The sequence below is a fragment of the Berghia stephanieae genome, chromosome 3 (assembly GCF_034508935.2).
Source record: "Berghia stephanieae isolate SIO BIC M18660-M18661 chromosome 3, UCSD_Bste_1.3, whole genome shotgun sequence".
Lineage (NCBI taxonomy): Eukaryota > Metazoa > Mollusca > Gastropoda > Nudibranchia > Aeolidiidae > Berghia > Berghia stephanieae.
In genome coordinates this window covers 24,894,556-24,955,746 of record NC_088362.1, presented here as the reverse complement: position 1 = coordinate 24,955,746, position 61,191 = coordinate 24,894,556, and the positions used below count along the sequence as shown (strand labels likewise).

The following is a 61,191-nucleotide window of genomic DNA, read 5'->3' as shown; positions in this document are numbered from 1 at the left end:
GACTTTTAGTGATTTCAAACTAAGTACTTTGATAGTGTGCTCTTGGAATCTAAACCTGTTTCTTATTTGAACCAATTCCCCTTTGTCTTACCTTTTGTTGGGTGCTTTAATTGTAATTCTAAAACTTTTTACTATCCCATTTTCTTCCTTTTTACTGGCGCTGATGTTGAAAGTGCCGTAAAACCCTTAAAAACAAAAACAATGACCTCCCATAGTGGGCAGGGTGGCACTTACTATATCTTCTATCCCCTTATATCTGTTTTCCAATTCGCTTCTGTCTTTGTCTTGGAATGAGATTACTTGGTTTTGCCCTGGCCTTGGCCGTAGTGCTTGGCTGGGAGGGAAACAGTCAAATGCATAGTTATTGTTTTAGATGATATTTTTTTCCTTGTAAATCTGTTATGTATTGTTATATTTGTTATTTTGAATGTATAATGTAAGCATTTGGGTGTATTCCTATTAGTCGGATCTTGTGCTGGTGTCTGGGTGAGACATTTAGGTAATCTCAAACTAAGTACATTGATGGTGTGCTCTTGGAATCTACTATTTTCACTATCCATTTTTCTTCCTTTTTACTGGCGCTGATATGACCTAATGTGTTGCAATCGCCGTAAAACCCTTCAAAACAAAAACAAACATACATCTGACCGTCCCCCTTCCATTGGACAAAGGATACTTAGTACGTTTTCATTTAACCCTTATAAAGAGCACCGCGGGCTTAGAAAATTCAGTTTAATAATTTAAAGGATGTGCATTGTTTAAGAAAATATGAATGAACTTAAACAAACCCATGACCTTGACCCTCGATGTAAATTGAACAGGGTAGTTCACAACACGGTCAGACGACTGCCCGTCTCCTTTAACTTAAATCCGTCGCGCAGTAAATTTATACAAGAAGATGGACCAAATGGGCGGGGACTTCTGACGTTATAGATAGTATGCGCTTGGCTGAGAAGCTCATAACATTGCCATCCGGAAGTATAATGGACCAACACACAAACTGTGTAACCATGAACGTTTATAGTCAGTTTAATACAGTTTAGTGAGAACTACTCATAAACGCGGATGGCAAAAAACAATAACAAAGACCTGAGCGACGTCATCTTCGAACTATATATAGATAGTATGCAGATGACGTCACTCAGGCCTTTGTTATTGTTTTTGCCATCCGCGTTTGTGAGTTATTCTCACTAAACTGTATTAACCGGACTATAAAAGTTCATGGTTACACAGAGTTTGTGTGTTGGTCCGTTATACTTCCGGATGGCAATGTTGTGAACTCCTTGGCCAAGCGCATTCTATCTATAGATAGAATGCGCTTGGTGTAGATAGAATGCGCTTGGTCAAGGAGTTCACAACATTGCCATCCGGAAGTATAACGGACCAACACACAAACTCTGTGTAACCATGAACTTTTATAGTCCGGTTAATACAGTTTAGTGAGAATAACTCACAAACGCGGATGGCAAAAACAATAACAAAGGCCTGAGTGACCTCATCTGCATACTATCTATAGCCTGACACTGACCAAAAAATGACGTCAAAATGCCAGTCTTTGGCCACAAAAGAAAACAAATCGTGAATTGTATTCAATTAATAGTTCAACCAATGGGACCACTTGTTTCCATGAGCACTACTAACGACAACTCACTAGGCGGTGCAAAAAACACATGATGACGTCAAAATGTCAGTCTTTTTGGGTTTCAGTGTCAGGCCGTAGCCATCGTTACGTTATAGCCTGACACTGAAACCCAAAAAGACTGGCATTTTGGCGTCATTATTTGGTCTTTCTGCAGAATTTTGTAATCGTTTTCTGTGCGTATAGGCATCTACACAGCGACTAGACATCTGCGAATAATCTTAGCTTTGTACCTTGGGTCAAATGTTTATCAATGTCGTTAATGAAAAGAAGAAATGGTCCTAAATCTTTCCCCTTAGGTACCCCTGATCTTCCTGTTATTTCATACGACTCTGTTCCATATTGTTATTGAAAGAAAGAATGTATTTTATTGATTGTATATTTTTGTCTTTGTGATTAGAGAAATCGTTTGTCAGTCCCCGAGCAGTCGAGTAGAAAGCATCAGTTATACAAGTTGTATAGACCAGATACAAGCTAAAGCGAAAATCTTCTATTCTGATCAAAGCTTTTCCACAAGCTTTTATAATATTATATTATGTATACTTCGTGGAGAGTTTGGAAAAGGGGGGTGGGGTGGGTGACCATAATATTGGGGTGGGGTTTTCTATTCTTAGAAACGCTATTCGTCATTATTTTAAAAATGAAATGCATTCATCGAATTGTAAAATATACACGAATCAAACAACCGTTAAATACCTTTGATAGTTTGGAGGGAAATTGACACACCAGGTCGTATGCTCAACTATTGTAGTCTAAATAATATGTATAAATAGACTGGTGAAAGAGTTTCCAGGAAAACTGCGAAAACATTTTTTCACCAAGACGGATCAGATGTTGACCTAATTTTATATGCGAGACGACCTTGCCTGAATCAAACTGAAATAATATCATTATTTTGAAGCAAATTTTGTTCTGATAAAATATTTCCCTTTCCTTTTTTCACATTGCTCTGCATAACGTTTGAGAAGTCTTGTGCGCTAGGAATTGACTAAGGTTTTTCATTTCTCGCGAACCTAATAATAGCACATGGTTTGCCCTCAATGTCAGTCGTCGACAAGCTGATATCCGGTTCCTGGCCCTTTGAGTCGAGAGCTTGCCGACTGTGACCTGAGATTGGATTTTGAGGAAGAAAAGGACTCAACAAGATTTGTGTACATATTTTCATTTGATACAGTTGGACGAAGATCAACACATAAATGCCATCAGCGGTATGTTTATAAAGTTGTCCTTTTTCATTCATTTAGATTGATGAGTTGAGAAGCCTACCATCATCACTGTTCCCAGTCACAGTCCCCTTGCTTGGCATTGCCTTTACTTTACTACTGTGTTCTGCCAGAGTGAAGTGATCTAAACTTTTCTACCTTGATACGCTAACAAGATTCTCGTCTGAATTTATCTGGTCAATTAAGTTTATAATTAAAAGTCATCTTCATTTCTAAAACTGAAGTTCCCTACTTGAAAAACAAGTCTCTTCAATTATTATAGAAGACACAAAGTGAAATAATGAGCAGTGACTCAGTGACAGTCAGTCAATCTTGGAATTCTAATTCTTCATTTCAAAGTCAAAGAGACATCTTTTTGCAAGAACCTAACTCTATTTCAATAACTTACATGTTTCAATTTTTTTGCAACTTTTTTACTCTTCAGAAATTTTGTCAACTTAAAAAATGTGAGGGCCTTTTTTAGCTCATTGATTTTGGTTCCATTTCTCAATTTGTTGGATCTCTATACTCTATGAATATGATTATTCCCAGTGTGCTAATAACGAAAATTGGTTATTCCCAGACACCTGTCGGGGAATACGGAAATTTCTTATTCCCGGATACTATTTTTGAAACTCCGCTCTTTTAAACAATTATCCACTTTTCAGAATATGGAATGTTTCGAAATGCACATTCATAATATATAGAAATAAGTAAAGTTAATAAAATATCAATAAAAACATAAAGTTAACCAACAATAAATCAGTCGTTACTATATATACACTCGATATGCATCAACTTTCATGTGGGTGTCATGGCTGAATGGTTAAGTCGTCTGCCTTGGGAGGCTTGTCAGAATCGACGATGTGGGTTTGAATCCTGGTTCCACCACTTTTTAATTTAATTTTTTATTATTTTATTCCATCTTTTTTTTACAGAGCATTGCAAATGATAGATGTCCCATCCACCCCCACCCCCCACCTCTTTTTTCAGAAAATATTTCTCTCTCTCTCTCTTTTTTTTAAGTTCCTTTCTAGCAAATTGTCATATTCGTCCCCACTCCGATCGCAAAAGGTCTAAAAAGAATAAATAATTAAAAACAAACAAACAAATATTCAGAGAGCGACCGAATGGTCAGATAGAGGGGGTAAAAGTAAAAAACAATATATATATTTAAAAAAAATAAAAAGTTTTAAGAAGTTCATGATCAGAAACGGAACAAGGCCAAACAAAAAAGGATAAAAGAATAGACTGCCTCAAAACAAAAAAAAAGGGGAGTAATCGGATTCGAATCTGTGCAGCTAAAAGGAGCAAAATGAAAGGTGGTCTAACCCACTGAGCTGTCTATCCACACCGGTACCGATGTATCTTAAAATTCCTATATATGAGCTAGACATTTTTCCACCTTGTTTTGATAGTTATTTTCATCTCTGATTAGAATATTATGTTATTGGATCTCGTTTTGTGGACGTGTGATAATAAATTGTATTGTCTTGTATGAAGCAGACAGGAAAAAACAGGTGTTGTCGGTTTTGGACTTTGGGGCAAACAACACCTTGGCCTAGGAATTCATCAGCAAAATAAACAAATTCCCGGCCATCATCAATATCCCTAAGATTGTGGTCAGAATGAACAAATTATAGAAACAAAAGATGATCAAAAAAATTAACGGGTAGATAGGTAGTGAAAATTTGCATGGTTGGTGGACTATGAACAGATTTGATTTGATGATTAACAACTGTCTTGCTGGTTGAAAAAAAAAGGCGAATTGCCAGTTTGATGTTAACAGTTCAAAGTGACAAAAGAAATTTCATTGATCCATTTGCTTTAAAAAAAATAAAAGCTGGATTTGACATTTGGTCACTATTTACTTTCATCTTGGGTTAAATATCACTTGATATTAACTGTTTTGGGACACATAACCACTAGCATATTTAAAAAAATATTTGGTATTTTTCACGTCTAGTTTGGCATTTTGCATAAAATCTTTCAGCCAACTTGTTACATGTGTCTGCCAATAACGAAAATTGGTTATTCCCAGACAAGGTCTGCCAATAACGAAAATTGGTTATTCCCAGACACCTGTCTAGGAATAATGACAGCCTTGTTGGATTATTTTGTGTTGACGTCATATTGTTATGAGGTCAGCTCTGAAATGAAACTATTGACTCTCTTAACTGATTTTGATGACGTCACAGGATGAATTTCGATCATTTGACTTCTGGTTAAAAGTTTGAATGTCATCCATCCTCTCAGGAAGAAGAATTTATATAAATTCAGTTGTTCATGCCATTATTATTAGTAGGGAGACAACAAACTTATCATTACAATTACAAACTTTTGTTTTGGTGGAAAAGGTTATTTTTACTTATTTGGACGAGATGAAAGAGTTACAAGTAGAATGAGACATTAACAAGAAGTTGCTGCACTTACCAACTGGCACGGACTGTGACTAAAAAAAAAAAGAGGAATGAGAGATAGAAGAGAATATGACGAGAGAGAGAGAGAGAGAGAGGGTGAAAAGAGAGAATATATTAATATTAATGGCATCACTCAGAAGCTCCTCCACTTCCACTTTTCATGGAATCATTCCGCATACCGGGTCTACATTCTGCAATTCCGCATACAAGGCAAGGTTTCCGAGCTTCAATTGAGGGAAATTTTTAAAAATATATTCTAGTAAATACGGCCGATCGATATATCACGGAATGAGATTATGCCAAATTTACATTGGAAAAAGCCATTATTACTCATGGTAGGCATAATTTTGCCTTGAGAAGCAGTGTGCTCTGTGTTCAATGGCAATGCACCGTAAAGATCTGTCTGGCTACTGAACAGATCCCTTTCACAACTCTTACTCTTCACTCTTGTACACACAATAGCATCAAACCATTCTGTCTCTGCTGAGTCTGGGGCGATGATAGATTGATTAGTAGATAAATGTCTCCCGATGCCCAAGTATTCGTATCCCAAGTTGGTCAGAAAGTCAATAAATGGAATTAATACAATTGAAACCAATATCACACCATTCATTTTTTAATTTTAATTGACAGACTTGCTTTTCAGTTTCATTTAAGGAAAGTGTGAAGTGTTTTATTTACCATGATGTTACTTAGTTCGATGTGTGTTCAAATTGTTTTCCCCAAGCTAAAAACTAAATATGTTATGATCACCAGATAGTTTTTGGTTTCTTTTTCTAGCATAGTTATAAAATCAAAACTCAGATCTTAAGTTAAGAAATGAAAATGAAAAAGAGAGTTAAAAAAATAGAGAATTAATGTCCCAGCACTAAATCAATGGTTGATTGGGTTGTTTTTGAAATACTCAGAATCCTGGTCTAATTATATATAATACATTTAAAGAAATAGAGTCCTATTTATTGGAAATCTTATAAAAGCGATTTGTCAGAATTGTTTGGGGTTTTTCTTTTGTTTTTTTGTTGTTTATTTTTTTTTGGGGGGGGTACTAAGTTTATTGCATCAAAATATGTCTATGATTATGATTTGATAATAATTGTTAGCGTCGTATCAACTATTTAAATTTAAGCTAAGGTTTGAGCTCCGCTTCAGGCACTTTCATTTTTTAAAAAATTTTCCCAAGATTGTTTAACCCCAATTTGCTCTTTTTGGACAAAATGGGGAATTCCAGTTGTTTATTTGTTGAATTATATATATTCCTTTATAGAATGCCTAGGCGACAGCATCTCATGATGCTGCATGGAAGGCCGTAATTAAGAAAGAAAATTTCATGTTCTGTTGTGTGGAATATTTCAACAAACTATCTGAAGCGATTCATAGCAAATAGAATGAATTGTCTTTTACTTTTATCAACTGTAATTGATGGGATCTTGAAGTCTAAATGGAGTACATGAATTGTTTAAAAATGCAAGTATATTTAAACTTTATTGAGCTTTTTTTTTTTTTTTTTTTTTTTTTTGATGGAGGGGGCATATTATAAGTTTTGAAAACATTCATATTAAATTCATCTCTCCCTCAGATGTCTGACTCGACAGCTCCTACAAACCACAGATTGAAATCTTACAAGAACAAGGCTTTAGACTCACAAGAACTTAGACGCAGAAGAGAGGAAGAAGGCATCCAGCTGAGAAAACAGAAAAGAGAAGAACAGGTTTGGTTTTTCTTTGTCAACGTCTACAAACAGTTTTGGAAGAAGACAGAATAATAAGACATTTGTTTTGTTTTGTTTAAAGCTATTAAAGTTAAAATTTAGTCTCAGTTTACTTTGCACATTGCTGCTTTGTAGTATTTTCATTGGATATTTATATCATTTCAGTTATTCAAAAGACGGAATGTTTCAGTATCAGATAAGGATGACACGTCACCAGATCTTCAAGACCCCTCAGTTACATCATCCGTAAGTATAGTTGAAATGTTTGAGTGTATTTTATTTTAACTCACTTGTCTCAGGACTGACTAAGCAAAGTTTGAACACTGGAGGAATAAGTAAAAGGACATCTTATTTTATTTAAAAAAATAGACAAATTGTAATAGGTTATAACATGAAATAAATAAATAAATAATTTTTTTTTTTCTCAGGGTTTAGTTTCCACTTATGGTTTATAAAAAGATGTGAAGTTAATGTGTAAAAGTGAAAGTCATAGCAAAACTTTGGCACCAGCATTGTGTCAAAGAAAGACAATTTACTTACATTGTCCTGGAATAGGGTGTTAATCAAATAAGCAGTCAAGGATATTCCAAGAGTTGTAGTACAAAAAAGGCACCTAACAGACAACTTGTGCTGTCTTTGAAATGGAGCTTTGGGTCAGTATAGATTGTTTGAGGAAAAGATGATAATTCTTTATGTGCACTTAGAATGTTAAAATGGTGGACGTGCTACAAATGCAGTTTGAAAGAATTCGGAATTATTTGCTTGTATGGTTGATTTTTTAAATTGTGTTGTATGGTGATATATTATTTTATTGTCTTCTGCTTCACATTCGCGATTGATATCTCTGACATTTCATTAAACGTATAGTTCATGTCTGGTATTTCCATTCAGGATCAATAAAGTATATCTTATCTTATCATATCCTTAGAGTGGTACTCTTAACATTCAGGCTGACACATTCCACCTTCGGTGAGATGTAGGTGATTCAAATTGTTATTTGAATTTTCCCATTATTTTTGAAGGGTGGAATCAGTCCAGACATGGTGTCGGCTCTTTACAGTGACATTTTGGAAGAGCAGGAAATAGCCACACAGAAATTCCGCAAATTGCTTTCAAGAGGTGAGTGAAACTTGAGATTTTTATAAGCACTTCTAAAAATGAAATAAGATAAATGGTATTGCGTTAAGGCCTTTGGCTTAATGTCTATAACAACAGTGCTTTCTATAACAATGAGTATTATCACATTGTGGCAAACTTCATATTTGTAGCCAAGTAAAAGATTATGTGTGTGTCAAACAATAAAAAGGTCAGTACAAATTTTAGAGTCTAAAAGAAGCTTTTCCCACTCATTAACAGATCTCTTAGAGTTATCATTATAATAATAATAATAATAATTATAATAATGATGATAATTTTAATAATAATAATGGACTTTTATAGTTATAGAGCGCATAGTATCTTCAACCATGAGGCTCTTGGTGCTTTACATCAACACAAAACAATATCAAAGAAAATACATGGCATCAAAAAAGGAATATTTTCAAAGATTTCTTGAACAAAGACAATGATTTGGACTCCCGGATGTTCTGCGGAATGATATTCCATACAGACGGACCAAAATGAGAAAAGGACTTTGTTCCCGCTTTTGTTCAAATGCGTGGGATAGCCAAACGGGTGGTGTCATTGAAGGATTGCAAAGATCGGGTTGTCAAATATTTCTTTAGGATACACCACTGTACGCTGCACTAAACTAAGCAGGCCATAAGCTTGAGAATGATTTCATGAAATTTCCATCCATTTCTCAGAACCCAACCCACCAATAGATGAGGTGATCCAAACTGGAATCATACCCCGTTTTGTGGAATTTTTACAAAGAGAAAACAGCTGGACTCTACAGGTAATTTGTTTTGAACTAACCAGTTGTCAGACGTGTTGGTGTGTGAATTAGATAATATGCAGGCCTGTAAATTTGCCGGCATTTCCGGCAATTTTGCTCCGTCAGGGGAAAAAAAATAATTCAGTTATCCTCCCATGGCCCTAAGAGGGCCGAGTAAAGCACACCAACATTGCTTCTTCATCTCCACACCTTCCGTTTAGCAACTTTGAAGCCAACTTCATGGTGAGTGCTGTATGTTTAAGGGGTTTAATAATAATGCTTTAACTCACTCAATCCTACAGATTTTTGCTACTTTTTAAAGTTGGAAAAATAATGTATTAAAAATGAGCATGTGCATAGATAGTTTTATTCAACTACCATTAACATGTAAACATTAAGAACATTAGCTTTGATACTACACCTATAATTTGTCTCAGAAATATGTAATAAATTGGAATGGGGTGAAAGTAACCCGTAGTATACTACATATATAGGGTTGAGTGAGTTAAGGCTCTTTTTGTCCTGAGTATACTTTTTCATTTTGTTTCACAGACTAATGAATTGGTTAAATTCTAAGAAAATATTCAGGGAAATGGGGATCTTTGCTCATGTTATATTGAAAAAGCTTTTATTCATGTATTCAGTTGTGTGTTTGATAAATGTTATTGTTATGTTTTATTCATGTATTCTGTTGTGTGTTTGATACATGTTATTGTTATGTTTTATTCGTGTATTCAGTTGTGTGTTTTATACATGTTATTCTTATGTTTTATTTATTGTATTGTCAGTTTTAGGAGTTTCAAAACCAAAAAAAAAAAAATGTTTATTTTCCGTTCAGTCCAGGAGTCATTAAGAATTTTTATAAAAATTGACTGTCGTGGTGATGAATTAAAATCCAGTCAAAGAAATGTTGTCTATCTGTTATTGAGGTTTCCGTTAGAGCTATTTGGCACATGGAGCTTGAGTTTATCCCAGTTCCTATAGCCTGAAACGGACAATGGCAAGTGCTTGCTACTGTTTGGATAGGATGCTAGTTTATCGCAAAGTACTATCTGCCAGATCTAACATCCAACTACCCAATCACTGCTTGGAGGACAGGGTGATCAAAAAAGATACTTTGCAAAAGACAGTTATCTGTCTAAGGAATACAAGCAAGTTGTTATTGCCTGTTTAACGTTATTTCCATTGGGATAAACATTTGCTCCATGGATCTATGGCTGTTTAAGACTACATTTACACAATTTATCTAGAAAAAAAACCCAACCATTCTTTTGTCAATTCCAAACAAATCTAAGCTTTCATGTCGATAATTTTTTCAAAAATAGTTAATCGGGACCTTTTCAAAAATAGAATTTGATTTGTTTTGAAATTGGTAATTTTAAAAGTCAAAATGTTAGAATGAAATATTCCAATTTTTAACCGCAATGATCATCGTTGTTTTCTGTGCTATCATTATCTCATTACCACTGACTTTAAATAATGTCTTATCATTATTATAAACAAACAGGGTTTTTTTATAGTTAGAATTCATTACACAGTTAATCCAAACATAGCAGCTGATTCATTGTGAAAATATTTGAAAATGAGATTGAATGACCATGAAAAACACTGTTTTAATTATTTTTTTCATTAGTTTGAAGCGGCCTGGGCATTGACTAACATTGCATCAGGAACATCGCTGCAGACGAGGATAGTCATCAATGCTGGAGCTGTACCCATTTTCATTCGACTACTCAGTTCAGATATTGAGGATGTGCAGGAGCAAGTAAGTTACCAATATCAAATCAAGAAATTAAGGAGCAGGCACCAGTGTGAGATAAAGAACTGAGTAAATGTGTATGAAAGGTAGCCAGACAAAGCAAGAAAGAAAAATACTTTTCTTTCTTGCTTTGTCTGGCGCCTTTCGGGGTCGACTGATTTTTTGGGATGATTTTTTTCTTGTATTTTTATTTCTTGCTTTGTCTGGCACCTTTCATGCACACTTATTCATCAGTTCTTTAAGTTACCAATGTATTCTCTGAAGAACAAGAAAAGTCTACAAACCGATTGACAAACTTATTCTTGTAGTTAAGAAAACAATTGAGGATGTCCAACAGTTAAATCTATGATTTTGTAATTTATTGATTGAAGCAAAAAATTGTACAGAATGCTGTGAAAGAACAGACTCTGATCAGGTCATTTAAAATTGATTGAGGTGTTGAGAACGTCATTGTTATTTAAAAAAATTCCCCATAAGATTATATTTGAATAGTTACAAAACATGTGTCACAATAATCTTACAAGTTCATTTCTACATTCAATAATGTCTTTCCAGCCAACAACTTTTTAGGATTTTGCTGATTTTTTTTATGGAATTGATTTTTTCTGAAATTTTTGAGTCCTTTTGAAATAAAAATTCACATCTTGAGGTGTTAAATCAGATGATATTATACACGTTTCATATAATAACACATATATTTGTAATTGGTGTGTTAATTTTCGAGGTTATAGTGCGTATATTTTAAAGAAGAATCAGTTTCTTTCCTTAAAGAATTTGTAGAATGTCTATGGGCAATTGATATATTATGTTTCAGTTTCAAAAGTTTATTTGACCTTTCATGGCCAAATAGCCATAACTTTTCTTTGAACAAAATATACCATCATCAACAACAACAACAATAATAATAATATGACATGGTTTTAATTACAACCAGACAAAATGTTGTGACCTCATAAGTCCCATTCGATAAGTTGAAAACATTTTCTCCCTTCCTCTCCTTCCTCTCTAGGCTGTGTGGGCCTTGGGAAATATAGCAGGAGATAGCCCAGAATGTAGAGACTACGTCCTCAATGAAAACATCTTAATACCATTACTCACGTGAGTATTTGATCTAGAGCTAGAGTCGATTGTTACTTCATTTTGTTTCACAGGTTTAAAAGTGTTCCTTTTGAAGGACTTTGTAATTTACACAATAATGTTAGTACGCTTTGAGACCACCCAATCATTTGAACAACAGAGTATATACAAAAAAAAAAAAGCTTTTATATAGTGCAATATCCACTAAACATGTTCAAAGCGCTTTACAAATGGGCCCTAGCCAATAGCAGCACTGAACATATAGGAGGAGACATGATGCCTGTTGGGTGATATTACAAATTTTTTCCAACAGTCAATGCTGTTAACGGCTAGGTACTCATTTTACACCTGAGTACAATGGGAGAATGTGAGAAAAGAACCTTTTCGAAGGACTCAACTATTTATCGCTCATAGTAAGACTCGAACCCAAGACCGTCTGATCCAAAGATTAGTGTCTTACAACAAGACCGCATAGCTGTACTGTACAAATGTAATGTAGCCAATTCAGTGAAGAACAATGAACAAGTTTTTAAAATTTTCATTTCAGTTGAATTCTTCTCTTTGTGCCCATCTCCGTCTCTTAATCACTTAATCAAACATTTATAAGATTGGAAAAAAAGGATGGTCAATTCATAAAACAATTCTAAATCTTTATTTCAATGGAGAGCTGGCAGAGAATGTGGTTGAAGAGTATGCCTAAAATGAATTGGGATGGCAGAGGCATAATATCATTATAGACAAAAAAAAATTTTTCCCCTGGATTACTAAGATTAAAGATATATGATTAATATTCATCAGTTGGCATGATGAACAAAGAGAAGTTAGATTAAGAATGAGTTTTGTTTTTCCAGTAGATTAAGAGTGCGTTTTGTTTTTCCAGTAGATGAAGAATGAGTTTTGTTTTGCCAATAGATTAAGAATGAATTTTATTTTTCCAGTCTCCTTAACAAGTGTGCAAGTCTGTCAATGACCAGAAATACAGTTTGGTGTTTGTCAAACTTGTGTCGTGGAAAAAATCCCCCTCCAGATTTTGCCAAGGTAATTTTTTTGAAAGATATATTCATAGCACTGTAGGAAAGCCAGAACTATATATTATATATATATATATATATTTCAGACCTGCTGACCCTCCTGTTTTTATCAGGAAATTTCTGATATTTTTTCTTATCCCGGATCTTACGTCATCACCAGCTATTTTCCCCAATTAAATTATATATTTTATTATTCCAGACAAAATCATTGCCATTTATCATCATCATCGTCGTCGTCATTACCCCCATCAACATTATCATCACCATCATATTCATTATCACATGTCATATGTTGATTTCAATCCCAGAATTGCCCAAAATTTTCCAAATTTTGTCTCAGAAAACATGGCAGGTCTGTATTGTCACTAAGACAAAATTTTGAAGCAAACCAAGCTTAGCTATTTATGGAAATTATTTATTTGTAACACAAGTTTTATGACTATTATTTGTTAGTTTTATTTTTTTTTTTTTAAATAGGAGAGAGTTAAATCCAAAAATGAATGTACCATCCTTGTATAACACATGTGGCTTTTACAAAGAAAATGATGCCTTAAACAAACATGTTCAGCGTTGGTATACTTATTATTTCCAGGTAAAATAGCCATTAAGCTAGCTATATTTCTGATATTGGTTTCATCGTACTGAAGTTCCCAACTTGCTGTAAATTTGAAAAGTAATTTTGAATCACAAAATGTTTCGAATATGAGATTTAATGGGCAAACTATCTCAATCTAATTTGTGGTAGTTTAAAAAAAAAGAATCACTGTCTTTGAATCCCATTCACAATGACGCACATGCAACACACACACATAAGCAAACTCACATACACACAGACAACTTTGATAATAACAATAGGTCACAATTCCTCCTCTACTTTGGAATTATCATTGCGAGACCTCTTGATTTAATCACCTCATTAAATGACATTGACATGTGAGAGTAAGCATGCTTGAAGATAATGATTGAGTCATAAAATTTTTGAGATTATCGTTTTATCAAAATAATTCTTGATTCATAAACTTGGTACGAAATAAGAATGTGTCTTTATTGTGTCTGTAAGGTGTCACCTGCCCTTCCAGTCCTGGCCCGTCTGCTCTACAGTACAGATAAAGACGTGCTTGCTGATGCATGCTGGGCCCTTTCCTATCTCTCTGACGGACCTAATGAGAAAATTCAATGTGTTATCGACTCAGGTGTCTGCAGGCGCCTTGTGGAATTACTCATGTATGTCACCACATAGTGATGCTCTTTTTAAAATTTTTTTTTTACCTTTTTCAAAAATATACATATGTACAGCAATTAACCAAAGGTAAGGTTGGTTTTGATTTGCTCTCCATGTCAAAAGGTAAACATTAAATCAGGTCAAATTGCACACCATATTATAAGAAATTTAATTCTGCGTACAATGGTACTACGAGTGAAATACGGCGGTTAGAATTCTATGTCAAGATCTTTTAATACTAGACAACATTACCATGTCAAAAGTGAATTGTGAAAAACAGACATTTAAAAGCCAGATTTGATATATAGAACAGGGTAGCCGATGTTTTAACCATAATATCTCGAATGTCTGTCTGTCTCTTACACCACAAGTGATTTTTGAAGGGGTCACTTAAGTTAAAAGATCTTCCAAAGCAAGGACGGCCACATAAATGACACTGATGAAGATATTCTTTCCTCTTGCAGGCCTATTCAAAACGGCCATTGCCCACATACTAGGGCTGTGCAGCAGACATCCGATGCAACATTACTTCCAGAGTCTTCTGCTTGTTGGGTGGGGTTCCCGACCTCCCATAGTGGGCAGTGTGTCTTCTATCCCCTTGTATCTGTTTTACTATTCTTTTCTGTCTTTGTCTCGGAATGAGATTACCTAGTTTTGTCTGGAGTCCTTGGCTGGGAGGGAAACAGTCGAATGTATAGTTATAGTTTTGGGAGATGTTTTTTTCCGTGTAAATCATCTCTGTTATATACTCTTATTTTTTCATCTTTAACATATGATTTGTAAACATTTGAGTGTGTTCCACTTAGTAGGATCTTGTGCTGGTGTCTGGGTGAGACTTTTCGGTGACCTCAAACTAAGTACACTGATAGTGTGTTCTTGGAATCTACATCTGTTCTCTATTTGAACCATTCCCCTTCTATTTCCTCAAGTCCTTTTAATTTTACATCTAGAATGTTTGTACTATCCAATTTACTGGTACTGATATGATCTAAATGTGTTGCACGTGCCGTGTAACCCTTAAAAACAAAAACAAAAAAACCCCCCAAAAAAACAGTTGAGGATAATTTCATTATGGGTAAATAGGAAACATTTGATATACTTGATCATTTTAACTGTATATACAATTCTTGTTTTCGGCTTCACCCCGACATATTTTAGTCTTGAGCTTGTGGATCACATACATTTATTCTAGATTAAATATTTGAAAAGGTTTAATTTTTTTTTAAATTATTATTTTTTACAGGCATAATCACCAAAGTGTGGTGGCTGCGGCTTTGAGGGTTGTGGGCAATATCGTCACTGGGGATGATTGTCAGACACAGGTGAGTGGATTAGTCGGGTCTGGTGTGTATGTGTAATCAAGTTGCTGTGGTGTATAGATGTGACTCTTTGTTGTGTGTGAGTTCTCATGTGCAGTTATTATCAACTTAAGAAAGCAAACAAACTACCAAGCTAACTGAAGCTTTGGACTGTAAAAGTATCTTTTACAATAGATCTAACAACTTCAAAACCACTATTTGCTGAAGAAGCGATTGAGCTCGAAACATTCCTTGTTAGGTGATTTTGTAATTTTATGATGCTGTCATATTCTCTTTTACCCTTGTTCAATCACAAAAAGAGAGAGATGGCCTTTTGATGTATGATTAACGTCCAAGAAATTCTATAGTGAAATGAAAAGATGTTTTGGGTGATCTGATCACTTGATGCTTTAATATGTCTGTGGCATAGAAACTCCTATGTCCCAAAGAAGAGAAAAAATTGATAATTTTTTGCCAAAATATTTAATCATTTGCAGTGCATTGATTTTAATCATACAGTTTTATGATTATGTATGTGATTTACAAAAAACATTTTGTTCTGTTTTTCGTCCAACGCATGATGTTTAACCACTCATTTTTTTATTTTTTTTTTAATGTATTGATATGTATTTAAATAATTCATAGGCTAATTTTTCAACAGGAATGAAGAAAGATAGAAAGAAGAGAACTCAATAGAGGTGAATTTGGAGCACACACTTGAGGATTTGTTCCAAGACTTTGTCATTCAGTCTTTGTTTGTTTCTTGTTGGCAGCACTTATTTACCCAAACTGTTTCAAACACATGCCCTTAATTTTTAAAGGGTTACCATGGTGTTTTGTGCATTGTTTTTCTCCGTTATCCGAGAAAGATGAAGATGTTTATGCTTTTAACATCAATAACTATTTGAGTTTCTTGAATTCTATTTATTTTATGAACTATTGGGTGTTTTGTTCTTTGGTTTATAATGCTTCAGTGTGGACTGAAAAGGAAAACTATTGGTGGGAAGGGTTATGGCTTTTTTTTATTTTTTATCCATTCACTTTTTTATTTGATGTTGGTACATTTTTGAAACGTGTTTATTTTTCAAAGGAAGACTCGTTCTACTAACACGTCGCTGTCAAGCCAGGTTAAGGCTTTCTTTATGTTTATGATTCTAATTGATGTGGCTTTAAAAAAAAGATTCACTATTGTCATTGTAATGTCTGAATTAAAGAGTTCTTCACAGGAAGGAGGGTGAACGAGTGGGGGAGAGGGGGAGAAAGAAAGCAAAGAATTAAAATTTCACTCTTGTTATCATAATTTGTAATGTCTGAATAAACGTGTTCTTCACAAGAAGGAGAGGGAAAGAATGGGGAGGGGGGGGGGGGGGAAAGAAAAAAAAAGCAAAGAAGAACAATTGGCTTATGTTCTCTTCGTTTTTCCAACATCAGTCATTGCAAATGGAAGAAAACATCAAAGGGAGAGGGAGGGAAGCCTGTTTTAGGATTGGTGGGAGAATTTTTTGCTTTGAATTGGTAATATGTTGCATTCATATCTTTTGATTCTGAAAAAAGTCTGTGGACGTTTTTATTTTTTTTATGCCATAACGTTTGGGGATTTTATTGTGCCAAACGTTTGTTTATTATTTTAATTTCATTTCTTTACTTCTGCTTTTTTGTTTGCGCTAATGCATACACTGACTTTTTAAAAATAGATCAACTTTGTTGTATACTTCTGTGCTGTGTTAATGTGGACAAAGACCGTTTTTATGTTTTTGTTGTTTTGTTTTCTTCTATAAACAAGGAATTCTGACAAGACTTGTTTTCTTTGAAACTTCAGTGCCAGACTGAGAATGCCTCTGATTCTGTTTTCAGTGCCAAAGATCTCCTTGGCATTCAAATTTTTTCAAATTGACTGACTTAAAATTGTTGTCAGGTCGATTTACAATTTTAAAATCTTTTTAAGTGTTGTAAGCCAAGTTGGTAGAAAAAGAATGTAGAATATGCTTTGCTTTTTGTTTTTTAAGAAGAGAGATTCAAGTGTTTGTCAATTTATCTATGATCCAAATTTTTTTTTTCCCATTTAAGAACATGTGTGGAATACATCACTGATTATTTTTCCTCCTTTCAATTTCTGTGCACCATTCTCGTCATTTTCAATTTAAAAGAAAATGTTACCATATTTTCGTGTTCATCAGTTGGTAATTTTCCTTTATCTGCAATCTGACCCCCCCTCAATTTCTTCCTTCTCTAAATTTTCCTACAGGTAATCATCAACTGCTCGTCTTTGCCTTGTCTGTTGCATCTTTTGAGCAGCTCCAAGGAGTCAATTCGTAAAGAAGCTTGTTGGACTATATCCAATATCACAGCTGGCAACAGGCCTCAAATACAGGTAACATAGTCATAGCACTTCTAGTCTGATATGTGATGGTCAGGTGTGCGTCTCTTCTGGCAGTTGTCTTATCACTATTAATTTGAAAAGAATTTAACACAATTGGCATAAAAACTAAATCAGCCTGTACCCCAAGGATCTGTTTTACATCACATACTGTACTTTTTGATAGATATATATGTGACATTATATTCCATTTTGCACAATAAAAATTACTTACTGGGTGGGGTCTTTGACCTCCAATGTGGGGCAGGAGGTCACTTCTATATCTGTTTTCTGAGTTGCTTTCTGTCTTTGTTGGGTTTTGTCCTGGTCCTTGGGCGAGAGGGAAACAGTCAAATGCATAGTGTTAGTTTTGGAAGGTGATATTTTCCCCTCTTGTCAATCATCTATTTTTGTTTTAAATATATCTTGCTAACATTTGAGTGTAATCCTCTTCGTGGGATCCTGTGCTGGTGTCTGAATGAGACTAAGGTGATCTCAAACTAAGTACACTGATGGTACACACCTATTCCCTATTTAGACCAATTCCCCTTTGTCTTACTTTTTCTTAGGTGCTAAATTGTAATTCTAGAATTTTATGATTATCCCATCTTCTTCGGTCTTACTGACAATGATATGAATGTGTTTCAAGTGTCGTAAAACTCTTTAAAATGTGGAAACAAAACAAAAATCACCTACATGGTCCTTTTTATAGTTATCCCCGTATACAGCTTGCTTTTCATACACAACTGAGTTGAGTGGAGTGATGTGGGTCAAGTGCTTACCCGTGATTAATCTCAGAATTGGTCATCATTGTCGTCCATCTGATCAATGACCCAGCTTAATGTTTTTTGACTCTATATTCGGATAATAAGATACTGATTACGGCATTATAAAAAGGAAAAATTGATGAGTTCAGCATTTCTATTGTAACAACTTGTAATGTTGTATGAAGCATAACATGGAGAGACAAATGATAGAAAATATGTATTGTTTTGCTAAAGGAAATGTTTGGGTATGAACCACCAAGAAATCTCAGATCAATAAACTTTTTGGCTTGACTGAAACGTGTGCTAATGTTTTATATTTGAAGACCCGACTACTAATAGTACATTAGTCACACTTTCACGATTTTTCAGCTATTCATTGATAAACTTAAAGCATGATCACGTTAGTTCTATGACCAATTATTTTCATGATAGATGTAATCTAAGTACCCTATCTCAAGACTACTACTACTACAATAATAATGATAATGATGATGATGATGATGATGATAATAATAACTACAATAATAATAATGATGATTATGATAACAATAATAAAGCATTTCTTCAGCGCATAAGAATCTTAAAGTGATCATCAATGTCAAATTGTGGTTATTCATACACGATTTCAGAAATTACTAATTTCCTTGTCAAATTACTAAAAAATTGTCATAAAAATGACTAAAACTAACTTCCTGTGGCTTAACTACTCGGTTCTTCAATTTGATTCTCGTTTTAATATATCCAGTAATGTATATATATATATATATTTTCCCCCTCCCTATGCAGGAAGTGATAGACTGCAATATATTTCCTGTTCTTATTGACATCCTTGGCAAGGCAGAGTTCAAAACCAGGAAGGAAGCAGCTTGGGCTATAGCCAATGCCACATCGGGGGGTTCCCCTGAACAGATCAGGTATAAATCAGTTCATATATCATTGAATCTCATGTTACAGGGTTGGGTTTATATATATTTTTTAATAGTACATTTGTAAATTTTATTTTTCCTTTATATATTTATTTAAAAAAAACAACAACAAAACATGAGCTTTTATATAGCGCAATATCCACTAAACATGCTCAAAACGCTTTACAAAGGGTCCCTTGTCAACAGTAACACTTATATAGGACGAGACATGAAGCCTGTTGGGCGATATTACAATTTTCCAAACAGATACATAGTGCTGTTAATGGCCAGGCACTTGTTTTACACCCGAGTACAGTGTGGGAATGTGAGTAAAGAGCCTTTTCCAAGGACTCAACTATGCGCCATTCAGAGCAGGACTCAAACCCAGGACTTTTCAATCCGAAGGTGAATGTCATACCACAAGACCACCTAGTAATCAAAGAGGATGGATATATCTTTATTTACCCACATTGCCTTCTTGACTTTGTTGGGATGGGAGGGGTGGGGGGAAGGAGCAGTTTGATGTTGCAAGCTACAAAATTCCAAAGAAATCAGCCAATCCAAGCCAGTGTCTGGATACATCCATTGTTCCATCCACCATCCCTGATTTTTCAAAAGCCTCTAAATCTGCAAAGACTTTATAGTTTCAGCTACTGGATATTTTTTCTTTTCCGCCTCTTTAATTGCTTGCAATAGTCATCACATCTTCTACATCTGCTTCCACTGTTTCTACATCTGCCTCACAATGACTTCATCAGCTGCGAAACCAAAAAAGTCCTAAATTCTGACATTCGTGACCGACTGTCTCAAAATGGTATTGTGAAGAGGACACCTAAAAGATAATTGAATTATAACATGGTGTAAAATATGACCTTTGAGTTTTTGGAATGCAAGAAATAGTATTTATTCTATATCATAATAAATACAACTTAACCCCCAGTTGCATACAAATGGGAATAAATAACAATGTGAAATTGAATGTAAGCTTCAATTTAACTCACTCAATCCTAAAGACTTTTGATACTTTTCAAAATTGAAAAAAAAAAATTTTTATAAATTAAAAATGAGCATGTACATAGTTTTATTCAACTATCATTAACATGTAAAAACTAAAAACATTAACTTTGATACTACGCCTATAATTTGTCTCAGAAAAAGGTAATATAAAGCATGGGATAAATGTAACCCGGGTAAACTTCGGATATAGTCAATGTTAGGGTTGAAAACAGATAATGTGGACGTTTCAGGTTTCCCCTTTATCAACAAAACAAGATGAAAGACACACTACAGATGAATGAGATAATGTGATGGTGGCATTGTTAACCATTTTTGTTGTTGTGGGGGCTTTATATAACATCTGTGTTGAATTTACAGTTAAAGCAAAGCTATCTGGGATCACAAACTATTCAATATGAGATGTATCAGGAAGATAGTCTAATGTGACATACATTTAATAATTATGATTTGGTCATAGCTCTCCTTGTGCGGCTATGTGGTCTTGTGGTATGACGTTCGCTTTTGGATTGGAAGGTTCTAGGTTTGAGCCTCGCTTGGCACATAATTGAGTCCTTGGAAAAGACTCTTTACTCACATTCTCTCACTGTACTCAGGTGTAAAATGAGTACCTGGTCGTCAACAGCGCCGTCTCTGTCGGAAAAATTGTAATATCGCCTAACAGGCGTCATGTCTCGTTCTACATGTTACGTGTTGCTGTTGTTCAGGGACCCTTTGTAAAGTGCTTTGAGCGCATTTAGTGGATATTGTGCTATATAAATGCTTGTGTTTTTTTTTCTTTCCTTTTTCTTCTGAGTTTATTTCTCACTTCTAGAGAACAATCTGTTGATCTTACTATCGCTGGTCTTTTTCCATGGAAACAAAAGAAAAAAAGATTAAATTTCTCTCTCTATTTTTGTTTGGCCCAGATTCTTGGTAAACCAAAATTGCATCCCACCAATGTGTGACTTGTTGACAGTGATGGACAGTAAAATTGTACAGGTGGCTCTTAATGGGTTGGAGAACATCCTCAGACTTGGAGAGACGGATGCCAAGCAGGGCAATGGAGTCAATCCATATGCAGTCATGATTGAAGAGTGTTACGGTGGGTGCAGGAGGAGGATTTGTAAATTTTCTATATTCCATTTCAATACAGGAATACACAGGACATTCTAGGTGGGGTCTCTTGCCCTCCCATAGTGGACAGGGAGGAGGCACTTACAGTCAAATGTTTATTTATAGTTTTGAGAGATGATATTTTTTTTCCTTGTAAATGATCTCTGTTATGTGCTGTTATATTTTTTAACGCTCATGGTATGCTCTTGGATTTTCATCTTTTCCCTATTTGAACCATTCCTGGTCTTACAGTTTCTTGTGTGCTTTTGATTGAAAATCTAAACTTTTTTACTATCCCATTTTCTTCATTTAACTGGCGCTGAAATGACCTAAATATGTCACAACATAGTAGGCAGAGAGGTACATACTGTGTCTTCTGTTCCTCTATATCTATTTTCCAACTTGCTTTCTATCTTTGTCTAGGAATGAGATTACTTGGTTTTGTCCTGGCTCTGGCTGGGAGAGAAACAGTCAAATGCATTGTTATTGTTTTGGGAGATGAATTTTTTTCTCTATTATATTTGTTATTTTGAAAGTATAATGTAAGCATTTGAGTGTTTTCCTCTTTGTTGGGTCTTGTGCTTGTGTCCAGATGAGACTTATAGGTGATCTCAAACTAAGTACATTGATAGTGTGCTTTTGGATTCTACGTCTGATCCCTTTTTATTCCCAGTTCCCCCCTGTCTTACTTTCTCTTGTGTGCTTTAATTGTAATTCTAGAACTTTTTACTATCCCATTTCTTCATTTATACTGGCGCTGAAATGACCTAAATGTGTTGCAAGCGCCGTAAAACCCTTAAAAACAAAAACAAAACAAAATATGTCACAAGCGCTGTAAACCCCTTAAAAACTAAACAAAATAGGACCTATTGCATTGTTAATGATTTAACTGATCTTGCGAGGATAAGGTTGGGAGGTCATGAAAGGTGGCTTTTATCCTGATCCAGGATACCAATGACTAAGTCCTTCAGAGCCACTGGGCCCATGGAGCCGGATTTTATCCAGGTTTCTATAGTGTGAAATGGACAATAGCGATTGCTTGCTATCCTTAGGATAGGACACAAGTCTTTCGCAAAGATTTTTCCCTGGGTGGGGTTCCTACCTCCCATAGCGGGCATGGAGGTACTTGCTGTGTCTTCTATCCCCTCTTATCTGTTTTCCAATTGCTTTCTGTCTTTGTGTTGGAATGAGATTGCTTGGTTTTGTCCTGACTTTGGTCGGAGTCCTTGGCTGAGAGGGAAACAGTCAAATGTATAGTTAAAGTTTTGGGAGATGATATTTTTTTCCTTGTAAATCATCTCTCTGTTATGTAATGTTATTCTTTTCATTTTTAACATATGATTTGTAAACATTTGAGTGTATTCCTCTTAGTGGGGACCTGTCCTTGTGTCTGGATGAGACTTTTAGGTGATCTCAAACTGAGTACTTTGATAGTGTGCTCTTGGAATCTGCATCTGTTTCCTATTTGAACAAATTCCCCTTTGTCTTACCTTTTCTTGGGTGCTTTTATTGTAATTCTAGAACTTTATACTGTCCCATTTTCTTCCTTTTTACTGGCGCTGATATGACGTAAATGTGTTGCAAGTGCCGTAAAACCTTTAAAAACAAAAAAAAACAAAGATTTTTCCTCCAAATCTAACAAGATTCGGCTACCCATTCACTGCTGGGTGGACAGGGGGGTGAGAAAAAATCTCGACTGCACCGGGGATCGATCTTGGTCCCTTTGCATGTGAAGCGAGTGCTCTACCCATTGAGCTATCGGGACCCCCACCAGTGACTAAGACTGATGATAAATGTTTTAGAAAGAATAAAAAAGCATCATTAAAAAACTTTTTAATATTCATATTCATCAGATTAGAATTGTTTTAAAGTCCTATTTACATCATAATAATTCAATACCCATAACAACTTGCATCCATTTCTTTATCTTTACTTATTGATATCACATTGTTCCAGGTCTGGACAAAATTGAATTCCTTCAAAGTCACGAGAACCAAGAGATTTATCAAAAGGCATTTGACATCATCGAGCGTTACTTCGGCTCAGAGGACGAGGACAAGGCCCTGGCCCCTGAGATGGATCAAGCGGCCCAGCAATACCAGTTTAGCGGTGGGGCTCAGAACAATGTACCCATGGGTGGCTTCCAGTTTTGATACACGTTCAAGACGTTTAGGCCACTTTTCTTTCTGTGTGTAGCTACCCAATTCTCTTTAGATATTCTTGTAATATAAGATGATACTACATTCTAATTTATATTGTTTATCTGTGGTATTCATAATCTAATAAGGAAAACTTTCTTTCCGTGACGACTACCCTGACTCATTTTAAATTTTCAGTGTTGTCTGTCTGTTTTTTTTTTTGGGTTTATTTTAAAATATTCAATTATTACAGACATAAATTGAAATACAAGTTTTATTTATTGAGTATCACAATCTGTAATTATGTAAAATTTGGAAAAGATTCGAGTTAAGCCTTGTGGTTTGTAAGGATTTTTCATACAACCCTCCTGCTTTTAATCGTTGTTAGAAAATTTTTATCATTGATCTTGAGTAATCTTTTTCATGTTGGTATTGGTTTAAGTGAAGGGAAAATTATCACGTATGCAAATATTGAAAACAAAATGCTGGGATGGGTGGCTTACTTAGTGTTAAATGTTATTTCATTTGACAGAAAGGTATTTATTGTCTTTTTTTTTTTTTTTTTTTTCTTTTTTAAAAATCTTTTATCAATGATACCTTGTTTTATTTTTTTCAACAAACTTCAACCAAGCATTTTGCAATGTTGCAATTTTTAAAGCAAAATGTTTAAAGACTGTTTTACACTTAGACAGAATCGAAGGCAAAGCCAATGATATAATAGTCGATCCCTGCACAAATCAAGCTAATCTGACAGACACAACAGTGGATAAAAATCAACATGATTAGAAGACTACCCGTGCCATACAACGATAACATAGCAAGTTGCTTTAAACTGATCTAGGTTCTTCTCTCTGCCAAAATGCCCAGGCACAGATACCATTTCTGTGATTAGTTTGTTCAAATCAGCCGACTTGATTTGATTTTTAATATATCCATGACCTCGGTCACTAAACCGTTCAATTGTGGGAAACCCCCAAGTCTATTTTTTTAAAAAAAATCTGACGATATTATGATTCCAACTCCCAAAGCGGGCATGGAGGTCACTTGCTGTGTCTTCTATCCCCCTATTTTCTGTTTCAACTTGATTTCCTTCCTTGTCTTGGCTTGAGATTACTTAGTTTTGTCCTGGACCTGGCCGGAGTCCTTGGCTGAGTGGGAAGCAGTCAAATTTATAGTTTTGGGAGATGATATTTTTATTTTTTCTTGTAAATCATCTCTATGTTATGTAATATTATATTTTTTGTTTTGTAGACATTTCAGTGTTTCCCTCTTTGTGGAATCCTGTTCTTGTGTCTGAATGAGACTTTTAGGTGATCTCAAGCTAAGTACACTGATAGTGTGCTCTTGGAATCTACATCTTGTCCCTATTAAAACCCTTCCCCTTTGTCTTCCTTTTTCTTGTGTCCTTAGCTATCCCAAATTCTTCCTTTTCACTATCTAGCGCTGAAATGACTTACATGTGTCGCAAGCGCCATAAAACCTTTATAGAAAGAAAGAAAAGAATGATTTCAAGGGACCCGAATGGTTTTATCACAAATCAAAATGTAACCCTTCTGTTGGATCGTTTACTCACTATTTATAGGCATTGATCGGAGCGTGCTCTGGACCTGCGAATTCTTGTGAATTCTTGGAGTTTGAACCGTTTGTGACAGAGACCATCGATATGCGAGTTATTCATGGAGTTCTTATCAGGGTTATAGCACATGTCACAAGTAAATGAGTATGTCACAGGTAGATTGAGTTAAAGCACAAATACTTGTTTACATATGCAACTTGCTATTACAATATCCTGCTGACGCACACAGATATATATATATCTATTACATTACACGTCTAACCAATTTCTTCATTACCGCCATTACCTTTATCACAATAATCGCTTCTATCACTATCATTGTATTCTTATCATCATCACCATCACCATCACCACCATTCATCCTTTATCATCTCTTTCATCTTTATTACATGATCATCATTGTCATTAACTTTTTATCTTGCTCTATTGCTCGAAGATGTAAATTTAACATGTCCACTTGATCTCGATTCAAATATTTCTGATGGGGTTTTATCCAACCCGTAGTAAGTCACAATTAATTCCCACTGTTGATCCAGTCAGGCTTGTGGAAATGGCAATTGAAGAAAAAAGAAAATTGTGATTTTATAATCAAAACATCGTATAATAATGAAAATTGTGTCTTACTTTTTTAGTATGACAAATTCGTCTTGCTATAGTTTTCCTTCTTCCTTATATATTTTTGCTCTTTCCTGTTGTTCCTACTGATAAGGTTACACGAAGAATAGCACGTTTTTCAAAATAGTGCCACCAATTCGTTGATCATCGAATTCTTTTCCATTCATTATCCATCCATCAGACCATCCATCCACCAGACCATCCACATACCCCTGTCATCTCCGTCCCCCCCCCCCCCCCCCCCCCCCCCCCCCCCCTTCCCCTTACCAATTATCTACAACTATTCATGACAACAGTACTTCCATTCCTTGCAGGACCTCCACCTTCACTACACATACCATCTTTACTTCCACTCTCCATTACCAAATCAGCAATGATGATATGCTACATAATATTATAATATACATGTACAAAGCTTTGATAAATACGACTACAGTGTCTTGTTCCTTGAGGAAATTGCTTGGTGATCATTGCAGTGTGAGCGCATGGCTGTTGTGAATATTTTACAAATCTTGTGACTGATTATGTGGGATTTTTGCTCTTATGCAGCATTCTATGTTTTGTTACTCGTCTGGACTTAAGGGTCAAAGGTTTAAATCCTGTAACTGTATACAAACTGGGACATTTTTTTTCCCGACCAAAGAGTGTTAAAGACCCTGTCCATATTACCATGTTCCTAATAGGCTTTAAATTAGAGGTGGCGCCTTTTAAACCTCATAAAATGTGATGAAATGTGTTTATTTGTAAATCTGAACTCTCTTTTTTTTTGTTTTCTGGGACAAAACGTTTTCTAAATAATTTAGATAATTTGTTGTTCAGGCTGATGACAAATTGCATAAATGGGCTTTGTCAATTCAGAGGTATAGGTGTAATTATGATATAACCACTTCAAGTCCTGCACTCTTATTGGCCAGGAGGGACGAGTATGCCAATGTATTGCTCTTTGTTAGAGAGGTATATATGATAAAGGAGAGTAAGGTTTCTTTTTTGTTTTATTTGGTTGGTGTGTGTGTGTGTGTGTTTTAGATTTTCTTTTTAAAAATTCTTTTTCGTTTGAACATGTCTGCAAAATATTTCAAGTTGTAACTTTTGCCATGTAATTACCACATGATTATAAAACAATTCTATGATCCCAATTCTTCCATTCTTTCATCTCGTCTTGATCTGAGTCATCACTCTACCTCTTTTTGTCATTCGTTCATCTTTCAACCACAATCCCTCAAGGAATGAGACATATTCAATAACTGCCAACCTTCATGGTAATCTGTGAATCGGTGTGACATTCTCTAAAACATTTCAATGAAAGCGAGACCTATTGGCCACAAGATGAGGCTGGCCTTGTATTTGTTCTACCACAATTATGCTTAACCATTTAACAAGTGCCTTTAGATTTGTAGGTTGAGAAAGTTAAGATTCACAGCGTGCTTCAACAAAGGATATATCTTCTATATAATTTGTGTGCTGGTGCGGAAAAATCAGTCATCAGGAGGTTGCTTGGTTTTTTTTGGTTTTATTTTTACTTATTGGACATAAATACATTTTATTAATTCATACTTCATGGGTACTTTTGCATGTTAGTCGATGCCATTAGTTGAAGCTTTATGTCAGGCTTTATGGTCTTATGGGGTGACCTGTAGGGCTGTGGTTCGAATCTCACTGTGGATTGTACTAACTTAAATCTTTTGAAAACGCTCTTGATTTGCATTCTCTTGTAAAACAAGTTCCTGCTGGGAGCTCCTGCTGGTAACAGTATTGTCTCCGTCCCCCAAAAAATAATTTTATAATGGCCCCTTTTACATCCTTACAGGCATCGTGTCTCATCCTATACATTTAAGTTTTGCTTTTGACTCGGGACCCCTTGTTAAGTTTTGAGAAAATTTAATGGATATTTTAGTCTTGTAAAAGCTCAGGGTTTATATTCATTCAAAGTCATTCAGATTTGACGTAATAGGAAATATACAAATTGACCAAGTCAGGGTTAACATTTTGAATCAAGAGATTACACAGAAACCTGGTATTTTAATGGAGAAGGAAGGTACTTTTTGATTGTAAATTAATAAACCCTTCAAGTCAAATCTCCCCAAAAATCTGAATGTTTAGAATTTGAGTCGGATGATAAAATAGACGATTTCTGACAATAATCTGTAGCTCCTGATCTCTGACGACTGATTTTACCATGCAACCACACATATACCATAGCATGACAAGGCAATGACCCCACTTAAGTAAAATTGCTGAATTACTGTTCTAATCATATTTGCTCCCATTATTTATCTGATTTTAACTACAAAGCTAATTGTTTTTACCAAGACAGCAGTAACGTGCATTTTTGAAAATATCAACGTGACAAATTAGGGAACAGGCCCTGGTGTAAGATAAAGATGTGAAAACAGTATGTATGAAATAGTGCCAGACAAAGCAAGAAAGAATAATACAAGATAGAAGAATACAAACTGTAAGTCTAAAATGATCGGTGTTAAGCATTTTTTATTTGAAAGCTGATGTTCATTTTTGTTCGGTTCTTTTTGCAAACGTTTTACTGTTGTTTTGGTGAAAGCAGTATGTTGTCCACTCAAGAGTTAAATCGTACCCTGCCTGCAAAGGGTAAATGATTTCCATCAAGAGAGAGAGAGAGAATGTCCTCATGCTGGTTTTAGAGAGTGGTCATGCCGGTGACGGATTGCCCTAGAGGTTGGTACATGGAAACCCAGACACCCAAGCAAGTCTTTCATTCACATCAATCAATAAAATACGTACATACTTCCCACCTTCCAGGGGAATAGAAATATATAGATGCCAATTGCAAGCAGTTATATATAACATTATTATATTTAACTACATTGTTGTTGTTATTACTATTGTTGTTATTATTATTACTATTATTATTATTATTATTATTATTATTATTATTATTATTGTCAATACCAATATATTATTGGTTATTGCTTTTTAAAATTTTATTTTAAAAAATATTGTATCGTGTTTTTAATTTAGTAGTGATAAAGTTGTTGACTCTGTTGGTTACTCCTTTTAAAAAATTTTTTATTTCTATTTTTTTTTTTAATCTTTTTTTTTTCTTTCTTTTATTTCTCTCTTTGTTTTCTTTTTTTTTTTCTTTGACACGGTATTATCCTATAAATAGTTAATTAAATCACTTAACCATATTTTGTATATTGTGAAACTACGAATGTAAACATTTTAATTATTTTGCTTTTGTTATTTGTTGCTGGTTTTCGTTTATTTTATATTGCTTTTGTCATGATCAGCAGCGATGTCAGTTGTTGTTTAAGATTTAAAAAAAAAAATGTTTCTTTTGGTTCAGTCAGACCTTGTTCCTTTCTACTTGACAAGATTATTCTATTCTTTTTCTTTTCAGTCTGGTTGTCTCAATCTGAGTTGTATGAAAATGATCGATTTTGTTGGGGTTTTTTTTTTGTTGATTCAAAACTCTTTAAGTGCTTGTTAAAAGTCGATCTGTTGTGTGTCACGCTGTAAAACAATTTAAGTATGTTTTTGTTTTTTTCAAAGTGTAATTTTTTTCAAGTTTAAGAAGAGTTTTTGAACTACAACTGTTCTCAACAAATTCACAATCAGTATCACATTATGCTGCCTTTTTTATAAATAGAAAGAATACTTTATAAAACCCTTGAAGGAATTAGGTCATACGATTTAGGATAATCAATGTCGAGTGAGTGACGTTAACTGGAAATAGTCACATTATCCACAATAACTCCTTTTTTATTTCTGTGATATTTCATGTCCAATGATTATTACTTGATCATTATCTTTCTTTTTTTTTTTTTTTAATTCTCAATTTGATTATGAATCAATGAATTTTTCTTTCCCCTTTTTTTGTTTCCTTCTTTGTAAATGCTAGGTGTTTAAAAATAATCTTCAGTTACAGCATTAAACAGTTATACGTAGATGAAAAAATCTTGATTAAAATATTTTTTTTTGGGGTCATTCAGTATTTTCCAGGATAAAATCTCGTATGTGATAAGCTGTTCCAGTTTGTAGTTGACCAGTTGTTATGTGTTATATTCTCTTTAACTTCAAATTTAGAAAAAAAGAATTGGTCACAAAATTTGAAATGGGTACATTTCTATAATACGCATTCAAACAAACAAAATAAAAACCACATCTGGCTGTTTGACTTAAATGTCTGCCTTTCCTTTGAAAAGTTGATGAATTCATCTTTTGGTTTGCTTAAATGTTTTACATTCTGAAAGTAACCACTGCTTTGATGTTTTGTTTGTTCCATTTGGCGTTTTTGTTTTTGTTTTGTTTTGTTTCATGATTTAAATAGATTTGTCAATGCCAATTGGTCAGATGTGCCATTGTTCTCATCTGTTTAACTCATTGCTTGGTAGAATGGAATCATCTCCTCTCACATCAGAGGCATCTGAGTGAGATGAAGAAAGCAATTTAAAAACAAAAACAAAAAACCACTCAGTTTTGAATTAAGCTGTTTTGTTGATAATATTTTATGTGCATCGCTTTAAGTTGTTGACTTTGATTAAGGTAAGCTTCTACTTTGGCACTGTGAACAAATGTTGACTTTGATTGAGGTAAGCTTCTACTTTGGCATTGTGAACAAATGTTACTTTGATTGAGGTAAGCTTCTACTTTGGCACTGTGAACAAATGTTGACTTTGATTGAGGTAAGCTTCTACTTTGGCATTGTGAACAAATGTTACTTTGATTGAGGTAAGCTTCTACTTTGGCACTGTGAACAAATGTTGACTTTGATTGAGGTAAGCTTCTACTTTGGCATTGTGAACAAATGTTACTTTGATTGAGGTAAGCTTCTACTTTGGCACTGTGAACAAATGTTGACTTTGATTGAGGTAAGCTTCTACTTTGGCACTGTGAACAAATGGTGTTCACTTACACTACAGACAGAAACCATAACAAATGTGATCCTTAAGTCATGCTTATTAGTATGTATTTCCATATGCTATCACAAGAACTGAGTGCAGGACCCTTGGCTTTTTCTGTGGAGTCAGGAGGTCTTCTGCTTTGTTCTTTATCCTCTTTTGTACTCTTCCGTGTAGCTTTTAGTTTGATCATTTGGCTGAGGTCTTTAGGTGGTCTCAGACTAGACACATTGACATGGTCTTACATCTACTTTTGTTCTCCGAACCAGTCCCCATCCCCTGTTTCTTACTTTTTCTTGAGCTTAAATCTATTAACTTTTCTGTCATCTTTTTTGTTTGTTGTGACACGAAGCTAGCTGTAAAAACTATTAAATCCATTCTCTTTCCATGCATCAAGGATGTGATTTTATCCAACTTCTCATTGATAATGTTTAGTTTATAAACCTGTCGATTTTTATTTGTTTTTTTTTTTCTTTTTTTTTTGTTATACATTCTTTTGTTCAATTACGCTCCCCCCCCCCCTCTTTTTTGAAATTTGCTTTGTTGATAATACATATCTCATCAGTTGGAAATTCAAATTATAAAGAAGAAAAACAAAAATCGAATCTTTTGTTGATTGATTGCTCGATTTTATTTTGTCATGTCGTTATATTTATTTATCAATGAATCAATTGGTTTTTATTAAATACTTTGTTTATTCAAATATTCTTCTCTGTTGCATACACCGGGGCTGAAACAAAGTGTTGTAGTTAGAGATAGCAAAATCAATGCTTCATCAGCACAGTTGAAAGGATTGCTCACATTTCATAAAGAGCACCATTATGACGTTGGTATTTGCCTTAACATTTACAACGGATTTACAACAAGTGGAAATGTTACTAATTTAATCATGTCTACACCATTTGTTTTGTTAAATCTTTTGGGGCCCAAGGTTAACCCATAGTATGACGTTATTCGTCTTTTGCCTTTAGTTTGAGCTCTCATCGAGATTTCAAGTTTTTATTTCTCCTTTCATGAGTTATCTCTGATCCAGTAGGTAGTGTAGGTGCTCCATAAACCGAGAGGCCACCCCGTCCAGTCCAGATAGTTTGTTGAATTCATTTCAAAACAAAAAAAGTTTTCTTTAACTCTCTCGAGTTCATATTCATGGAAAATCGAACATATTTGTTTGATTAATTGAGTCACATTACAATGTGGGCTTCTGAAAAGTGTAATGGCAGATACTATACTTGACAGAGCCTCAATTAATCTTCATAGCTTGTTCATTTCTGACTGTGACTTTAAGCTGCTAGAAGCTTTGGACTGTAAAAAGTAATATAACAAAAATGATTACAGCAACTTAAAAAAAAAAGAACAAAATACCAACATGAACGTTTCAAGCTCAACATCCTTCTTCAGCCAACTACTAAAAAAACAATGAAAACATACATTACTAAATAACCAATCAACGGCAAAACTCCCCACCCCCTTTTAGAAACATTCAGTGTTTGGTATTTTGTTCTCTTTTGAAGCTTTTCTAATCATTTTAGTTACTTTTTTCATTCTGATGGGGTGATTCTATCAATCAGATTGGCTGTGCCAGAGTTGATACTAAATGGAGTTTTATGATTGGCTACTTAGGTGACTCTTATCAGATAGGAAGTGTGTTCGACAACTGCCAGACAGGGCCAGAAACTTATTGGACTGTTGTCAACTTTTGACCAATGTACCAGTAGACTAGACTTTTTAATAATTGTAATGATAATAGTAATAAATGTAAAGTGTCATTTCTAAACCGCCCTGCCTGAAGCCTCTCCATGTTCCTTTGACTTTGACATTCATTTTATTTTAGTATTTTAAAAAATGTTCAATTAACTCTTTATAAGTTTGATTCTGAGTACAGAGCATGAGTTTTTGATTTGAGAAGATCTAATGCTTATTTGTTTGATCTTAGAGACCTTAGACGACGTGACATGTGATGTGAATATTAGTTGTCTCAAATAAGTTACAGCCATATTTCCCCTTGTTTTTGTGTTTTTTAATTCTCAGACTAGCCAGTTTCTATGCTAAGTTTTTCATCACCAAAGACTAAGATAGACGATAAAATATGTACTGATTTAAATGTTGTTTTTTCGTTTTGTGATTTTATTTGTTCTGTTTTTGTTTGTGTTTGTTTTTTCTTTCCCCCAAGCTTCATATCAACAAATAGTATATGATATATAGCATAATTATATTAAACCATAAAGGGAAATAATACATTCGTTCTTTTAATGATACATTTATGTCTTTGGTGTGTAGTCATATTGTCGCTACACACTGCCTTGTGTCTCTCCCACCTCAATCTCCCTGTGTTCAATACAAGTCAACATTTTATGTTTAAAATAATTAATGATTTAGGTTTTTTAAAATCTTTTTTTTTAAAGGTAAATTATCTGATCTGAAAATGAAATGAAAGGTCACTATCGTGAAAAAAAATGTCAAAGTTCTGTTCTGGTTTATTAATACGTAATAAATGTTCAGGAAATATAAATCTTTTGGCTTTGTTTTTCTTTTTGATTGTCTTTCTTTAATTCATTTTTTTTTCATTTGTGGGCAATACTAACAAGCTAAAAGAAGCTCAATACTAACAAGGGAAATAACAGCTGTTCCAAACTTATGTGCCCATATTTGCAGGTCTGACATCTGACCTCCCATTGTGGGCAGGGGGGTACATACTTTGTCTTCTATCCCCTTATAACTGTTTTCTAACATGCTTTCTGTCTTGAATGAGATTACTTGGTTTTGTCCTGGCCGGTGTTCTAGCTCGGAGGGAAACAGTCAAATGCATAGTTATTGTTTTGGGAGATGAAATTCTTTTTCCTTGTAAATCATCTCTCTGTTATGTATTATTATATTTGTTATTTTCAATGTGTAATGTAAGCATTTGAGTGTATTCCTCTTTGTTGGATTTTGTGCTTGTGTCCGAGATTGATAGGTGATCTCAAACTAAGTACATTGGTGGTATGCTCTTGGAATCTATATCTGATCCCTATTTGTTCCTAGTTCCCCTATGTCTTACTTTTTCTTACTCTCAAACCAATGCAAAATATTGCCCTTTACAACAATGCTAATTCGAGCCCATAATTGCATCTGTTTGTTTTTAAGGGTTTTACGGCGCTTGCAACACATTTAGGTTATATCAGCGCCAGTAAAAAGGAAGAAAATGGGATAGTAAAAAGTTCTAGAATTACGATTAAAGCACCCAAGAAAAGGTAAGACAAAGGGGAATTGGTTCAAATAGGAAACATGTAGATTCCAAGAGCACATTATCAAAGTAGTTAGTTTGAGATTCTAAAAGTCTCATACAGACACAAACAAAAGCCCCCACTAAGAGAAATACACTCAAATGTTTTACAAATCATACATAATATAAAGAAAATATAATACAGTGCACAACAGAGATGATTTACAAGGAAAATATATCATCTCCCAAAACTAACTTAACATTTGACTGTTTCCCTCTCAGCCAGGGCATCCAAGGACCAGGACAAAACCAAGTAATCTCATTCCAAGACAAAGACAGAAAGCAAGTTGGAAAACATATAGGGGGATAGAAGACGCAGTAAGTACCTCCCTGCCCACTATGGGAGGTCAGGAACCCCACCCAGATACCACCAATGTACTTTTGAGATCACCTATAAGTCTCATCCGGACACAAGCACAAAATCCAACAAAGAGGAATACACTCTTATGCTTACATTTTACATTCAAAATAACAAGTATAATAATATATAACAAAGAGATGATTTACAAGGAAAATAAATATCATCTCCCAAAACAATAACTATGCATTTGACTGTTTACCTCACATTGGTGATATGCTCTTGGAATCTACATCTGATCCCTATTTGTTCCCAGTTCCCCTATGTCTTACTTTCTCTTGGATGCTTCAATTGTAATTCTAGAACTATTTACTTCCTTTTTACTGGCGCTGATATAACCTAAATGTGTTGCAAGCGCCGTAAAACCCTTAAAAACAAAACAAACCAGCCCTGGGTGGGGTTCCTGGCCTCCCATAGTGGGCAGGGAGGCACTCACTGCGTCTTCTATCCCCTTATATCTGTCTTCCAACTCACTGTCTTTGTCTTGGAATGAGATTACTTGGTTTTGTCCTGGCCCTGGCTGGATACTCTAGCTGAGAGGGAAACAGTCAAATGTATAGTTAGTTTTGGGAGATGATATTTTTTTCCTTGTAAATGATCTCTCTGTTATGCATTGTATTATGTTTTCTTTATGTTATATACGATTTATAAAACATTTGAGTGTATTCCTCGTAGTGGGGACCTATGCTTGTGTCTGGATGAGACTTTTAGTATTCTCAAACTAAGTACTTTGATAGTGTACTCTGGGAATCAACACCTGTTTCTTATTTGAACGAATTCCCCTTTGTCTTACCTTTTCTTGGAATTGTAATTCTAGAACTTTTTACAAACCCATTTTCTTCCTTTTTACTGGTGCTGATATGACCTTAATGTGTTGCAAGTGCCGTAAAACCCTTAAAAACAAAAACAAACAAACCTCCGGCCAGGGTCAGGACAAAACCAAGTAATCTCATTCCAAGACAAAGGCAGAAGGCATGTTGGAAAACACATATAAGGGGATAGAAGACACAGTATGGGAGTGGGAGGTCAGGAACCCCACCCAGGGGGACCACTAATAACGCTATTGCCGTCTAGAATTCTTCAATAACCCCTCCCCCCACCTTATTCTTGAGATAATATATATATATATATATATATATATATATATATATATATATATATATATATATAGTTTTGATGTCATTACGTCATCTCATTGTCGCTCTCCTCTCTCTCTCTCTCTCTCTCTCTCTCTCTCTCTCTCTCTCTCTCTCTCTCTCTCTCTCTCTCCATGGAATGATGAACAACAGCCATCATGGAATGATGAACAACAGCCGTTATGGAATGATGAACAACAGCCATCATTGAATGATGAACAACAGCCATCATGGAATGAAAAACAACAGCCATCATGGAATGATAAACAACAGCCATCATGGAATGATAAACAACAGCCATCATGGAATGATGAACAACAGCCATTATGGAATGATGAACAACAGTCATTATGGAATGATGAACAACAGCCATTATGGAATGATGAACAACAGCCATCATGGAATGATGAACAACAGCCATCATGGAATGATAAACAACAGCCACCATGGAATGATAAACAACAGCCATCATGGAATGATAAACAACAGCCATCATGGAATGATGAGCAACAGCCATCATGGAATGATAAACAACAGCCATCATGGAATGATAAACAACAAACCCCAGCTTGTTTTAATTTTTTTTTTTCATGAAGAAATTTATTTTTGCAGATATAACTTGCTGAAAAAAAGAACAAGAGATCATGAATAATGATTGTAAAACGTAAAGCTTTCAAAGTAAACCATGTATTTTATATATCAATTCACCGATACAATCCATGACAAATACGATATGGAAAAGGACATGGTAAAGATGCAATTCATTTAATAATGGAATATAAAAGAAATATAGACATGATATTGTCAAAAGTAAGAAACTAAAACGAATACAACAGCTTCAAAAATAGAACAAAATACCAAACACAGAACGTTTCGAGCTAAAAACTCTTCGTCAGCCAACAGCAAAAACAATAAACTCATAAAAACATTACTAAAGTCCAGATTGACGATAGATTAATTGGTCGTCAATCAGGAGTTTAGTAATGTATTTATGTCTTTATTGTTATTCGTTGTTGGTTGAAGAAGGGTTTTGAGCCTGAAACGTTCTGTGTTTGGTATTTTGTTTTTACTTAAAGCTGTTGTTTCCCTTTTGTTTATAACTTTTTACAGTCCACAGCTTCTAGCAGCCTAATATCACTTAGACATGATATTGTCTGATTTATTCATTTGGGGCATTCTGACACAGACACAACAAAATACGTAGCAACGTCAGAGAATCCCATTGACTCAAACATTTAGAGTAAGTTGTTTCCCTGTATTATTAAATGATTTTCAATGCGCAAGTGACACCTTCAAACAATTTGGGGAGCAGGCACTGGTGTAAGATGAAGATCTAAACAATTGAGTATGGAATCGATGCCAGACAAAGTAAGAAAGAAAAAAAAAAGATCACCAAAAAATCAATCGAGGTAGACTGATTTTTGGGATGGGTTTTTTTTTTCTTGTATTTTTCTTTCTTGCTTTGTCTGGTACAGTTTGATACACACTTGGTTATATCTTTAAGTGACACCTTTATTTACTGGTCATATTAGTGCCTAGGAAAAGAAAGATAATTAACAACACACAGTAAAATTGTGTAGGGAACAGTTAGATAATTTTTTTTCAATTTGGCCAGAAAACTTCTTTTAAGATGACGCCACCGCCAACATTGTCCAAAAAATCTAAAACCTGAGAAAACTTTTGGACAAGTTAAGGGTCATTCTGTCATTTCTTTTTGATCAATAAATAATTATATTCAGTTTTTGACCGTTATTAGGATTTATACTAACCCCAAAACTGAAAGAGCCTAGAGGTCTATCCTCAATGTCAATTTAAGTTAACGATTTCAATTGCAAATCTAATCATAACACCTTATTCTCATTTAATACAAAATGATAAAACTGAATGGAATAAAACACCATGAATTATATGTTTGCGCAGCACGTCCTAAATCGGTCAGATATCACTTTTTGTTTTCATGTTTTTAAAAAGTTTAACTGTGCTTGCAACTCATTTAGATCATTTCAGCACCAGTAAAAAGGAAGGAGATAGGTTTCTCAAAAAAATCTAGATTTACAATTAAAAGCACACGAGAAGAGTAAGAAAAGGGGAATGGTTCAAATAGAGAACAAATGTAGATTCAAAAATTACACTATTAGTGTACTTAGTTTGAGATCACCTAAAAGTTTGTTGTTTTTTTTTTTTTTTGTTTTAAAGGGTTTTACGGCGCTTGCAACACATTAAGGTCATATCAGCGCCAGTAAAAAGGAAGAAAATGGGATAGTAAAAAGTTATAGAATTACAATTACAGCACCCAAGAGAAAGTAAGACATAGGGGAACTGGGAACAAATTGGGATCAGATGTAGATTCCAAGAGCATACCACCAATGTACTTAGTTTGAGATCACCTATAAGTCTCATCCGGATACAAGTACAAAATTCAACAAAGAGGAACACACTCAAATGCTTACATTATACATTAAAAATAACAAATATAATATTACATAACAGAGAGATGATTTACATGGAAAAAAATATCATCTCCCAAAACAATAACTATGCATTTGACTGTTTCCCTCCCAGCTGGGACTCCGACCAGGGCCAGGAAAAAGACCAAGCAATCTCATTCCAAGACAAAGACAGAAAGCATGTTGGAAAACAGATATAAGGGGATAGAAGACACATTATGTACCTCCCTGCCTGCTATGGGAGGTCAGGATCCCCACCCAGTCACCTAAAAGTCTCATCCAGACACGAGCACGGTTCATGGTAGGTATAACACACTCAAATGTTTACAAATCATGATATCCAAAACCAAAAATATAACTGTACATAACAGAGAGATGATTTACTAGGAAAAAATGCAATCTCCCAAACACATAACCATTACAGCAATGAGCCCATAACAATTTGGGTTATCAGACCTGCGAATATGTACACGTCAGTACGAGCATATGACTTTTCGAAAGCACCAGTTTGTTTGTTTTTGAGTAAAACAGCGCTTTGAACACTTTCAGATCATATCAGCACCATCTAAAAGGGGAAGATGATGGGATGATCAAAGGATCAGAGCTGACCAAATTCCGAACAACTTGGGTGAAAAAAAAGGACAAAAGGGACTAGTTCAAACTTAACAAAAATATGTCGATCCAAAAGGCAATCCAATCCAGTTGTGTTTCTAATCTAATCGGAGACCAATAAGGTTCCGTCTAGACATAAGCACAGGGTCCCCTCCACCATTAACACCACTGTTATCATCATCACCATCATTATTATAATAACGTGATGATGATGATGATGATGATGATGATGATGATGATGATGATGATGATGATGATGATGATGATGATGATGATGATGATGATGATGATGATAATAATAATAATAATAATAATAATAATAATAATAATAACAATAACAATAATATATTAGAATAAATTTGTGTGACATGTCCCAAGATTAAACCAAATACTACAGTTCATAATATTATAGTTACTGATAATCTGTAAAAAAAAAAAAACAACACTTTTGTAAACAGATTGTCTTTGACATATATGCGGTTTCGAAAAATTAATTCTTTTTGTAACAAAACAAGGGGAAAAAAGTAAGTAATATGCTTATAATAATTATATGACATTTTTGATCATTTTGACACGTTTTGTTTTCAAACACCCTGTAAGTTTAATTTAGTTCTAAAAGTTTAACGGCACTTGTATCATTTAAAAAATGTTTTTGCCATCTCAGCGAGTCAGCAAATAAAAATGATACATAATAGACAGGACAGTTAGATTTTAAAAATTTATTCATAATGTCATAATGCCTTCAACACTCTCGAATTACAGCCAGAGGAAGGGTAAACTGAACGAGACTTTTTGTTTGTTCATCTCTCTCTCTCTCTCTCTCTCTCTCTCTCTCTCTCTCTCTCTCTCTCTCTCTCTCTCTCTCTCTCTCTCTCTCTCTCTCTCTCTCTCTCTTAAGGAGTTGTACAGTTTTTGCAACATATATTTTGTTTGACCGATTTCTTGAATTTGACACTTTTTGAGGTCGAAAATTTGTTGCGATTAACCGAAGTTTGTTGCAATTTGCCAGCGTCTTTTATATATAATTAATTCTGTTTCGTGGGAAATGTTGCGATTAACTGAAAGTTGCAATTATCTGGAGTGGACTGTACAATACTCGCTTACGCTAATTTAAAAAAATCTCAATGCCTTCCTCTTTTAGCTCTAGTTTTAAAAAAAACAAAAAACGAATGAAGTGAACATTTCAGATTTTCCCCTTTATCAGCAGACAGAACAATGAAATGTTCCCACATTTGTCTTAATAATAAACTGGAGCTAAACTTTTTACCTCGTTATTGTTTTTCACTTTTCAATCTTCGAGCAGCATACTTACTATTTACCCTGAAAGCGAATGACTTCAGCTAGGGTTTGGGTAAAACCAATTTGTCTTATTAAAGGAAAAGGAGAGAAAACATCCAGCAGTAGAGTGAGAAAAGATATTCTATCTCCACCGACCCAAACCCTGTAAACTTGAATCGAAATAATATTTTTAATATCAGGAGTGCGTTATCAAAATCCGAATTCTTAAATGAATCTATAAAAAGACTTTCAAATGTTGGCAAAATTAAAATAACATTTCACAAACTTATAGATCACATCATCATTTTTTTTCCTTCTAAAAACCAAAGGAAATTATGAAAACAATGATGTCTTTACATTTTATTATACGTTTGACTATTATAAAACAAATAATATATAGGTATAAAAATTGATAAATAAAATCCAGGTATGAAGTATTTTGACTCAATTGAGGACAAATGAAGAGGAATTATGTTTTGTAGACAGTAACCCCATGCAGGCCATTATTTCGACTTTTTTTTTTAGTCAATCAAATGCAGTATATTTCATTAAATTTTTTAAAAACAGTAATTCATAAGTTATATCAGTGGTACGGTATATAACTAAAAAAAAAAAATAGGAAAAAGCACATTGTGGTCAAAACGTAACATTTTTTTTTTTGCATCATAAAAATGTTTCAAAGTGTTTACATGAAAACAAATATATTCTGTTTTCAAGAAAATGAGTACACACAGCCAAATACATAAATAAATAATCCAGAAAACGAGAATACACAGCTAAATATATAACATTTTCACAAACATTTGGAATTTAAAGCGTAACCTGACTTATATTGGAAATCTATCACAACTTTAAACACAAATGAATATAACAGCTTCAAACAAAGAACAAAATGCCAAACATGGAACGGTTCGGTGCCATCGATCTGTTTTTTTTTTTTAGTAAAGTGTTTATGTTTTCATTGTTAATTGTTGTTGGCTGAAGAAGGGGTTTGAGCCCGAAACGTTCTGTGTTTGGCATTTCGTTCTTTTTTTTAAGCTGTTACATTCATTTTTGTTTATTACTTTTTACAGTCCACAGCTTCTTGCAGCTTGGTATCACTTTGACTTCAAACACAGCCAGATTTGTATGACTAGTATTGCAATTCCATGTTGATATTGGATGTGTAAGACTTATGACTAATATTGGGAGTGATTCGACCCGAGAGCCACAAGACCAAGTCTACGAAGACTTACCTTGAGGTCAATAAAAACCGATTTTTTTAAAACCAAAAATTTATAAGCTCCTCATTCTCATATCTATATTTAAAAAAATTAGGAATACAAAATGGTAAAATCGAATAAAATATAAAACTATAAACTATTCATTTGTGCATCACATCATCAATCCGTCAGATATTACAAACTATGTATTTATCTGACTTGTATTTTAATCAGAACAAAGAAGAAAGGGGGTGTTATAAAATGTTTTAAATTCATATGATATTCTAAATGATCACACAAGATTTTATACAGATTCAATGTGTCTAAAATATCAATCAGGTCGTCAACTCATTAGTCTAATTCATTGTTATGATTATTATTTGTGTTTTAAATTTCAAATTATGATTTGTAAAATAATTCAGTTTATGATGATGAAAATCATTAAATGTTGTACCAAACTAGTCGCTGAGTGCAAATCAAACTCATGCAAATATATCTATAAATAAATAAATAATAAATCACAGCACTATTGATATGTTCTATTATCACAAATACAATAAAACATTTTAAAAATAATGATGACACTATCATACTTCACAGCCAAAATCTTTGACTACATTTTTGCGTTTAGGAGATTTTTTGTTGTTGCAAGAGTCACTTTTAGCTTGTACCAGCAGCTAAAGAAAGAATATGACGTGACAATTATAAGATTGTGGAGTTAGTTTATCCCTTTTTCATTCACTTTATTCCACAAAAATACTTTCAGGTTATAATAAACATCGAAGAAAAATAAGACCCATTGACTCTAAACGGTCTAATGATGGGATGAACATGTGTTGGAAATTCAATGAACGGCCACAAAGATGACACTTGAAGTTGTTTTGTTTTTGTTTTTAAGGGTTTTACGGCACTTGCAACACATTAAGGTCATATTAGCGCCAGTAAAAAGGAAGAAAATGGGATAGTAAAAAGTTAAAGAATTACAATCAGGCCTAAAGCACACAAGAAAGGGTAAGACAAAGGGGAATTTGTTCAAATAGGAAACAGATGTAGATTCCAAGAGCACACTATCAAGGCAATTAGTTTGAGATCCCCTAAAAGTCTCATCCAGACAAAAGCACAGGTCCCCACTAAGAGTGATACACTCAAATGTTTACACATATATAATATAAAAACAAAACATAATACAATGCATAACAGAGAGATGATTTACAAGACAAAAAATATCTTCTCCCAAAACTCTAACTATACCTTTGACTGTTTCCCTCCCAGCTACACTATCCGGCCAGGGCCAGGACAAAAGCAAGTAATTGAGTTCATGATAATGCATTTCAAAACATACAAAGTTTGTATTTCTCATCCTTTAGATTTCTAAATTCACTTTTCGGGGCACGAATCATCTCAATAATACAATTTTGAGACGGTGGGTCACAATTTAAGCAGAGCTGCCAACCCCAAATGAAGAAAAGGTGCAATTTTGACTGAAAAAAATGTGTAATTTAGAAGGGAAAGGTGTAATTGTTCAAAACAAAGGAATTATTAATAAACACATATCACCACAATAATCTGCAATCACTATTGGAAGATTCAACTCCACAATAAATTTGGTAAAGGCTACTTCTGCCCAAATAAAGCTTCTCGTTTAGGCTTTAGAAAACAAGATAAGCTGGAAGTGGATGATAAAAATGCAGCTATCTTCCATTTTGAATGAGACGAGAAAAAGTTGCCAAACAACCTTGATGACGTCAAAAAGGCTTAATGTGGAACAAAAAAGCATAAAAGTGTAATTTGATTTAAAAAGCATAAAAATTTGCCTTTTGACTGTCATAGTTGACAACTTTCCAAAAATTATCTCTCACATCACTGACACAAAATTTGAAACAGAACATGTTATCATTGATATCTTTAGCAATGTGTAGATTGAGCAGATGTTTTAAATATAATGGGACACAACATTGTGGGAAGAATTTTAGAGATCAAGTGCACAGTCTAGATCAGAGAATTGGGAACGTGTGTCATAGTGGGAGCTACTTTAGAAATGTGATCCATCTCGCTGGGTTGCCAATTCAGGAGGCAAAAATTTATGGAACTTTTACGCAAGTGCATTGACCAACCCCTTTATGAGCGCTAAACTCCAGTAGAAAGACATGATGTACTCTTTTTTCCATTTAGCAGGTGCAATTGGAAAATATACTGAGGGTTTATGCGTGCTGAATTCAATCTCATATCATGTCGGGTGAAGAGCCTGTTGAAAAGTGAATAAAAATCAGACCTGTCAACTACTATGAACATTTCCGATAACTACGAATTTTCAGCTCCAATCTGAGAACTATATCAAGTTGCTTAATTCAATGAAACTTCGTGAAATCGAAGTTCTGGTTCCAGAAATAGTATAATATAAAGGAGTTTAAAGCATTATTTTAATGTATGAAGACAAATTGGTAATTTTTAAAGGTGTTATAATGTCAACAACTGCACATTTTTTCCAAAATCAAGTAAGCAGGTCTGATTAAAAGTTTAAAAAATCAAAAACATGAAATTTTCGTTTTTCGTAATTTAAGAAAACATACTTATTCTCCAAAACAAAATACACAACCCTCACTCAAATGTCATATTTTTAACTGTCATTCAATTCTCAGCATTTCATTCAGTCCAATATAATACCACTTTGATGTCATGGGTCAGAAATTAGCTTGAATTTAAATTCAAATATAAACAAAAGATTTGAGATATATCAATAAAATTAATACTGAAAGTCTTGAGAGTCAACGTGATATGCAATTTGATTCAGAAAATATACACATGCACACAGGCCCTCTTACACGTGCATTATTGATTCCAAATGTATATCATCATAAAACATGCTTATATGGAGCATCAATGTTCTCAGGAATAAATAATCAAAGCACAATACAACCCTTGGCTTGTGACAGCAGAAGCGCGTGTTATGAAAATTGTACCTGGAAAATAATGCGTACTGAAGTGTGGCAAGACGACGACAAATTGTTTTGCTGCAAAATATTGTCAATATATATATATATATATTTATATATTATTATAATTAATTATTATGTGTTTGTGTGTGTGTGTGTGTGTGTGTGTGTGTGTGTGTGTGTCTGGAGAAAGTAACCCAAAAGTTGTCAGATTTTAGAACAATTAACAGAAAATTTTCTTTAAAAATGATTGAGTTTTATAATAAAGTTCTCAACGTTTAATCTAAAAATATCTTCAGGAAGATGCAGCTATTAAAAAAAAAAAATTAAAGGCAGTAAACCTGGGATGTAATTTTAGGTTAGAACACACTGAAAGTCTGTGATGTAGACAAGGAGATTAATCCTAAAACTCTAAGCAATCTGATGAGATAAACACATAATGATAATCAACTGCAGATATGTGTAAAATAAAGTTATAACAATTAAACAAAGTCGATAAATTGTGCATGTGTCATGGCATATCACACAAAATATACAAAATCTGGTAAATATTTTCATGATGGTATTGACAATGTGAAAAACACTATATTAAGGCTTATGACATGACAAGTTTTGACGACGCCTGTACGAAGTAATGATGTGAGTTTGAGATCCAATCAATGTTCTACACATAATGACTTTCATGTTTAAAAAAAATTAAACTCACTGCATTGCTGTGTAGTTACAAAACACCTTATTTCATTCTGGCTGGAATAAAAAAAAATTCACTTCACATATTGATAGATTAGAATAACTTGTCGAAAAGTATTCATCGAAATTTAAGGCTTTTGACAAGTCCAGGTCATCCTTGCCTATCCACAGATGAAGTAAAAGTTTTCTGGCTAATATTAATATGAAAAAGAAAAAAAATGTGTGTGTGTGTGTGTGTGTGGGGGGGGGGGGGGGGGTTCTCTAGTGTATAGCAGTGTGTGTGTTGGGGGGGGGGTGGGTGGGTTCAGTGTAGCAATCGTGTGTGTTGAGGGAGATGAACATTGGTGTAGTCAAGTGAACCGTAGGAAGAGAATTGACTTTGTAATAAAAATGTACAAAATTATGAAATTTAAATCCATTGAAGTTATCATTTATCTTTCTGTATGAATCATCTCCCTCAAGTTTTATAATATCTTTTTGTTTGTTTCCCCTTTATTCATCCCCAGGAGGGAATTTGTCTCTAGGGACCATTCCAAGGGAAGACTGGAATAACCCAGGCGTGAGCCGCAGTGCAGCACTGCAACATGAGCTAGGGCGAGGTGACTTGCTCAAGGTCACACATCGAGGCGGGTAGTCGAAATCGATACCTTTTGGGTACAAAGCAAAAGCCATACTGTTGAGCCACGCTGCCCCCACTGGTTTTATGGCCCTTGTGATACATTTAGGTCATTTCAGCGTCAGTAATAAGGAAGAAAATGGGATAGCCAAATATTCTAGATTTAAAATTGAAACCACTAGGATATAAGGGGAATGGCTCAAATAGGAAACGGATGTAAATTCCAAGAGCACACTATCAGTGTGCTTAATACCTAAAAGTCTTATCAAGACAAAGCACAGGAATCCACTAAAAAGAACACACTCAAATGCTAACATCATACATTCAAAACAACAAAAATAACAGTACAAAACACAGCGATGATTTACAAGGAAAAGAAATATGTCCCAAAAACTATAACAATATATTTGACTGTTTCCCTCCCAGCCAAGGATTCTGACCAGAGAAAAGGGCAAAACCAAGTAATTTAATTCCAATACAAAGACAGAAAGCAACTCAGAAAACAGATATAAGAAGATAGAAGACACAGTGAGTAACTTCCTGCCCAGAAACTCTGCTTCAGCCGTTGGATTCTACTTAACATAATACCAGATTGACACAGCTGATGATGACAATTCAAAGAAAGTTATTTTTTTTTGTTTTGGCCAGAAATAAAAAAAGGGAAGAAAATAACGCTGTTATCACATGACACACTGTTGGTCCTACGAAAAATGAAAAAAGGTAATTGTTACATATGGCTTGAAACGTCCATTCCTGATGGACCAGATAAAGTATTGAAAGAGCTCAGCAGCTGTAGAAATAATAATAAGTGTATAACAAAAAGACAATTTACATTTAGATAAAATACATCAACATTTCATTTTGTAAATCGTATGCCTCACTGATGGAACCTAGTTTTTTTCCTGTCTTCCATTATTATTTTTCTAAAATTTTACAATATTAGTTTTAAACAATTAGTTAACAACAATATATGTATAACGTGAAGCATTTGAATATTTTGAGATTTTTATCTTAAAGTCAAGTTCCATCCCTGACATGAGAAAATTCTCTGCGTGGTTTGTATATTCCAAAAAGTGACATTTATATCTGAACTTACCATATAATCCATTATGTCCTCAATGAATGTCAAACCATTTATTTCCCAGACAGTTGGTAAGCGAAACACGCTTCTCAAAGAAGTCTCATTTTTTAAAACAAAAGATTCTTTTTGCCATGTGTCAATATATCTACAAGATTATTTCTGTCTCCTGATCCACTTCATTGTCGACTTGAAGAGAGAGATGGAACCCATTGTGAGGAAAGCCCATCCCTCCCTGAGTGTAGTACACATTTGGATGGCCATATTCCATCTGGTTGCTTTTCAAGGGAACATGATGGATATAAATGGCTGTTTTATCATCAGCAGTGTTATTAGAAGAAGGGTCAGAGGTACCATTTTCGGCTATCCTGTTTGATGTTTGAATAGGGTCTCCATCCGACACCAAAGTACATGGGACCCAGCCTGCATTACTGTTATTTTGTGTTTCCTGCTGAGGTAAATGATGGGATGTGCTATTTGTAACAAGGTCTGATTTATCATGAACAGGGGAAGGGATAATCTCAGCAGGAGAATCCGGATCAGAAATAGTTTTATGAGGTTTTGTTGTATTTTGCTGTGACTCTTCCTCGTCAAACCCGTTCTTCCTCAACTCGCTGCCAATCTCAGCTTCAACACTTATGGTATTCCCTGAATCAGATCCATCAGAATTTTGTTGTCTAAAATTACTGTCTTCTCTCACTACAGATAACAAAGGTTGGGTTTGGGCAAATGAATCAGGGTCCCGATGTTTGCCGCCTGCTTGTTGTAAATACCTAAAACTGTCCTGGCTCTGGTTACCTATACCCGAACTCATTGACATTGTCTCTGGGCTCGCCAGTGGAGCCGTTTCATCTTTCTGTTGCATATTTCTGAAATCAGATGCTGCAATACTATCATCGTACAATGAATTGTCAGAAAAAGGAAAAATAAGATTCCTCTTTTCGTCGACGATACAAGCATTGTGAGGATAGGTTGTATCTGATGCACAAGGCATATTGAAGACGCCATTTTCATAATACTGTTGGTCGTGGGGGAGACTGCTAAGAGAACAAGGAGTGGCTAAAGATGAAGTCGATTGGCGGTTCAACATTTCCCGCCTTTCCTCTTCTGATAACGTGTGACCTGGTTTCTCAGGGGCACTTCGCATGATGACCTGATGAAAAAAATGATAAAGATATCGTATTCATTTCAAATAATTATAAAGATTTTAATTTAAATAATGTTTTGAAAATACAGTAGTCTCCATTTATAAGCACAGTCCTCGGCAATCAAGCACAACGTGCTTATAGCCGATTTGTGCTTAGAAACAGATTTTTATTTATTTATTTTTTTGTTGCTAAGTCTATGTTCAATACTCAAATGACAGTAAAGGCAACTTTTTTCTCATAGCTTCCAAATATTTACATAATGGTATGCAGTGGGTCATAGGCTTGGAATTACCATTGGTCCATCAAAAATCATTTCCTAAAGCATTTATTTCTTTTTAATTCTATTTTTTTTTGTAAACAAACCCTTTCTTTTCAATCACAATATGCGACAGCATTAAGCCATAGGTTTAGGACAAAGGATAATGAAGCGTGTGATTGTTGCTTGTTTGACTTTTGATTTAATGCGTGTCATCCTCTATTTCTGTGAACTGGTTCCGACTCTTTTATCGGCCATTACGTTGAGGGTAAAGTCTTATGGTTACAATTGCTTGTTTAACATCTGATATAGTTGTTGTGCAGTGCAGATATGTAGCAGAAAATAGACTTGTCAACAGACGCATGCGTGAAATCAAGAAAGTCACAGGCACAGAGAACATGAGCGAGTCTTGTCTTCAGAACACACATCGTAAGCACACTTTACACCTCTGTATACAAAGTGTGGTCATCAAACGTTCATTAATTATGACCATATCTAGTACCAGTCTACGCCCTCCTTTCCCTCATTCTACGTCCAGCACCATGTCAATGTCATCACATGTGAACAACGTGCCTAACTCCTCACCTCCCCCCCCCCCCTCCCCCCAACTTACCACCTCCCTATTATTATCACTTAAGATTCCATTCAGATGTGCATTGTCCGTTTCGTACTGAGGCAGTAATTTTTTTTTTTTGTGTGTTGGAATTGTGAGGTGTGTGTTATGTATCATTCACAATAATGACAATATTGCAGCTTGAAGCTCAAAGGAAAAAATAAAGATAGGTATTGAATTGTTTGCTTCAATTTATTAGATGAAGATAGATACTGTGACATAATTTCTGTCTTCGTCTAATAAATTGAAGCTTACAATTCAACTTATCTTTGCTTAGTCATTCACAGAACATCTGTTTCATGGTTTCCGTTAACTCTGTCAATATTTTGTATTTTTTAATAATTACTTTTATTTCTAATTATTTATTCATTTTCTTTTCTTACACTTTATTTTTATAATGGTCAGAAAATTGAGCGTGCTTATAAGTCGAGTTCTTTTCTGTGAGCATGCTTATAAAGGAGTTAATTTATAAAGTAAAAATTATGTATTGCACCCAGAGCTTGCATATAGCCAGATCGTGCTTGTAGCTAGAGTGCTTATAAACGAGGACTACTGTATTTAAGTTATTTAGAGTGAAGTCTATCTCATGCTTCATACTTGCTGACAAAAACTGAAAAAAAAAGATCTTTTTTATTAATTTCTATTATTTACAGACATTTAAAATCATATATATGATAAAAATATAGACCAAAAAAAAACCCAAAACAAATCACAATCATTCCAAGAATGACTTGACTATCCAAAGTAAGTTGTCGAAACGTTGCCTTACCCTTTCCAAAGCATCCAGTACATTGGCAGGCATATGATCGCTAACCATGGTGGGCGATACCAGCACCTCGTCAAAGTCACCATTGTTGGCCCATACTGCTTGATAGATCGGCTCTGTTGTTCTGCAACTTTTTCTGAGAGAAAATTTCAAAATGAAATCATATTATATTCTCAATATCCTGAAATAAAGAAGGGAACTTGGGAAGAACAGTAAAAATATTTTTTTTTCACGCAAAATAGAAAACAAGACAAAAAGATTTCTATGGGGTTTTAAAAAAATTATATAATCTTTCTTTCGTTTACTTATCTATTCATTTTTTCTTTTTTATGTAAAATATCAATTGTGACACACTGTGTGATGATGGCACTATCTACTAAAAGGGAACGAGTATTAAAAAAAATAAATTAGCTATCTTATCCATTATCATCCATTTCTCAAATCATAAAAACAGACCCGCCTACTAATTCAGAAAATTCAAGAATTTCAAAATTTTGGCACCAATTTCCGAACTTCATGGGATTCTCATAGTCAATGGAACATTGAAAATGAAAATTGATCCAGACTACATAATTTTAAGGATTTTGAAGTGTCATTTTATCCTTGTGTGAGTAATTTTTTTATTTTTTAAAGTTAACTACAGTGACCACAATTTTTATCTCCTAAAAATTACGAATTTTTTAATTTTCAAGAATGCAGGTCTGATAAAGAGAATTTCCTTATCATTTGTATTATTATGTTTATCCAATGTGATAACACTGATATATAAAAGACAATATTTTTACTAACTTGTTATTCCTGATATGGCTCCTTACAACATGAATGACCTGGCCAGGCAAATACAGGGGGACGTGTGCAGAAAGGCCAATGGCTGAATTGCATGGGTGGGCTGTTACATCCCGTTCTTGCATGTCCATCGTACTTCCGAGAGACTTACTGTTACAACACATTAGGCCCTTGCTGATAATTGTCCACTGGAACAATGAACATAAATAATAAAATTGTCACCTGTCTCTATAAAACTTTACAAAGTCTCATGAACACCAAAAAGGAATCCTAGTTATCATCTAATTTGTGATAAAAATGTAGAAACTACAAATAGTTATAGAAAAATAACAATCATATTGAAGGCTGGTTTTCCAAAACTCGTTAAGTCGAATTTTCTACTTTTTGAGATTTTCCATTCATGAGATAAATTGAAATGTAAATCTTATTTTAAGCATCAACTGGCACACGAATTTCCCTAGATTTATATGATTTAAACTTTGAATATGATAAACTATCAAACCGCAAGAGAAATTTTAGGGGAAATAAACCTCAATATCTCAAAATGGGAAAAACGGAGTTAGGGAGTTTTGGAAAACCACTCATATTAACCTGTATTGACCAATATATATATTTATAAAATCATTGTGTACTGTTTGTTTGTGAAGATCTTATAGTACTTTAACACTTTTAGGTCGTGTCAGTACCAATAATAATAATAATAATAATAAAAATAATGGGAATATCAAAAAAATTGTAGACTTGCAGAAGAAAGCACCTAAGAAAAGTCATAAAAGAAACAGGACTTGCTCAAACAAGGAACAGAATTAGATTCCAAGTCTTGTACTTGTCAACATTATTATCCAGACCTGTGTCCATTCCGATTACATTCATTTTCTGTATTAAAGAACAAATGCACAATCGTGCTACATTTCAACAGTGATGAAAACAAAGAAACAGAAAGTCAAAACATGAATTGAATAAATTGTTCCCACCTTGGACTCTGTAGTTGTCTTGATTTGATTCAGGATGTCTGTACGAAGAACCTCTAGCTGGGGAAGCCCAATTCTGTGAAGGTCATTCGGAAAAACGAAATGAGAATTTGGAGGAGTATTATTACTATCACTACACTGTCTATGTTAGTTTTTGAGCTTTTACCAATTAAATAAGCATAGCTGCGTAAGTTGTTATAACCGATAACCATGGTAAAGAAATGATGTGTTGAATACTTTTCCAGACAACGTTATTATTACTCATTCAATTAATTCTTCAAAAACTGACCAGATGCATTCTGGGAAGTACAGTATACATTATACTATCCGGAGTGTTACAGTTATTGAAATGTAGGATGTGCTTGTACAGTTGGTTTCTGAGTGTGTGTGAGTGTGTGCATGTATGTGATTTAATTTTACCATTTGTTTTTATTCATTGTTTCTTGGAAATGTAATGGTGAAGAGTCAACAAACCACGTCATAAACAAGACAATGTACAAATTTTGATGATAATTCAATAAAACAGATCAAAATAAAGCATTTTCCGTTTTGATTCAAAATCACTTGCTCTGAAAAGTCGTAGCTTATTCGGGCATTTAGAAAAAGAAAAGTTTGAACTGTAGAGCCATAAAGCCCAAGGAGCTGGAGTAACAATTACTAACTACCCTCTGGATAGGTTAGTCGATTGTAAAGTACTTTCCACCAGATCTAACAGACCTAGCTTATTCAGTCACAGATCAGTGGTAAGAAAAAATCTTGACATCGCCCAGGAATAACATTGGCCACTTTATTTGTGAAGACAGTACACCAGCAACAAAACTGTTGACACTACAATATATGGTCGGTTTTATGGTCAAGGGAGCTAACCCGCATTATAAAAAAAGCTTTGGCATCATTGGAAGCCATTTTAAGAAATATACAATATTAGACCTTTTTTTTTGTATCTGGTTCACCCTGACATAGTACCACGTGGACAAAGTGGTATTTACCTTGGAACGCAATCCTTTCCAACCACAATGGATGTAATAAATGATTTGGTGGCCTGAACACAAGGCAATCTGAAATGAATGTAATTAAAAGTAGAAAACGGTAGGGGCTGCCTGAAGCTGGTGATCGTGAAAATACTAACGAAAGAGTGAAAATGGAGAGGCTTCGTATGGGAATATAACAGATAATGGACGTTTCGGGTACAAACCCTTCATCAGCACAACAATAAACAAATTAACATGGAAAACAAATAAAATAAAGTAAAATGCAAAATAACTTGTATCGTCTGTGAATTAAAAAAAAATCATATAAAATTTGATAGTAATTGCCGATGAAACTAAGACCTATAAATGGCCATATTTCTTTTAGTTATTTTTTTCTGTTTTTTTTTTTTTGTTTGTTGCTTTAGGTCTCTTCCAACACAATTGAGGTTATATGAGAGACCGCTGAAACAAAAAAACAAGCAATCTAACAAAAATAGTACAAATGTAAATCAAAATCATAACCTAAAGATATCATAAGCTAAATTATAAATAACCAAGAACAAACAGGCAGAAGATTTACAGAAAAAAAAATATCCCCTGTCAAAAATACAATCACAAACCAAAGAAGCAGGATAGGCTAGTAAAGAGAAGAAGATCGGATCGTACACCCATGCGAACATCATAGGTATATGATTCAAGGGTGATGCTCCCATCCAACCACCCGCTTCTTTTAGTTATGTAACACAGAAGTTTCCATAAACTTAATTAGCAAGGGGGGGGGGAGACATAGTGACCTTAACCTTCTATTTACCAACCATTTACAAGTCTTTTCCCTAAATGCAGTACCTACTTAACATAAACTTGATTTTTTACACTCAAGCTCAAGAGAAAAGAGTACATACAATATATAATTTTGTACAAAAAAAACAACAAAAAAAACAACTAACCCCAAAGTCTACAAAACAGCATTAAGTTCTTAAAAATAAATCACATGCTTTTAGCATCATATCCTTTGTTAATAAATTATTTGAATCTTAACACAACACAAGATCTTAACAGCACCTTGATCATTTTACTAATGGCCACTAATATCATCTGTCTTAAAAGACTTACGTCAAAAGTCCTCCCGGAGGACTGTATGAATAACAGTGGAGATCAGGGTATAGGTCCTTGAGGAGGATGGACAAAATGGCCGCCGTGCCAGCACCCAGAGAGTGGCCCACCATTACTAGGCCATACTTGGAAGTCTCCTTTTCCTGTCAATCAAATTAATAATAATAATGATGATAATCATATTAATAAAAATATCAATAATAATAATAATAATAATAATAATAATAACAACAACAACAATAATACTACTAATAATAATAATACTAATAATAATAATAATACTAATAATACTAATAATACTAATAATAATAATAATAATAATAATAATAGACTCTTATAGAGAGTATGATATCCTCAACCATGAGGCTCGTGGCGCTTTAAATTACATCAACACAAAACAATATAGAAAGTATATGACATCAAAAAAGAAATATTTTCAAGGATTTCTTGAACACAGACAATGATTTGGATTCCCGGATGCTCTGTGGAATAGTGTTCCATACAGACGGACCAAAATGAGAAAAGGGCCTTGTGGAATTTTGGGGAGCAGGCACTGGTGCTAAATAAAACGTTGAAAAGTTGTGTCCAGCAGATACAGTGCCAAAAAAAAAAAAATAACATATAGGAAATCAACCCAAAAATAGAATCAATCTTCCACAACTTCAGTCAAACAGGAGAAGATAAGGAATAATAAAAGACATAAAATAGTCAAAAGAACATCATTACTATAATTCTCATTATTATTACTATTATTATTATTATTATTATTATTTTATTATTATTATTATTATTATTATCATTATTATCATTATTATTATTATTATTATTATTATATTATATCATCCTCATCATTATAATGATAATTATTATAATTATTATTATCATTATTATTATTCCTATCATCATTCTTTTAAATACAAGAAATGTTTATGCAAATATATGTGTAATAACTATAACCAACCTTATCTTTGGCCAGGGCAGTGTCCAAAATTCTGCCATCAATCAATTTATTTTTGATATAAACGGCTGCTTGAATCATTCCCTGTCATTCAAAAAAGAATAATAAAAAAATGTTCAGAAAAAAATAATTTAATAATGATTCAGAACACATGCAGCATTGAAGCGCATTTAAAAATAGATAATATGGACGCACCATCTCACAAAGGCATCACGGTGATGTGAAGTTAATGCTGAACACTGAATTTATGCTCAAAAATATAAAACCTGGGAATTTTGTTTTTAGGGTTTCACAGCACATGTGACATATTTAGGTCATATCAGCGCCAGTGAAAAGGAAGAAAATGGGATGGTAAAATAAAATAATAAAATTACAATTAAAGTCTCCAAGAAAAAGTAAGACAAAGAAGAATCAGTTCAAATATGGAACAGATTTAGATTCCAAGAGCCTATTATCAATGTACTTAGTTTGAGACCACCTAAAAGTCTCATCCAGACACCAGCATAGGATCCCAATAAGAGGTATACACTCAATTTTTACAAAATATGTTCAAAACAAAACAAAAAAAAAATATCTATCATTACATAACTGAGAGATGATTTACATGAAAAAAAACCCAAAAAAAACCCAGCAACCCAATCACTGCTGAGTGGACAGAAGGATTAGGAAAAAAATCTCGACCTTACTCGGTCCCTTTGCAAATGAAGCGAGTGTTCTACCAACAGATCTATCTGCGACCCCATTAAAAAAGTTAAGGGTCATCAATCTATTGTTATACGAAGAAAAATATTTCTGGCCAAAATGAAATAAAATGTTTTGTCCTTGAAAGTCAAAATAATATAATTGAAATAATAAATTTCAATAAAGAACATAGGACAAATGATTATTAAGAGAGAGGAAGAGTGAGAGATAGAGAGATAAAGAGAGAGACAGATAGATAGATAGAGAGAGAGAGAGAGAGAGAGAGAGAGAGAGAGAGAGAGAGAGAGAGAGAGAGAGAGAGAGAGAGAGAGAGAGAGAGGGTGAAAAAGAGGAATGATGTGTGAAAGAAATTGGGACCGTTTAAAATTGTATTCGAAGAGGAGCGAGTAGTTCGAGTGAGTAACTTAGTAACTGTGGATACATTTGAAATCAGTCTTAATTTCAATGCATTCAAATATTATGTTCCCAATTGTATTAAATTGTAAAGATGTCTGTGTGTATTGCAACGTAAATTTGTAATGAGATCATATTATTATAGGCTACACACAATTCTGTTAATATTTATTATATTTGTTCGAGCAATGTAAACCACGCACTAAAGGTTTTCCATTATGTGGACAATAAAGATTTATTACTATTACTATAAATGTTTCACGTTTCCCCTTTATCAAGACAAATCATTAAACATGTAAGAAAACTGGGATAACGGATTGTGTAAAATAAAATGTTTTAACCCTCTTCTTATCATCTACATCAAAATCGTCATATTTGTTATGACACAATATACATTTTTTAATTCAGATTTATTTCGTACATCACAAACTTTGAAGAATTATCTTTGTTTATTTAATAAGAACATTTGTTTTGTAGTTTGCAGAGAGCTTGTTTGGGTTAAAAAATCTAATTTTCTGCTGGGTAAGCCTGTCATTTTGGGAAAATACTGAGAATGATCGGTAAGGAGAGAGTTAAACTTCAGACAGCCTAAGTAGATTATTTAGGTATTGGAGTAGAACACTGACCTTGTGTCCCTGCCAGTCATCACGTGGGTTTTCTAATGGTAAAGTCTCTGGCTCAGCTTTCAAATCGGTCAACACATCCTGTGTGAGAGAGGGGTGGATGGGGGTTAAAGAGGAAGTGTAAATGATACAATATTAATGATCCAAAAATGGCTGACAGACACAGGCAATCCCGACTCCCCAATCCTCCCTGTTCTCCGGTTGTCTCAGATAGTCAATGTTTCTTTCATTAAACTCTCCAGTTAAAAAAAAGTGAGCTTTTATATAGCGCAATATCCACTAAATGTGCTCAAAGCACTTTATAAAGGGTCCTTGACCAAACAGCAACATGTAACATGTATACAAGACATGACGCCTGTTAGGCGTTTTTACAATTTTCCCCAACAAAAACAATGCTGTTAATAGCTGGGTACTCATTTCACAGTACTCATTTGAGTAATGTGACAGAATGTGAGTATAGAGCCTTTTCCAAGGACTCAACCATGCGCAGAGCAAGGCTCGAACCAACTGAAAGCGATTGTCAGACCACATAGGCACATATTTCTCTATAATGTCTTTTCTAAATGCATGGGCGAGGAATTCAGATTGTCTTTCTCTGAAGCTCTAGGGAGAAAGTGCCTTATGCCTGCTTAATATTGTAGGCTAGTGGCACAGTGTCATGCTAGTCATATATTTAGTCAAAAAAACTATCTAAATCAACCAATTTTGATACACATGGAATATCTGTTTCGTCAGAAAATAGTAGTCTCAATGAAAATGAACTCATAGGTTAAATTAAAATAAGCTCTATGTCTATTTATATATATATATATATATATATATATATATATATATATATATATATATATATATATATATTATATACTATAAAAAAACCCAAAAGATAAAAAACAACCTTTACTGGAACAAAACTTATAAACTTTTAAAATCAATTGAAATCTTGCAATTTACAAACAAAAATCTGAAAGATCTTTGAATGAAATGACACTTATTAACTCTGCGATCAATTATGAGAACTACATTTTTTATGGCAAATCCAATATCTTGTCAAATCCTTAGGCATACAGCTCCTGTTCAGGTTAAATAGCATTTAAACCACAGTTGACTGTGGCCCGTTACTCATTATAGGATAAATCACCGACAAGACATTTATAAACTTGACTACCAGTTTTCCATAATTCATGACAAAATTTTGTTGTTATTGTTGTCCCCCCCCCCTCCCCCCTCAAAAAAATGTTTAAAAGAAAATGGCTACTCTTAGCATAATTATTAGACTGCATTCATTTAGGTTTACCATTGATTCAAACTGCAACAAGCACAAAAAAGAAAAACTTACCTGGAGAGAAAGAGTACCTCTGATGGCCACCACAACGTTTTTCGTGCTATGATCAAGAGCAACAAAAAATGGAGTTTCACCAATCTAAAAATATAATAAAATATCAAAATGACAAAAGAATTAAAAGATAGAAAAGCAAGAGCAATTTTATTGTTGAAAATATCAAATTGAGAAATGAGGGAGCAGGCACCGGAGTAAGATAAAGATCTGAACAAGTATTCATGAAATTAGGTAGTGGAAGATGTTCATCTACCAGTTCCGATTTTGTTCTGGATGGCCTTGTATCTGTTCCGGAATATGTTACTGGTCCAAATTGGAGCGATCTGTGATTGTACCTACCGTATCACCCAAGACTGTTGGAGAGTTTCGTAGCTGTCACATCCCGAGTACTACGGGGTGCGTATTTGTGTCTGCTGGTGGTTCTACTTACTTATCCGAACCAGCGACCACCTGAGCTCTAGCCCTTCGGTCTGCTGGTGGTTCAAACAGAGAGGGACTTGGGAGGGAGGGACGTGGGCTGGAATGCTCTCTCTCTCTCTTCTCATCTCCCCGCTCCCTCACCCAGCCCTTTCGTCATCTGACAGCATAACAATAACAACGTCGCCCATCCCACCTCCTCATCTCCCCCTTCATCATCAGACTAGTAAAACAATAATAGATAACACGTATTATTATTATCATTCATATTGTTATTATAGTGCAAGTGTTGACAGATAACAAAGTTTCACTACACCCTTCGTCCTTCTCCTAACCAAATCACATCTTCTTGTTGACACTTGACACAGGAACTGGTACATGGACCAGGAACATGTTCCGGTTGTAGGTTCCTGGCAACTGTTCCTGGTTGGATTGTGTTCCTGGTGTTCTGGTTATCGAGAACCAAGACCTGTACGGCACTAATGAAAGGTGCCAGACAAAGCAAGAAAGAAAAATACAAGAAAAAAACCATCCCAAAAAATCAGTTGACGTTGACTGGGGATTGATTAATGGTAATCAGGAGGTCAGGTTCGATCCCCAGTCGACTGATCTTTTAAAAAATGGAGTTTTTCTTGAATTTTTCTTTCTTTCTTGCTTTTTCTGGCACTGCTTCATACATACTTGTTCAGAACATTTTATTGACGCTAAACCTTTGTAAAAGAAAATATCCTGGGGTACTTAAAAATAGGCACTAATTTATAGATATACAAATACAAAAGTGTAAAATGACACCATTAATAGTATGAAACAGATAAACTTGAGCTTTTTATATAGCGCAATATCCACTAAACATGCTCAAAGGGCTTTACAAAGGGTCCTTAGCCAACAGCAACACTTAATATGTAGAACGAGACATGACAATATTACAATTTTTTTCGGACAGTCACAACACTGTTAACGGGCAGGTACTTCTTTACACCTGAGTACGGTGACAGAATGTGAGTAAAGAGTCTTTTTCAAGGATCATACTATATGCAGAGCGAGGCTCGAACCCAGGACCTTCCAATCCGAAAGTGAGTGTCATACCAGTAGACCCCATAGCCGCACAGATGCAGAACATTTCTTCCATAACGTCAAATATTTGTACCAAAATTATTCAGGGTCACTGAGGGTCTTGTACTTTTCTTTGTTTGCTTTTTCTAACATTGCCTTACACACACAACTTTTTTTCTCAAATTCAAATTATATCACTATAGAAACTTGGGGTCTTCTAATCTTCTTTATTAGCTTTGCCTAACGCTGTTTGGGGGTCCCCATAGCGCAGTTGGTAGAGCACTCGCTTCACATGCACAGGTAGGGACCAAGAACGATCCCGGGTGCAGTCGAGATTTTTTTCTGACCCCCTTGTCCACCCAGCAGTGAATGGGTAGCTGAGTCTGTTAGATTTGAAGGAAAGTACTTTGCGATAGACTAGTGTCCAATCTAAAGGATAGCAAGAAATTTCTATAGTCCGTTTCACGCTATAGAAACCAGAATAAACTCCGGCTCCATGAGCTCAATGGCTCTGAAGGACTACTTCCAATGCAGTTTCATGCATGTTCTTCAAATTTTTATATCACGACAGATAGACAGGGTCTTGTCACTCAGAGTCTTGTATTTTTCTTTGCCTGTCACTGTTTCATACATGCTTTTTCAAATATTTATGATATGACTAGAAAACTCACATCAACATGGTAGGTGGCGTACACCAAGTCCAGGTCAGTAAGGCCACTTATTTTCTTGGCTGTGTTGTAGTTACACAGGCAGCAGTTGTCATCGATATACTCCGAGTTGGTGTTTTTTTGACAACAGCAACATCTGCGGGGAAAGAGAGAAGTTGAAAATAAAATGGGTTTATGTGGCAAGTGATTAAGAAATAATATCAAATGTGTCTTACGTTTTCAATCATGTTTAAATTTTTGTTTTAAGCTAGTCAGTAAGTGAGAAGCAGGCAAGAAGGAGGGGAGGAAAAAGAGGAGTATGAAGAGGAGGAAGACAAGTATGAGTAAGAAAGACAGAGGAGTAATAAGGGGGGAAGGGAAGGAAGGAAGAAGAAGAAGAAGAAGAAGAAGAAGAAGAAGAAGAAGAAGAAGAAGAAGAAGAAGAAGAAGAAGAAGAAGAAGAAGAAGAAGAAGAAGAAGAAGAAGAAGAAGAAGAATCTCCTGCATAGCTGGGTTTTCCAGAGTTTAAGTAATCCTAAGTTGCTAGAAGCTGTGGACTGTAAAAAGTAATAAACAAAAACGAATATAATAGCCTAAAAATAAAAAAATAAAAAGAACAAAATACCAAACACGGAATGTTTCGGGCTCAAAACCCTCCTTCAACCAACACCAAAAACAATAAAAACATAAATTATTTCAAAAACCCAGAAAGACGACACGGAAATATTTTGCGTGCTGAAAATTTCTCTGCCGTCAAACTGGTTTTTAAAGTAATGAATTTATGTCTTCATTGTTTTTGTTACTAGCTGAAGAAGGATTTTGAGCCTGAAACGATGTATTTTGGTCTTTTAAAAATTATTACATTCTCAGGGTTGGACAGTTACCTCAGCAACGGCATGATTCGACACATCCACGTGGCTGGATACATCATCATATAGACAGGCCAGCCGTATGCAGCCAGAGCAAATCGCATGAAATGGACTGTTTTTTGATAGCTCTCTAGGACATCCGGCTGACTCAGCTGTAAGAACTGTGTCCTTGGGGTGATGGGGACACCAGATAGATATTGGTATACGTCACTAGATCCCTGTGGAAAATTTTAGGGGTTACATCATGTTGCACGAAAGTTGCTGAATATCATCCCAGTTTCTACCTTCCTGTTATGAGGCATTGTTTGTCGATACCACGTAATATTGCAAGTGGTGCGTTTCACATACTATCAAATCAGCAAAAAAAGTATTGACACAGTACATATTAATGAAGGATTTTACACGCTATCGTATGAGCATAATCATGATTTATCCAAAAACCATTATTTATTTCTAGTTGTTATATAAAATACATGGAAAATATTTAACACAATAATATATACTTTACATATCATTCAAGTGATAATGTTACTTACAAATGTATTTGAAATGACTTATTAAAGAGGGTTTTTTTGTCTCTTAAAAACCACGTCTACATCCAATGGAATTTATATAGAAGGAACGAAATTGACGTCACTCAGTTCTTTGTTATTATTTTTAGAATCCTGTTAGTGATGAGCTTTCACTAAATCATATGAATCAAGACTATAAACGCTACAGGATACACACATTTTTATGTGTTGGTATGTTTTGTTTAATTTGGCTGTTGGGTGTTGTGAGTACTTTATCTAAATACATAGCATCAATACAATTCATGAGAATCTTTGGGCGATGTGACAATATCAGACATTTGTTCAATGGATTATCTACTTTTTTATGGAATGCTTAGATGACGACATCTGACAATGCCTCGCCAAAGGACATCATTTTTACATATCCTAAAAAATGAAAATCTGACAGAATATTCCATATTAAGCCCTGTTAACTCACTCAACCCTAACACCGACTATATCAGTAGTTTACCCAAGTTACTTTTACCCCATACCTATTTATTATATTTTTCTGAGACAAATTATAGGCATACTATCAAAGTTAATGTTTTTAGTTTTTGCATGTTAAGGATAGTTGAATAAAACTATCTATGTACATGCTCATTTTTAATACTTTTTTTTTTTCAATTTTGAAAAGTAGCAAAAGTCTCCAGGATTGAGTGAGTTAAACAGTGAAAAAGGATCTTCAGAATATCAGTTCCTATGGTCACCTGAGAAATAATGAGTTCCATTCGTCTTTGTTGATGTTTACGGAGCAACACTAATCCTGCGACAACATCAGTGGGTACAACATCCAGATCACGGAAAAAATCAGTAAAAAGTGCAGCAATT

General features: G+C 34.5%; 2 protein-coding genes across 2 annotated transcripts in view; one reads left to right on the top strand and one right to left on the bottom strand.

Annotated features, from left to right (window-relative positions):
* Positions 1 to 2,486: 2,486 nt before the first annotated feature.
* On the top strand, positions 2,487 to 25,657 carry LOC144967416 (importin subunit alpha-7-like). The gene is made up of 14 exons (XM_078904585.1): positions 2,487 to 2,847; positions 6,838 to 6,969; positions 7,135 to 7,215; positions 7,992 to 8,088; positions 8,775 to 8,866; positions 10,479 to 10,610; positions 11,614 to 11,702; positions 12,620 to 12,719; positions 13,773 to 13,936; positions 15,178 to 15,256; positions 17,478 to 17,603; positions 19,142 to 19,269; positions 21,183 to 21,358; positions 23,326 to 25,657. The coding sequence occupies exons 1-14, from the start codon at positions 2,836 to 2,838 to the stop codon at positions 23,520 to 23,522; spliced, it is 1,605 nt and encodes a 534-aa protein (XP_078760711.1). The 5' UTR covers positions 2,487 to 2,835; the 3' UTR covers positions 23,523 to 25,657.
* A 19,310-nt stretch (positions 25,658 to 44,967) lies between these two features.
* LOC144967415 (diacylglycerol lipase-alpha-like) overlaps positions 44,968 to 61,191 on the bottom strand; it is a 28,365-nt gene continuing 12,141 nt past the window's right edge. The window contains exons 7-18 of the mRNA XM_078904584.1: positions 61,071 to 61,191; positions 59,825 to 60,027; positions 58,965 to 59,097; positions 56,824 to 56,907; positions 55,491 to 55,568; positions 53,773 to 53,853; positions 52,812 to 52,954; positions 51,717 to 51,785; positions 50,731 to 50,803; positions 49,760 to 49,944; positions 48,974 to 49,106; positions 44,968 to 47,340 (exon numbers count right to left, since the gene is read on the bottom strand). The exon at positions 61,071 to 61,191 is cut by the window's right edge and continues 14 nt beyond it. Of these exons, the coding sequence (XP_078760710.1) occupies positions 46,336 to 47,340; positions 48,974 to 49,106; positions 49,760 to 49,944; positions 50,731 to 50,803; positions 51,717 to 51,785; positions 52,812 to 52,954; positions 53,773 to 53,853; positions 55,491 to 55,568; positions 56,824 to 56,907; positions 58,965 to 59,097; positions 59,825 to 60,027; positions 61,071 to 61,191 (2,308 nt within the window). The 3' untranslated portion in view covers positions 44,968 to 46,335. The remainder of the gene's footprint in view (positions 47,341 to 48,973; positions 49,107 to 49,759; positions 49,945 to 50,730; positions 50,804 to 51,716; positions 51,786 to 52,811; positions 52,955 to 53,772; positions 53,854 to 55,490; positions 55,569 to 56,823; positions 56,908 to 58,964; positions 59,098 to 59,824; positions 60,028 to 61,070) is intronic.

Excerpts from the sequence above, each read along its gene's own strand:
- LOC144967416 (XM_078904585.1), top strand. Across the intron at positions 8,089-8,774 it reads CCGCAAATTGCTTTCAAGAG|AACCCAACCCACCAATAGAT; the intron begins GTGAGTGAAACT and ends TCCATTTCTCAG. Across the intron at positions 21,359-23,325 it reads CATGATTGAAGAGTGTTACG|GTCTGGACAAAATTGAATTC; the intron begins GTGGGTGCAGGA and ends ACATTGTTCCAG.